General features: G+C 41.0%; 1 protein-coding gene across 1 annotated transcript; it reads left to right on the top strand.

Annotated features, from left to right (window-relative positions):
- The first annotated feature begins 39,852 nt into the window (after positions 1 to 39,852).
- IL6ST (interleukin 6 cytokine family signal transducer) lies at positions 39,853 to 65,266 on the top strand. The gene is made up of 15 exons (XM_054397497.1): positions 39,853 to 39,919; positions 42,029 to 42,340; positions 43,994 to 44,126; positions 45,982 to 46,142; positions 46,481 to 46,632; positions 47,986 to 48,145; positions 53,852 to 53,934; positions 55,013 to 55,232; positions 56,752 to 56,928; positions 57,590 to 57,691; positions 58,207 to 58,353; positions 60,072 to 60,212; positions 61,824 to 61,920; positions 63,194 to 63,275; positions 64,475 to 65,266. The coding sequence occupies exons 1-15, from the start codon at positions 39,853 to 39,855 to the stop codon at positions 65,195 to 65,197; spliced, it is 2,757 nt and encodes a 918-aa protein (XP_054253472.1). The 3' UTR covers positions 65,198 to 65,266.
- The last annotated feature ends 1,751 nt before the right edge of the window (positions 65,267 to 67,017 follow it).

Here is a 67,017-nt window from a genome sequence, read left to right as displayed (position 1 = left end):
GCACAGACATTTTGAGACATTTGCTACCTGTTTATTTTTCCACAAATACCCCCATTTTTACTCATCCTTTTCTAGGAAGGAATGTTTTTTTTTTCCCCTAAATTTCCAACTCAGGAAACAGATTTTTTCAAAAAAGCAATGCAAATCTAATTGCCTGTTCAAAGGTAAGCATAGAATACAGCACTTAGGTGAACAAGGACAATCTAACAGTGACCTAAGAGCCAAGTCACTTTTCTAATGTGTCTCTTCTGTACACTGAAGCAGTTCACAATTCACCAAACACAGATCTTTTTAAAATGAATGCTCTTTAAAAGCACTATAAATTACTCCCAGAAATATTCCTCCAGAAACTATTATTATCTCTTTAGTTTGATGGCCAAATCCTACAGTAACTAAGTCTAAGCGGGAGTCAGGGGTGAAAGCAGCAGCCCAACTGAAGTGCATGTACACTAATGTAGCAGTATGGCTAATAAACAAGAGGAGCTGGAAGCCTTGGTGCAGCAAGAAAACTATGATGCAGTCACCGTCACAGAAACATGGTGGGATGACTCACATGACTGGAGTGCAGCAATTGATGGCTACAGGCTCCTCAGGAGAAACAGGAGAGGGAGAAGGGGTGGAGGGGTGGCCCTGGACATCAGCAAGGCTCTAGACGCCATGGAATACAGATTAAGGATGATCAGCTCAAGTGCCTGTATGCATGAGAATCAGAGGTAAGGCCAACAAGGCTGACATCCTGGTTGGAGTCTGTTATAGACCACCCAACCAGGATGAAGAGGTTGATGAATTATTCTATAAGCAGCTGGAAGCTGTGTCAAGATCACCAGACCTTGTCCTAGTGGGAGACTTTAACCTGCCAGATATCTGCTGGGAACTCAACACAGTAGAGAGGAGGCAGCCTAGAAGTTTGTTAAGAATGTATGGAGGATAGCTTCTTATCACAGCTGCTGTATGAGCCTGCCAGGGAGAGGCTCTGCTCAACCTATGCTTTGCAAATAGAGAACGGCTGGTGGGCAATGTGGTGGTCAGAGGCTGCCTGGGGACCAGTGACCATGAAATAATTGAGTTTTCAATATACAGCGAAACCAGGAGGGGCATCACCAAACCCTCCACTCTGGAATTCCAGAGGGATGACTTTGGCTGATTTAAGAAACTAACTTGGAAAGTTCCTTAGGAAACAGCCCTTAAAAACAAAGGGGTCCAGGAGGGCTGGACCTACTTCAAGAAAGAAATCCTGAAGGTGCAGGAAGAGGCTGTCCCAGTGTGCCGGAAGAGGAGTGGACAGGGTAGACAGCTGGCCTGGATGGGCAATGAGCTTCTGAACGAATTAAGGGAAAAAAAGAGGGTGTATCACCTTTGGAAAAAAGGGGAGGTAACCCAGGAAATGTTTAAGGAGATTGCTATGACATGTGGGAAAAAAATTAGAGAGGCAAAAGCCTGTTTAGAACTTAGACTGGACACTTCTATGAAGGACAATAACAATATTTTTATAAATACGTTACTGGCAAAGGAGGGGCAATGGCAACCTCCACTCCTTAGTGGACAGGGAAGGGAACATAGTCACAAGAGATGAGGAATAGGCAGAGGTCCTTATTGCCTTCTTTGCCTCAATTTTCAGTAGTAGGATAGGTTGTTTTCCAGACAGCTGGCCTCCTGAGCTGGCAGATGGAGTCAGGCAGCAGTATAGTCCCCCTGTAATGCAGAAGGAAGCGGTAAGAGACCTGCTGAGCCACTTGGATCCCCACAAGCCTATGGGACCAGATGGAATCCACCCTAGGGTAATGGCAGATGAGCTCACCAAGCCATGTTCCACCATTTTTCAACAGTCCTGGCTCACTGGAGAGGTCCCAGATAACTGGAAGCTGGCCAACATGATGCCCACCCACAGCAAGGGCTGGAAGGAGGAGCCAAGGCTCTGCAGAGGGACCTTGACAGGCTGGACAGATGGGCAGAGTCTCATGGAATGAGATTTAACACAACTAAGTGCCAGGTTCTACACATTGGCAACAACAACCCCAAGCAGTGCTACAGGCTGGGGACAGAGTGGCTGGAGAACAGCCAGGAAGAAAGGGACCTGGAGGTACTGGTTGACAGTAGGCTGAACATGAGCCAGCAGTGTGCCCAGGTGGCCAAGAAGGCCAATGGCATCCTGGCCTGGATCAGGAGTAGTGTGGCCAGTAGGAGCAGGGAAGTCATTCTGCCCCTGGACTCAGCACTGGTTAGGACACACCTCGAGTACTGTGTCCAGTTCTGGGGCCCTCAGTTTAAGATGTTGAGTTGCTTGAATGTGTCCAGAGAAGGGCAACAAAGCTGGTGAGGGGTCTGGAGCATAAAACCCTGTGATGAGAGGCTGAGGGAGCTGGGGTTGTTTAGCCTGGAGAAGAGGAGGCTCAGGGGAGACCTTATTGCTGTCTACAACTGCCTGAACGGAGGTTGTAGGCAGGTGGGGGTTGGTCTCTTCTCCCAGGCAACCAGCAGCAGAACAAGAGGACACAGTCTCAAGTTGCGCCAGGGGAGGTTTAGGTTGGATGTTAGGAAGAAATTCTTCACAGAGAGAGTGATTGCCCATTCCAATGGGCTGCCCAGGGAGGTGGTGGGGTCAACATCCCTGAAGGTGTTTAAGAAAAGACTGGATGAGGCACTTAGTGCCATGGTCTAGTTGATTAGTTAGGGTTGGATGATTGGTTGGACTTAATGATTTTGGAGGTCTCTTCCAACATCGTTGATGCTGCGTGATTTTTCTGGGTGATAAGTCAAAGCTGAAGTCTTTCGCCTTCAGAGGAGAGCAGACTGTTGACTGCAGCACACTCCATGAAATACAAAAAATGACCAAATACCTGCTTAAGCTTCACTGACCTCTTGCTCATACCTTTCCTGGAAGATAATGGCAAGACAGACAATAAAACGCCATCACAGTTGATTAGCAGTTGCCAAGAACGGTCTGGTCAGTAGGTCAAGACAGAGAATTTCTTTTTCCCTCTGTCTAGTGATTAAATATCTCTGGCACATTCTTGTGTGGCACTAAGCTGCATCTTAATTCATAGAGTGTTAGAGTACTCACGTGTCTGAAGAGTTTGGCTTGGCACAGAATCCTGAAAAAATAATATACAGGATACATTTTCTGATGAAAAGACAATATACTTCCTCCCAGGCACATGTTTTACCTTCCTTATGTAAGAAGTTGAAAATGCTCTTTTAAAATGGTGCAGCCTTTACTCCAATAGATCATTTTCTCATATACTGATGCTGAAAGGAATCATAGAATCATAGAATTAACCAGTTGGAAGAGACATCCAAGATCATTAAGTCCAACCTATCACCCAGACCTATCTAATCAACTAGACCATGGCACTAAGTGCCTCATCCAGTCGTCTTTCCCGGGATGGCGACTCCACCACCTCCCTGGGCAGCCCATTCCAATGGGCAATCACTCTCTCTGTGAAGAACTTCCTCCTAACATCCAGCCTATACCTCCCCTGGCACAACTTGAGACTGTGTCCTCTTGTTCTGCTGCTGGTTGCCTGGAAGAAGAGACCAACCCCCACCTGCCTACAACCTCGCCTCAGGTAGTTGTACACAGCAATGAGGTCTCCCCTGAGCCTCCTCTGCTCCAGGCTAAACACCCCCAGCTCCCTCAGCCTCTCCTCATAGGGTTTGTGTTCCAGACCCCTCACCAGCTTTGTTGCCCTTCTCTGGACACGTTCCAGGACCTCAACATCTCTCTTAAATTGAAGGGCCCAGAACCGGACACAGTATTCAAGGTGTGGCCTGAGCAGTGCTGAGTACAGGGGAAGAATAACCTCCCTTGTCCTGCTGGCCACACTATTCCTGATACAGACCAGGATGCCATCGGCTCTCTTGGCCACCTGGGCACGCTTCTGGCTCATGTTCAGCCTACTCTCAACCAGCACCCCCAGGTCCCTTTCTGCCTGGCTGCTCTCCAGACACTCTGTCCCCAGCCTGGAGTGCTGCTTGGGGTTGTTGTGGCCAAAGTGTAGAACTCAGCACTTAGCCTTGTTAAATCTCATCCCATTGGCCTCTGCCCACCCATCCAGCCTGTCCAGGTCCCTCCGCAGGGCCCTCCTACTCTCCAAGAGATCAACACCTGCTCCTAACTTGGTGTCATCTGCAAACTTACTGATGATGGACTCAATTCCCTTGTCCAGATCACCAATAGAGATATTGAACAGGATGGGTCCCAACACTGATCCCTGGGGGACACCACTAGTGACTGGCTGCCAGCTGGCAGTGGCACCATTCACCACCACTCTCTGGGCCCAGCCCTCCAGCCAGTTCTTAACCCAGCACAGATTGAATCTGTCCAAGCCATAAGCTGCCAACTTTGCCAGGAGCTTGTTGTAGCAGATGGTGTCAAAGGCTTTGCTGAAGTCCAGATAGACTACATCCACAGCCTTCCCCGCATTCACCATGCAGGTAACCTGATCATAAAAGGAGGTCAGGTTGGTCAGGCAGGACCTGCCCCTCCTGAATCCATGCTGGCTGGGCCTGACCCCTTGACCATCCTGTAGGTTCTGTGTGATTTCACTCAAGATGACCTGTTCCATAACCTTGCCTGGCACTGAGGTCAGGCTGACAGGTCTGTAATTCCCTGGCTCCTCCTTCCAGCCCTTCTTGTGGATGGGCATCATGTTGGCCAGCTTCCAGTCATCAGGGACCTCTCCAGTGAGCCAGGACTGCTGATAAATGCTCGGCCAGCTCATCTGCCAGCTCTCTCAGCACCCTAGGATGGATCTCATCTGGTCCCATGGACTTGTGAGGATCCAAGTGGCTCAGCAGGTCCCTTACCGCTTCCTTCTGGATTACAGGGGAACTATACTGGTCCCTGACCCCATCTGCCAGCTCAGAAAACGATAACAACCTGTCCCACTACTGAAGACTGAGGGAAAGAAGGTGTTAAGTACCTCTGCCTTTTCGTCATCTTTCACTACTATATTCCCCTCTGCATCCAATACAGAGTGGAGGTTGTCTTTGCCTCTTCTTCTGCCATTAATATATTTATAGAAATATTTTTTATTCTCCTTTACAGCAGTGGCCATTCTAAGTTCTAAATGGGCTTTTGCCTCTCTAATTTTTTTTTCCTACAAGACCTAGAAACCTCCTTAAACTCTCCCTGGGACACCTCCCATTTTTTCCAAAGGTATTACACCCTTTTTTTCCCCCTTAGTTCATTCAGAAGCTCATTGCCCATCCAGGCCAGCTGTCTACCCCAGCAGCTCCTCTTTCAGCACATTGGGACAGCCTCTTCCTGCACCTTCAAGATTTCTTTCTTGAAGTAGGTCCAGCCTTCCTGGACCCCTTTGTTTTTAAGGGCTGTTTCCCAAGGAACTTTCTGAGTTAGTTCCTTAAATAAGCTGAAGTCTGCCCTTCAGAAGTCCAGTGTGGAGGGTTTGGTGATGCCCCTCCTGGTTTCACCATATATTGAAAACTCAATTATCTCATGGTCACTGGACCCCAGGCAGCCTCCAACCACCACATCTTCCACCAGCCCTTCTCTATTTGTAAATAGCAAATAGAGCTGCACCCCTGGTAGGCTCATGTAACAGCTGGAATAAGAAGCTATCCTCCATACACTCCAGGAAACTTCTAGACTGCCTCTTCTCTGCAGTGTTCAATTCCCAGCAGATGTCTGGCAGGTTAAGGTCACCCACGAGAACAAGGGCAAGTGATCTTGAGGCAGCCTCCAGATGCTTGAAGAATAATAAATCAACCTCTTCTTCCTGGTTGGGTGGTCTATAACAGACTCCAACCAGGATGTCAGACTTGTTGGCCTTCCCCCTAATTCTTACCCATAGGGACTCAACCTGATCGTTCTTAGTCTCTACCTCCATGACATCCAGAGCCTCCTTAATATACAGGGCCACTCCTCCACCCCTTCTCCCTCTCCTGTCTCTCCTGAAGAGTCTGTAGCCAGCACTGATTACAGTGCTCCAGTTGTGAGAGTCATCCCACCACGTTTCTGTGATGGCGACAACATCATAGTTTTCCTTCTGTACCAAGGCTTCCAGCTCCTCTTGTTTGTTACCCATGCTGCACGCATAAGTGCACATACACTTCAGCTGGGCTGCTGCTCTTACCCCTGTCTCTGGCTTACCACCCTCAGCCTCCTTCAGTTCATCTCTAGTACTGCTGTGTTTAACTCCCACCCCTTCAAGCCTGGTTTAAAGCCCTTTCAACAAGCCCTGCCAGCTGGTATGCCAGGATCTTTCTCCCCCTCTGAGACAGATGTACCCCATCTGTTTCTAGCAGACCTGGAGCGGTATAGAGCTCCCCAAAATCAAAGAACCCAAAATTTTGTTGGTGACACCAGCCTCTGAGCCACTTATCAGGCATGATTTCCTGGTCCTTTCAGCAATTCCTACTTGTAACTAAGGGTATAGATGAAAAATTTACCTGTGCCCCTGATCCTTCTTTTCCCAGTGCCTTGAAGTCCCTTTTGATTAAGACTTCTGATATTGACCTCATCACTTCCCACCTGCATAACTAGCAAGGGATAGTAATCAGAGGGCTGTACTACATTAGGCAGCCTTCTGGTAACATCCCCCAGGGAGCCTGCAGACTACCTACAGGAGCGGTCCGGCCAGCATATGGAGCTCTCTGTTCCTTTCAGAAGGGAATCACTGATAACAATTACCCTCTTTTTTTTTTTTTTTTTTTTTTTTTTTTTGTGTGTGTGTGTGTACAAGTTCTGATGCGAGGAGGGGACTGATTTGCTTTAGTACAACCCCCCAGATGGTGTTACTTCTGCTTCCAGGATCACCTCACCCTGAACCTCTAGTGCCCCATATCTGTTGGGCAAGGGCTACTGAGGAGGTGAGGGGGGCTGGAAGGGGTTTACCTTGCCCCTTCTGACAGGCACCTGTATCCATTGTGCCCTGTTTCTTGGGTGACTTCCCTCTACTAAGGGGGTCTGCAGAGCCTGGTGCCACAAATCTACCTCCCTTTCACATTCCCTTATGGTCCTTAGTCTTTTTGTTTGTTCACCCCTCAGGCGCCGCTTGCCGCGTGGCAGGGAGCAGGCTCCCGGGGAGCTTTCCGCGGCTGCCCTCGCGCTGAAACGCCCGTCTCGCGCCAGTTGGTGCTTAAATTTCACGCGGTTCCCGGGAAACGCCTCTCAGTCACGGCGGCAAGCTTCCTGAGCAGGCGCGCTGGAGGGCAGCCCCACCGGTCCTGCTCGTGTCTTGGGGGGGTCCTTCCGCCCTCAGAAAGCCCTAAAGCAACCCAAATTAAAGCAAAGCTCAGCTAGCATTACCGAGGCTTTCCCGCGGCTGCCCTCGCACTGAAAATGGACCATTGTTCCAGTAAACTGTGCAGATGGTTAGAATTAGTTCATCATTCAAGACAGAAAAATTGTCATATATAAAACAAAGGGTCACACAGTATTACGGAGATCTTTCAAAGGCTATTTTATTGAAAAGCAGAGTACCTGACAGGCAAATGTTCTTGTATAACTGCCTAAAGAGGAATCTGTATCGCATACAATTCAGTCCTAATAAAGCACTTTAAACAATACACCAAATACAATGCATTCTTCTACCATCACCAAAAGCAGTCTGCAGAATCCATGTATTTTTCCACTGCCAAGACACGAGAAGCATCACAATTACTGCCCTGGGACATAAAAGCATAGTACCTGTACAAACAATTTTAACAGAACAACAAGAGTTCATCTGATCATGCTGTCATCATGAGTTACCAGTCCTGTTACTCTGCAACTCCATTAAAATAATGGTTTAGAAGAATACAGAAATATTGAAAACATACATTGTTTGCTTTTGTATTTCAAAATTGGAATTTTTCTCTCGTTATTTTGGTAAGGTTTTCCTATGTTTCTTAGTTTCAGAGAAAGCAAAGATTTTTCTGTGCTATCCATATTGGTGGAAAAGCTCAGCTTTATGACAGAGGCAGTTTAGACCAGATGTTGTCAGGTGTCCAGCATCAAAGCTACTTCTAACCAAGGGCAGTGAGTAGTACTTGATGCGAAGCAGTTGACACAGAGCCAAAAAAATTAATTCCAGGCCCACTGGGATCCTAAACTCCCAAGTATTCCCTCCCTGTCAGCCAGCACTGACAAGGGCCTGCCTTCTGCAGCTGCTGCTGAGCCTGCTAAGGTCTGCAAACAGCCTTCCACAGTAATTTTCCATTCCCCATCTCACTGTTTGTGGTGCTTTAGGGTGCTTGGCATCATGGTGTGTCTTTCTGCTGCTATGCAAACACCAGGAAGAACCTGCAGAGTCAAAGTTGTGTTCATACCTGACCAAGAGGAGTCCTTGACTTCAGGCACATGCATTCCTGCACCTTTATGCATGTTTCTGTGCTCAGTGTGTGGAAACCCATCCTTTGAAAGAAGGATGTGGTGGAGTTTCTTATATTACAGAGTAGCAGACTGAAACCATTTTAACACTTCAGCACACTAAGAAAAGATTTGGTCCAGCCTTCCCAATGTCTCTGTAGCTGTTATCACCACTACCAAAGAGTCACAGGTCTTCCCTATCAAGATTAGATTGGGAAGATTAGTTTGGTAAGTGCACAATGAGGGAAAGGAGCAAGAGAGGCAGATCCCGTGCTTACACAAACCTCAGCTATAATTTCAGCTTGTCAACTGATTTTCAATGTAGTTTTGCACATATACTGAAAACCACAAAGGGAAACCTTCCTTCATTTAATGATACAAAACAAATTGGACTGTATCTTTAATACACAGAAGCTGAGGGTAAATACCTAAGGAAGGAAAAAAATTTAAGGTCTAACCAGAAGGGCTATACTAAATATACAATTGTAAAGACTACATTTACCGTTTCTATGATTTGCCAGTTCTGTCCCATTTCTCAAGTGATTATTTCTACTCGACTATTGGAAATAAGGCAGAGATTTATTACTTAGAACTGCTAAACCAAACCGTAAAATTATGGTGTAACCCAAAAGGAGGATCTGCCTACCACTCTGTTCAACTTTTATCACCAGAAGGATGCACTTTTTCTGATCTGGAGGTAAGGAACTTCTTACAGGTTTATTCACCCTCCAGCTGTTGATTCAAAGACACATCCTGTGTAGGGAATTTATCAGAAAGTAGCTGGATGCTTTTGAAGGAGGATCTTGATCTTGAGCTAACTGATCTAACTGAAGACATCCCTGCTCGTTGCATCATGTTGGACTAGATGAATTTTAAAGGTCTCCTCCAACTCCAGCTAATCCAAGATTTTGTGATTCTACATTTCTATGGAAATTTGAATACTTGAAACTCTAAAAATATTTTTGCACTTTAGCCTTTCCTGTAACAGTGCCTAGTCATTTTTCCACAGTTCACTGTATTATGATCTTAGAGATATTTTTCTCCCATTGTTGATTTGGTCATTTTTTCCAGTATGTCCTGGAAACTACAGAATTAGGCCATTTGAAGTTTGTCATTGTCAGGAGTTTCAGCTATATTACTCCTTTCCTTGCCGTAGTCACTGAAAATTCAGACACAGTCTTCTTAACCACAGTAGCTGTAAGGTTCTTAGTCTCTTGTGTCACAACAGCAAGAAACACTTCTCCAAATTCTTTTTCAGAAAGAAAATTTCATTTGACATCAATACTGGTCAATCCATCAATACTGGTCAGGTCAATCAACATCAGTTTTCAACATTATTTTTATAAATGTAAGATCACCACATATCAGAAAAGTCTCAGACTGAAAAGCTGTGGTAGGAACCAGAGCAAGCTCTTTATCTAAATTTTTAAAAGTAAGCATCATTTTTTGCATGCTTCTGGTGCTCTCTGGTGAGGTAGTAAACAGGAAAATTCTCTTCTCTGCTTTTCTATGAGGATAGCACCTGCTTATTAAAATGCACAGAGATCTCATAGCAAACATATTTTCTTATGTTCTAATGATATTTAGCACTTAACAAAAGGTAATAACTCCATCACTGAAACCTTCCCAGTAAGCTAGTAAATAATATTATCCCAATGTCACATATGAAGAAATTGAGACAGAAAGATTAGACACTAAATTTCCAACAGTGGCTTCAGAGAAAGCAGGGTTGAAAGGCTATCTTTAGTGCTCAGGTGTCAAGCCTCCAAAATGTGGCTTCTGCGTTCCTTCCTTACAAGAACATGTTTACGAGTGTTCAGCATTTATGAAAAGCAGACAAAGAAATGCAAGAAGCAAATTAAGGGATAAAAAGTAAAGATTACAAACAGCTCTCCTCAGGGTACAATGCAGAAAGTCAGAGTTTTCAGAGTCACAGTCTGACAACAGATCCTGGACAATTGCCTGTGCTTGTTCTTGGCCAAAAGCCACATTGCCCAGCTCATCTGCAAAGTTCCTGCTGGGGAGTGTATAGTAGTCACAGTGCTGTCACGGACATTACCCACAGCTAAGCACAGTTCATGCAGGATGCTGGGGATCTTCACCAAGAACCACAGCCCAGGAGCAGTATGGAAGAACAGAGAAAAGACCTTTATCTTCAGGAAAATTAAGTGACAAGGTTTTTCATGGCAGTTACTTTGTGTCATTACTGTCTGGACTAGGAAAAGCACAGAGCTGCATTGGACAAATTATCCACCACCTGAGATTAGCTCTTCCTTTGTCTCCACAATCCTCCTTACCCTCTCATCTGCTCAGACTTGGTGTCACAGTAGCCCTCTGCCATCCCAAAGAACAGAAAAGAGATTAAGCATTCCAATAAGTAAAAAGCTGCTCTCCTGCCAGCGTTTGTGAATTCTAATAGAACTCATTAGGTAACACCTACAACAGGTTTTCTGCAATAATCACTGAAAAATTACTGTTACTGCACAGGAAAGCAGCACTTTGTTTCACATCCTTTAGCCAATGGAAATCAAAAACCTGACGACCTCTCACACCACCCTTGAAGGGACACATCATGTGGCACATGAGGTAAACACAAACTTTCTTGGGCAGCATTGCTTGGTAAGCACCTTGGCAAATCATTTTCACCTAAACATGATGACAGGGGCTGTCATGTTCTCCGTTTGTAATAAATGGAAAATTCTTGAAATAAAAGCTAAATCACAAGCTTCTTTTTTCTTTTCACTTATCTTTAAGATTTAAAAGGTAATAGTGCTTACAAAGGACTTCTGTGTGCTGAACCAAAATAATCAACTGAAACCACAGAGGCCCTTGGAAAGCTATAGGAAGAGTTTCGATACACTGTTCTAGCCAGCAGTCTACTCTGAAAAGTTTCTTGTATAATTTTGCCATCCCGGATAGAAATAAAATCTGTATTAGCATAGCTCTCTTGTTTAATGGTTCTAAATTCCATAATCCCAGTTTACTAACCCAAATGTTGGTCTAAATTCAAGGGCTGGGCCAGTTTAAACAAGTAAAAATTGTTTTAAGTGATGGCTGAAATTACCCTAATTAAAAAAAAAATAACAAAGCTTGTAGACTTTCCTTTCTGTACTAATCTTCATTTGTTTATGGTTTTCTTTGACTATGCCATTATATGAGCATAAGCTTCACTTATCTCCTGGCCCATCTTCTCAACTCTGTCAGAACATCAAGTTAATTCTCACGTTTGCATCTGAAATTTTACAACCTTCAAGAGCACGAGAAATTCGTCATTCCACACAACTGACTGTGGGGTTTATTTGCTATGCTTAATCTCATTGTACTCTTTAACTATGTCACATTGACAATCAAGTTATTTTTCTATTTCAAACATTTTCTTCAAGAAAAAAAATTAATTCCTCAGCTGCCTGAAGCTGATATATGTCAGATATGTGTCAAAATGTTCTCTAAATAAAGAGCCCTTCAAAAAAACACTGCCACAGGTGTTAATCACTTCCTTTCAAGCACATCTACCAACACTCTCAATCCTAGAGTTAGTCTGAGAAACAAGTCTCAAGCTATTTTTAAACATATTTTCATAACAGAAATCATCTCTCTGCTCATATCATATCATATCATACCATATCTCTTTTTGGAGAGAAAGACATCCTCATGACATTTTTGATTGGCCAGCCATCTGGATTTCTTCAGGAGTCTGAATTCTGCTGGGGAGTATTCCTTTCTTATGTTTGTGGGAGATCTTTAAAAGAAGTGACCTTCCAGCTGTTGAAGTTATCGACAGTGTTAGCTCCTCAATGCCATCACACACAGTAATGTGATGCATTAATGGAAATGATAACACTCCTCATGACATGAACACTCAAACAGCCATGTCACAACATCAAATAGCTGTAATTCATTACAGTACGCGAGGGCATGATGTACTATCTCAGTGTAATGACATGTTCTTACTCAGAGGTTATTTTCTGGACTAAAATTGTCAGTCTGTTGTTTTTAAACTGATTACCCAATCTTCCTGATCAGGTTCTCCCAGAGTCTGTAGTCATTTCTGTACAGAGAGTAAGAAAACATAGAATAAGAATAAATGGTGAGGTGGGGTGGTTGGGTGGGAGTTTTTGTTTTTAATGGTAAATGAGTGTCAGCTGAATGTTGAAATTCTAGGGAAACAAAACCAGCTATCTCAGACTACCAGTTCATTTCTCCTGTGTACCGTGGGAAAAAAAAAAGTCACTTGCTTTAGAGAAATGGTGTGTTGACTTCACTGATTTCAGTGACATTCCTAATGGATTAATAAATTACATTATTTTTCAATCAGGATTCACTTCCTGAGGCTTACACTTGCTACCCCAGCCTTCTGCAAAGAGGAAATGGTAGTGCCTAGTTCCACACAACACAGCAACATAGCAACAAAATGAAAGGAAAGATGAGTGTGATGAGCTCTGAGTCCCATGTGCCCATAGAAAGACACTTTGGTAAGCAGTGGTCAAGGGGAAAGGGAGGAACTGAGGAACAACCACAAGAGGCCACGTTTCCAAGCTCAAGCTCACAATGCTCTCTGAATTAAATCAAGAGCTCCAAGAAGGTATTTGCAGTAGTTGTGAAAGCAACTAAATGACTACTAAATGACTACCAATAAATCAAAATAGGATATTCACCAGAGGCAGCAGAATGGTCTCTGACTTGACTGGATTATTTTTCAGTAATATCTGCATGGCTATGTTTCTTACATACAAAGAAACACCAGAATACAGGTCCTGCTTCTACATTCAAAAACAGGAAACTGCTTTCCAGGCAGAATCAGAAAAGCTTATTCCTTCTCTGCTCATTGTCATTCTATCACTGTCTCTCCCTTTTCTTGTGGATTCCTGTCTATCTTCTGTTGTGAATATACACTGATTTTCACACCACTCCTTCCTGCTGACCAGCAACAACACAGCTGCTTCAGACACCACCTCACAAATTCATTCTGTACAAATGCAAACTCTTAGCATTGTACAGCTGTTCCATGTAGTGCCAGGACTGTGATAACAGTTTTGACTTTCTGGGAAGACTTATCCAATTTAAATTAAGATCTTATTGGCAAGTACTCTTACTAGCCTCTAGCAAGAGCTTAAGAAAGTAGCCAATAAACAGATTTATGAGGGAGTGGAATTTCACTGAGCAGTGGGGCCCATGACAGTAAGCTGTACTGGGATTTATAGAAGAGAAACCATTTAGGGTGTAATTTGTGTGGTTGGCTTAAACAGGAACAACCAAAAAAAAAAAAAAAAAGGCAGCAAATTCTATTATGCAAAATATTCTTTCACTTCGCAGTCAGCATAACTGGTCATACGGCTTGTGGCAGAAGCCAGCATTGTCTCAGACTGCATCCATCCTCTCCAAAGCTGCAGGCAAATCTATTGCTATTCATTCTTTTCCATGAGATTCTAACATCACTGAAGTCTATCTGTTTTACATAAGATGCAACTATTTATTTAACTGTTTCCAATGTATTTAGTTATATAAAAGTACTACCTGGACGTTTCAGTGAGGAATTACACCACATTGTGCTTTTGACTGTGCAAATATGTCACAAGAAACAGATTCTGTAATCTTAAAATTTAGAACTGAAATGGACAGTCTACATAGAGTAGCAAGAGTACCAGTAGCAGTGAAATGAAATAATTAGGACAAGGTAATACAGTGAAGATGTCTTGGTCGGTTTCTTGATTCAACCATACATATTGTTAATAGTACTCTAAAAATGAAAATATGATGCCTATTTGCAGTTAACATCCGCAGAAGGTAGTGTTCCCATATCATTATCAATTTATATCAGTTCCTTTATTTAGTTATAAAAACAATTCAGCAGGAAATGAAGCTTACACAGTAGTAAGAAGTAGGTTTTCCTATTACCTCCCTGATTCAGATACTCCAGATGTAAAATAAAGGTAGATAATTTGAAGAAAGGCTAAGATATGCATTTTTGATACCCATGAATTAGAAAGAAAATTTGCTGATAGGAATTGTAAATTTCACCCATTTCTCCATAAACATTCCCCATTGTGTTTTTCTTTATGTGAGCTATGTGAAAAAAACACTCAGGCATTAAATAAATAGTATTCAGCACTGGTTAGGCCACACCCTGAGTACTGTGTCCAGTTCTGGGCCCCTCAGTTCAAGAAGTATGTTGAGTTGCTTCAATGTGTCCAGAGAAGGGCAACAAAGCTGGTGAGGGGTCTGGAGTACAAGCTCTGTGAGGAGAGGCTGTGGGAGCTGGGGGTGTTTAGCCTGGAAAAGAGGAGGCTCGGGGGAGACCTTATTGCTGTCTACAACTACCTGAAGGGAGGCTGTAGTCAGGTGAGGATTGGTCTGTTCTCCCAGGCAACCAGTGACAGAACAAGAGGACACAGTCTCAAGCTGTGCAAGGGGAAGTTTAGTCTTGATCTTAGACAAAAGTTCTTCACAGAAAGAATGATTGCCCATTGGAATGGGCTGCCCGGGGAGGTGGTGGGGTCAACGTCCCTGAGGTGCTTAAGAGGAGACTGGATGAGGCACTTAGTGCCATGGTCTAGTTGATTAGTTAGGGTTGGGTGATCGGTTGGACTTGATCTTGGAGGTCTCTTCCAACCTGTTTGATTCTGTGATTCTGTAATATTGTCATATTCTCATTTTACCTGAATGTGAGATTTTATCCATGTTTTACAGACTTCGCATGTGCACTGTCTTTCTAGTTATGTGCAGTGCATACAGCTTCACCTTTCTCACTGTGAAATGATAGGTTGGATCTATTAACACAAATACATAAAATGCTTGTAGTGCTGATAAGCCCTTCTTAACAGTCACTGTGTTTTCCCCTAAAAAGGGGCAACATTTTAATACTGGATAAAAGATGATTATCACATAGGCATAACTCCTTAGGCTTCCTCTAAGTATTAGCTATTTTTGTATCTGTTTTATTTAGCACAAGGACAGACACAACAAGGCCAGCTGAAAAATACACCTGCTTGGATTCTTGCACATGCTAGTGTGAAACCACTGTAGAGGCACATCGGGCCAGTCAGAATCAAACAAGTGATTCAGCTTCAAATGTTCCAGTCAATTTTAAAATTATATTTGTAGAGCTCTGGAATGCTGTTGAACTGTAAAACATACCAGCATATAAAGGTAGCAGGGCTTTCATAACCCTTTCTGTCTCCTGTTACAAGAGCCTCAAGATATATTTTGTAGAAATTCTTGATGATATGTTAGTATCATAAAGCATTTAAAGTGCTTTTCTAAATATTTTGATATTTTTAGAATTTTTAAATTATTTTTTCTGGCTCATTTACACTACTGAGTTGAAAATAGCATAAAAATACATGACAGAGTCATTTGCAGCAATGTTTACACATTTGTATTAAAGCATTAGAAGAAATAAAGAGAAAATACTATAATCAGCACTCAGAAGGTTTGAATGATCTAATACAGAAAGCAAAATAGAAAGACAGACATCTTTTTCCCAAAATATTTCTAGTCCTCTTTAGGACAAGCTCCAGTGTGTATTAGAGCAGTATTTCCAATGCAGTTCAAGTGTTTGCATAAAAACATAACAAACACAACCCCTCCCCACAGATTTTAAGTTCACTGATGCTTGTAGAAAAGTTTTTTCTGTGTCACAGTTTGATGCTTAAGGCCAGCTAGAAAGTGTGGCAGCTGGTCAACGACTAGAGGTGAACCGTAGACAGAGATACTTTTATACACAGAAATTCACCCCTCCCTTTTCAAACCAGAAAAACAAGCACGATGCCAGGAGCTACAGGCTATAAGAATGTCTGTGAAGGGGGAATTCACCTGCCAAATCATGAGCTCTCTGAGGACTACATAACCTTCCACACCCTCTCTTCTAGAATACACTCTGAAACAGCTTCTGCCTGTGTTGCACCTTGGAAAGATTGCATACCATGACCTATTCCCCTGGACTTCCCCAGCCAAGGTTATTTGAGCCTGTTGTGTGTCTTGCATAATAATAACTCTATGCACATACGGAGAGGCCTATCATGTAGCTATGCTATCCACAGCCTCTCTTACTATAGACTGAAAAGTTCAGATACCCCTGTGACAGTCTTCCAAAATACATTGACTTCAGTCTATTCACAGCTGATCTAAAAGCTGATCTGGATGTATCAGTTTTTGGGGGAAAAAAAAAAAAAAAATGGGAAGGTGGATTTCCTGCTAGTAGTAATTATTTAAGCACAAAATTTAGATTAATGTTTCAATTTTATTTCCTATCAGTACTTCCCAGGCCTGGAACAGATTTGTTTCACTGCAAATGCAGTAACCTGGTTGCTGAGAACACTTCTTAAAATAGTCTTACCTAGGCACAACTTGAGAGTGGGCCACAAAATGAACAGCAGAAAGCAGCAATTTTAGTTCTGACATTACATTACAAAGGAGAACTACAGCATCATCCTCACCACCCTTATCAGTAAACCACTTCAAAGTCAACCTAACTTCAGCATAGCTTCACTGGTTTCACAACACTGCTAAGTGCATGGAAAGTTTTTGCTTTCCAGCTTTGCAATGTTAGTGATTGCTATATTTAGAATATAAACCCTGTTGTAGGATTATATGTTGTAGGATAAGGTGTGGAAGGCACACAAATCACTACCAAAAATGCAGTTAGTCCTTAAAGCTTCTACAAGCCCCAGCAGCACACAGAATTGGTACTCCTCCAAACCAGAAGAAAAACTAGAGAATAACACTCTTCTGTTTTGATTTTTTAACAATTCACATTATCTGAGAAATTGGCACTATTTTGCTCTTCCTGTAAAATAGAGCAGTTGGGGTTTTTTTCTAAAATGTATCTGTCAGACATGATTAGCTTTGTTTTCATGAATGCAGAGCTGTAAGAGACAACTGAGCTGACCTGGAGTAGCTCTTCAGAGCAGGCTGGCTCTCCAGACTATGCATCTACTTTTTTTTTTTTTTTTTTTTTTTTTGGCAGAGTCAGAGTAACATGAGGCAAGATGATAAATGTGGCATCTAAGAGATCTCTGAGATTATCAGGCACCACAAACATCAAATAAACCCCTTGTGAAATTTATTATTTCAGTGGTATCTTGCAGGTCTTTGAAAATATGCAGAATGTGAGGAAACTACAACATTCCTCCCCATCTCCAGGAAATACTCTAAAGTAAATAAGGATGCTAAGTATTGGGCAGAAATACTGGAAGTAGCCTTTTAAAATAACAAAAAAAGCAGACACCAGTGGAGGCTCCTAGTTGTCCTCCTAGGCTTAGCACTGAAAAGAAATTATGGTTTGGGAAACTAAACCTACAGATAGCTGCCAGATGGTTAATCATGGTTAGCAGAGAACACAAAGGCCTTTGCTTGATGATCGGGCTTAGTGAAATAACAGATGGCCCCAAAACCTGAAAATTTTACATATTTTGAAAGGTCTGGAGTCAGTAAATTTATACAGTCTGGCTCACAAATTCAAACCCTTCATTTAAATGCATGTTTAGGCCCCACTTAAATGTTGACTGTTGCTTAGGAAGTATAGGCTGCTAAGAAAAGCCTTAATAAACTTATATCTGATGGGAACAGTGCCAGGTTTGACTTACTGCTGGTATACCACAACTAACATTAGGCTAAGATGATAAAAATTCAAATCTCAGTTGCTGAGCTAGGAAGTGTTTCCCATACCAACATTAGACAACACAACATTTGTTGTGCCTACTATAGTCACCTCAGGTCTTCAGATGCTTTACAAAAGCAGGCAAGTGCTATCATCAGCAAGAATTCAACGAGTGAGTGACCTACAAAATAAAAACACATTAACAATGATTAGACGTTTGGTTTTCTCCGAAGAGTGAGTTGTATGACCATTTTACAAATGTAATTAAAAACTGACAGAAACCTCAGAGGTTTTAGTGCAAGAAATGTTGAATTGTTGGAATTCAGTAAGGTTTTAAAGCAATTTATTAAAAGCAATTGATTTTAAGTAACTGGTAACACTCTTGGCATAAGGTAAAAACAAGGATATTTTTTCTTTTTTTTGCAGAAGCTGAAATTTATACACTACCCAAAATATGGCTGACAGAGTCACAATGTGCTCAGTATCTCTTCAATAATATTCCTAATTTTTACATTGACAATTTGTGGCTCTTTTCAGATAACTTTGTTTGCTGTTATTGTCCCTAGTTCTTTTTTTAGCGTGGGGGTGGTTGATTCAAATAGGAAGTGGATTTGCTATGTTTCCTTTCAAGCTGTGCATGTATGCCAGACAGTTTAGAAGTAAGCATCCTGCCCTTGTTTTCTTGTTTATCCATTTCACTTCACCATTACACTGGAGCTTCATTTCATAAAGAAATCAACACTAATGCTGTCATCAATGTTTCAAAAATCAACAGTAACTGAAATCAACAGAACCAACAGAAAAGATACCTACTGTTAAAAATGTACAACATAGACTTCTGTTACTAGACTTTTCTTTACAATTTTGCTTAGATCTCTCTTATTCACCTGGAAACCTCTTTGTAAAGGCAGCGGAAAAAATTTAACTTCATTGAGATCGGAATTTCCCTCTACTTCTTCCTTTATACGTTAAGCTTTTCTAAGGAGACTTTGTTTCTCAGTCTCCATTTGCACATGGGCACCTTTCACTAAACATTATTTGGGCATTACTCTTTTTGTGCACAGTACAGATAAAATTCCCTCACAGAAAATTCATTGTCTGACAGAGGGATGTCATTTTTTGCCTGTATTTTAGAGTCACCTGCAAAAAAGTTATTTCTACACAACTAGCACATATGGATCAACCTCATTTAATACATACACTGCATTAACAGTATGAAGTCTCATACAGGATAGGAAGGTTGCTGCTAAAGCAAGGATTTCTCATACCAGATATAGGCTTTGTGCATCCTAGAACACTTTCCCTCCCCATTTAACTTTAACAGCCTGGGGAAAAAAAGAATACGACTGGATCCTGAAATAAGATCACTTTTGTATAGCAGTGTTTTATAAAGTTTCTGAATAGTTCAGGTATTTTCATAATGATCCCCCGTATCTGCACACAATTCAAAATGCCTTGCCTGTTACAACTACAAATAAATATTTTCTAATTATTAATTTCTGAGCAAAGTAAGAAGTTTATTTATGAGTCTGAGTTTCATAATTTGTAAAGTTACTTTAGAAGGGGATGCAGGCTATAATCTTTAAAATATTTAACTGACATGTTAAGTACAGTTGTATGTTAAAGATAAAGTAAGATAATTCTTATGAAAATTCATTTTCTTGGGTATTTTCTTGTAAATCCTGTACTGATTATCTAGGTTCCATATGAACAAGAAGGGTTAGCAGAGGTCAACAGAACCCTGTAGAATTTTACAATGGGAATATAGTACAGTTATTATTGAATCCAACAGCAAATTCGTAGCGATTTAAATTAAATTAGAACTAGAATACCTACTCATGCTTAACTAATAGTAGCTGAAAATTTAATTCCTCAGAGAACATCATTACCCTACAGGGTCAATAATAAAACACTCATTAGCTTTGCTGGTATAGAATTTTATCAGGAATTTTCACTTCACAATTTAGGAATCAAATCAGCTACCCCTTAAAGTGATGAAAGCCCAGCTATGATTCTTCAATATATTCATACCATCAAGATGACTTCCCATTACTACCAATGAGAACACTGAAAACAGAATCGTGATGTGACTCTGCCAGAGGTAAAAAAGAAGAAAAAAAGACAAGAGTCATAAGGTTATTACCAACAGAACTTGGTCATCTAAAAGCCAGCATCCATGATATCAAAAGACATTTAAAAATTTCTAACTCATGACCTCAAAAGTTTCCACTACAATTTTTTTTTCCCTAGTAACTGTTGGGTTACATCCCTTTCCTCAAGAAAAGCATAACTGATTAATGAGCAGGCAAAAAACTGTTTCTTGAGCTGGCTGGAAAAGTACCTTCTTACAATATTGCAGATACTCACAAAATAAAAGTATGTCAATTAGCACTTCAGAGCTACCAGGCTTATGGTGTGTGAGCCAATTAGGCTATTCTTGATCTGGATATAGTTTTTTATAATTAACATCTTTCTGCCTGCAAAATCCTCCTAGAGAATCAGCTGGATAGAATTTAAGGCTTCACTTTATTATAAACAATTGTTATATTTCCCCCAGACACGTCTGAAATCAGTTATCTGTAAAACTGATTTCTTACACACAGAAATGAGATTGAACTTTCTGTCTTCAACCCAGACTTTTTTTCTTTTTTCTTTCCTTTTTTTTTCTTTTAAGCACAAATAATTACTGCCTATGGAGAAAAGAATTGTGTGAACACCCAGAATAGTTTAATCTCACCCATCAGATACAAGGCTCAGCAACTTGACAAGGCTAAATGTCAGATTATATTTTTCTAAGTCAGTGGTTGAACTTGCTGGAAGAAACTCAGCAGAAGCCAGGAAATGCTACCTCCCAAGGGGCAAGTTCCCATCACCATACAGTCAATAGCTCATCTGTATGTGAGGTACAAAGTTCCTGGCTACCACAAAATCCTAACTCAAGGAGCGAGGGCAGTAGCTTGTTCATTGCATTGGGCTTTTCTTCTCTGTCTGTATCTGCTCCTAGTACTTCTGTCTGTGACTAGAGTTCTGGTAGATCACAGGCTGTGATACCAGCCTGTCTTTCCAAATTTGCCTCCTGACACTAAGACATGCCCTGGAAGACACTAAATAAAGCCAGAAGAAAATGTAGTGGAGCAAGCAAGCAGAAGAAAAGAAAAGAAAAGAAAAGAAAAGAGAAAAGAAAAGAAAAGAAAAAGAAAAGGAAAAGAAAAGGAAAAGAAAAGAAAAGAAAAGGAAAAGAAAAGAAAAGAAAAGAAAAGAAAAGAAAAGAAAAGAAAAGAAAAGAAAAGAAAAGAAAAGAAAAGAAAAGAAAAGAAAAGAAAAGAAAAGAAAAGAAAAGAAAAGAAAAGAAAAGAAAAGAAAAGAAGAAAAGAAATGAAAAGAAAAGAAAAGAAAAGAAAAGAAAAGAAAAGAAAAGAAAAGAAAAGAAAAGAAAAGAAAAGAAAAGAAAAGAAAAGAAAAGAAAAGAAAAGAAAAGAAAAGAAAAGAAAAGAGAAAAGAAAAGAAAAGAAAAGAAAAAAGAAAAGAAAAGAAAAGAAAAGAAAAGAAAAGAAAAGAAAAGAAAAGAAAAGAAAAGAAAAGAAAAGAAAAGAAAAGAAAAGAAAAGAAAAGAAAAGAAAAGAAAAGAAAAGAAAAGAAAAGAAAAGAAAAGAAAAGAAAAAAGAAAAGAAAAAAGAAAAGAAAAGAAAAGGAAAAAAAAAAAAACTCTAAAGGAAAACAAGGCAGGAAAAGGAGAGCTTGATATCCAAAACACTGCAGGAGAGCAGAGACAGCAAGTATCAGGTCACTCCTGAGAACAATGGATGTTCTAAGAAAGATTGATCTATGAAAAACTTGCAAAGCAACCTTAGACCATAACTACACCATATTTAAGGAGCCTTCCCAGGGTTAGGAGGGGTACACAAAGGCACCACAGGCCAGCTTCTTTCAAAATGAGAGATGGAATACATCTTTATACTAAACATGTAATCACTCCAAAGCAGAAGGGTGCTTATTGTGAATGCACTGACATATTTACAGGCATTAATGGTCACCTGAGTCTCTATAAAGTATGTGTATTCTCAGTGATGCACAACTAAACTTGTAATAAGTTACACATAAATGTAACATTAAAAAATAAAATCTTAAAAATCTTTAATATATTCCAGCAACCCTATAAAGAGTATGCACTGGACACTACATGAACCAATAGCCTGACATTCAGTAATAAGCTAATGATTACCATAGACTTGTAAGATAATTTAGGAAGTAATTTAGAAGGAAAGCACTCTGGTCTAAAACTCTTCTCAAAGCTTGTATTGCCCATTGTCAGCTCATAGAAGAACAATGCACTCAACACATCCAGAAATGAGATCGCTCAACTTCACTCTAATCTTTCACAAACATTTAATTTAAAAAAACCATCACACAGTATTGCCGCTACTTGGAGAGATTTATGTAATACACAGTACAAAGCTGCAAACAGGAGAATGTCAACGTGTTCTGGGAAGTTGTCATGAAATCCAATGTATGAAAATAATTTTTTAATGGCTCTCTTTGATTCAGGCTTATCAGGTAATTAATGACTGACATAAGAATTTATAAGCATTTCTGAAATGCATCTATTGACAATACTAAGGACTACATATAAAATATGAGGACAGTGAAAAAATACTAAATTCTTTTGTTCACTGGTGAATGAATTATTCTTTCAGTTGACATTATCACAGACAGTCATATAATAAAAATTAGGTAATAGTTTACAAACGAGCACTTTGGAGTAAATACCATCAAGCAGGTTTATACAGAATCTATTCAGAAAGGGCACTAAACTATGAAGAGGAAGAGCCAGTGTTTCAGGATAAATTGATATTGACATGACTTGAACCCAACTTTGAACACACAGTATCTCCAAGAAGACTCTCCCACTGCTTAATTCACTATAGAGAAAATACACTCCAGTCAAACTTCTCAGTGGCCCAAGTTACAGAATAACGGAAGGGCAAAAGAAAAGAGGCAGGAAAGAAAGGAGCAGACAGTGATACTGTGAAGAATAAGGAAACATTAGTATATGATTACAATGGTAATTTGATTTCTATGTTACATCCCTTTCCACTAATGTCTGTCTGCCGTGTTCTCTACTCTTTTAGGATCTGTGATTCTGTGAGACAGTCTGCATCTTTCCACACATTTCTACACCAGCAAAACAGTAAGCTCTTAGTCCAGTCTGGAAAACTTGAGTGCTGCAACAAAACCATGAAGAAATCATACAAAACTTTGCTCTTGGAAGTTAAAGCTTGATTACAAATATTTATACCAGCATTTCAAGTAACAGTGACAATTTCCAAATTGAGACTTTTTCTCTAGAAAGAATGCTTCACAGCTCAGTGTAGGAGATGCTTTCCAGGCTGTCTCCAGTTCATCTCTTAAAGCAAGCTTTTAACTGCTGCTGGCACTATAGAGGACTTTCAGTACTGAGCAACTGGACTTGATTTTGCTGTGCCTTATGCATGACCACCACTATTTCTGTTCACCAAATTCTGACTGCAAATCACTTGTTACTGTAGGCAGTGAGAGGAGAAGGAACTTTATGCAATTTCAGATTTTTGCCAGAATTTGGTTTGTGATATAACTGTGGTAGTATAAATATGGCACATGAATAGTCTTATTAAATTAGCCTTCTCCATAAGATGACTCTGAGAAGGAATTACTTTGACAGAGTGATCCTGGACAAGTCATACATGTAACAGCTGTACTTAAGGTAAAGCTAAAGGGAACAGAGAAAAGGCAAAAAGATAGGGAAGTAAGGCTGGAAATGGAAGAGGAGAAAAAGAGTGCAAAGAGATATGAGAAAGGAAGAACTCCTAATAAATGGGGGAAAAATATGATAAAGCAGAGGAAGAAAGACTACAGATCAGCAAGACCAGAAATGTAAAATGCAAAGTAGATCCTCAAAGGTAGTGAAGCATAATGGGGTAAAGATTTTTATCTGATCTTTGTACCATATAAAAAGTTGCAGTATGAATTGGATAATAAAATCATTAATGTTTCTTTTATTTTCCAGTTTCCTAAATACTGAAGAACATTGTTCACTCCACATATAAATTATTTAAGCCTTGTAGCTGATGGGAGCTGCACCACAATTTAGTATGTCTTAGCAATGGGAAATTATTACCAAAGGCCTGTATTCTCCTGAGTTAACTTCAACTCTGTTGCTTACTTTGTTCTAAATACACCTCTTTTGTACTACAATTTCACATACAACTTCCTATACTCCTTGTTGTATCTCTTAGTCACACATTCACACATGAGTATACGTCCCTGGAGGTGTTCAAGACCAGGTTGGTTGAAGCCTTGAATAACCTGGTCTAGTGGAAGGTGTCCCTGCCCTTGGCAGGAAGCTTGGAACTAGATGTTCTTTAAGGTCCCTTCCAACCCAAACCATTCCATAATTCTGTACTGGGCATGCCGAATTTTGTTAGTTTTTTTCAGTTGTTCCTATTCTCAAGTCTTCACTCCTTTATTGCAATAAGCTATGACTTTTTCTCACACAGACACTCAGTTATCAGTAAAATACTCAGAACTGAATACATTTTTCTACACATAGCCTTAACTGCTCTGAAAATAACACCAGTCAAGAAAGCAGCAGTGAAGGAGGGACTATGTTGGCTTCAGTTTTACTGATAAGAATGTACTTACTCATCAGTCCCACAGCCTTTACTTGTAGCAACAGGCTCCAACATTTTGTGTTTTGTAACAGCTCAAGCATAAAACTTCTAGCCAAAGCTGTCAAGATCCCTTTTCTAAAATTTGACACTTTGAGGCAATTAACTCTACATCACTGCTGACAGCCCTCTTCCTGGAAATCAAGTGGTATCTCGCAGTATTGATTTCTGTCTAACAGCAGGTAGAGCATGGAAGAATACAAGGTTTCTCAGTAGTTTTCCTCACTGGAAGCTTCATATGCACTGTGTCTTCAGTAAGTCTCTACTCTGTTATACTGAGAAGTCATAAGCTGTAGTATCTGAACGATGTTTCCAATTATAACAGCTTAATTCATATACAGCATGCTACAAAAGAATAGGCCTTCAGATGGTAGGTCTCCCCAATTCATGAATTCACAAAAGGCAAATTGATAGTTGTTAAAGAATCATAGAACCATAGAATCACACAATGGTAAGGGTTGGAAGAGACCTCTGAAGGTCACTGAGTCCAAACCTCTTGCTAAAGCAGGATTACCAGGAGCAAGTCATACAGGAATGCATCCAGATGGGTCTTAAACGTCTCAAGAGGAGAATCTACAACCTCTCCACAGAGCCTGTCCAGTGCTCTGCCACCCTTACAATAAAGACGTTTTCCTCATGTTGAGGTGGAACTTCCTGTGTTCTAATTTGTATCCCTTGCCCCTTGTCCTATCACAGGACACCACTAAAAAGAGACAAGTGGGTTCTTCTTGACACCCATCTTTCAGATATTTGCAAACATTAGTAAGATCTCATCTCAGTCTTCTCTTTTCCAGGGGATAGTGGTCAATTGTTCAATGTCCACATGGAGATCAGTGATAATTGGTGTACCTCAGGTGCCTGTACTGTGACAAGGGCTGTTTAATATCTTCAGCAATATAGACAGCAGGAACAAGTGCACCCTCAGCAAGTCTGCAGACAACACCAAGCTGAGTGGTGCGGTTTACATGCCTGAGGGATGGGATGTTGTCTTGAGGTACCTGGACAAGCTTGAGAAATGGGCCTGTGTGAACCTCATGAGGCTCACAAAGGCCAAGTGCGAGGTCCCGCACCTGGGTCAGGGCAACTTTTGGTATCAATACAGGCTGGGCGATGAAGACTGCAAGCAGCCCTACAGAGAACTTGAAGGTACTGGTGGATGAGAAGCTGAACATGAGCTGGCAATGTGCACTACAGCCCAGAAAGCCAACTACATCCTGGGCTACATCTAAGGAAGCATGGCCAGCAGGTTGAAGGAGGTGACTACCCCTCTACTCCACGCTGGTGAGTCAGGCATCCCCTGTGCTGCCCCTGCTATGCTCTGCAGTCAGAACATGAATTCCATTTGAAATTCTGTGTCTTTGTTATGGTTTGAGTTGAGTGCCTTTAAAAAAAAAAAATAGAGTTGAGTCCTCCAGGAGGACCACAAAAGTCCAGGAGGTGGACCCTAGACAATTGTAATGCTGTTTTTCGATCCCATAATTGTGATCTCTCTTTCTAAGTTGGCAGCAAGGCCAGCTCACTCTCTTTCCTCTCTCCCTTCAGCTCTCCAGAGAGAGTCCTTAATCCAGTAACATAGGGGAGGCAGGCCTTCAGAGGCCTGACTAATTTTCTCCTGCACAATTATGGCCTGCTTAGGCCAGAGAGACAGCGACGGAGGAGAAAAGAAGCACTGGGGACTTGTGGTTCAGTCTGGTTGGGGGGAAGGTTTTGGGGGTTTTCATGTATCCTGTATATGTATTAGGTGTTAAGGATTCATGAATTCTGCATTTTCCTGTATATTTTTAATACAATTTCTGTATTGCCCTCTAATTCAGCAAGAACATCTCTGTTTTACTTCCTTTGGGAGTAAAACTATTTCTGTCCAGTCTTTAAACTAAGATAGCCTTGTAAGCCAATGCCTGAAGAGGCATGTCAGATGATTTAGTTATGTACTAACAGGAACATTTGTTATGGCCTGTCATAAATACAGGGAATGTCTAAACAACCATGGCCAGTCACAATTTGCCTGATTAGGACTGTTCCCTGCTCACTGGAAAGGACAGAAAGTGCCACTCACACCTGTTTTTTAAGAGGTCAATACCAGAAAGGAATCCACAATTACATCTATATAATACAGACTGGCAATGAACATATATCCTAAAACAAAGAGGACTGAATTATGTCCTTTCAGGGTGCCTTTTTCTGTCATTAATATTACTTCTGTTGGACCATTCTCAGGCTTAGCTAAGCTGTGGTTAATTTTTTTTTTTTTTCAAAATCTAGATTACTTTGACAGTGAAGGACTGACTTACATTTTCTGGCAGATTTGTTGTTGGCCATACTGCTCATGAAAGTCTTTGTGGTCAAGTAGGAGGGATGATATGACTCATTCTGAGGACACATTCCTCACCTTTTTCATTGTCTTCTACTCCTAGTTGGTCTTCTTGTCCACTGTCCAAGAGTTCTGCCTTAAGCATTTGTCCAAGGACATGTCAACAGTTTGGGCTTTTTAGCTCTAGCAGCTGCCAAAAGCATACCAAACTCATGCACAGCTCACACGTGGCATAAGCAACTCCATTGTAACACCTTCAGCTCATCTTAGTTATGACCCTGAATCATCACTTCCTTTCAGTGAACTGCAATTTCACAGTATTACTCATTCTAATTGGAGCATTTTCTGTGTTTGATTGATTTAATCATTTTCAGTATTTTCATTCTTCACTCATATTTCATATTTGCTTTCCTTGATTTAGAAGCTTTCACATTTTTATGGTTTCATTTTTGGCCTTGTTCCTACAGTGAAGGTCAGACTGCTAACTGTCCTGCCCATTATCTTTTGGGGAAAAACACTACCTAGCAACATGTTCCATCAGTAAAAGCTTAGGTCTAAAATTACATTAGCTGTACAATTTCATAGTATCACAGTATATCAGAGGTTAGAAGGGGTCTCAAGAGATCATCATATCCAACTGCCCTGCCAGAGCAGGATCACTTAGGATAGTCTGCACAGGAATGCATCCAGGTGGGTTTTGAAAGGCTCCAGAGAAGGAGGCTCCACAACCCCCCTGAGCAGCCTATTCCAGGGCTCTCTCACCCTCACTGTAAAGTAGTTTCTCCTCATGTTGAGGTGAAATCTTCTATGTTCTAGTTTGAACCCATTGTTTCTTGTCCTATCACTGTGAACCACCAAAAAGAGCCTGGCCCCCTCCACTTGACACCCACCCCTCAGATATTTATAGACATTGATCAGATCCCCTCTCAGTCTTCTCTTCTCCAGACTAAACAGCCCCAGGGATCTCAGTCTCTCATCATAGGGGAGATGCTCAAGTCCCTTATTCATCCTCGTGGCTCTCTGTTGGATTCTCTCCAGCAGGTCTCTGTCTCTCTTGAACTGGGGAGCCCAAAACTAGACACATTATTCCAAGTGTGGTCTCACCAGGGCAGAGTAGAGAGGTAGAAGAACTTCCCTACACCTGCTGGACACACCTTTCTTGATACATCCCAGGATCCCATTGGCTCTCTTGGCCACAAGAGCACATCATTGTTCCATGGAGAACTTGCTGTCCACCAGCACTCCAAGGTGTTTCTCTGTGGAGCTGCTTTCCAGCAGGGCAGCCACTAACCTGTACTGGTGCCTGTTGTTATTTCTCCCCAGATGCAGGGGCCTGCACTTGTCCTTATTAAACTTCACGAGGTTTGCCTGCACCCAGCTCTCCAGCCTGTCCAGGTCACGTTGGATGGCTGCACAGCCTGACGGGGTGTCAGCCAACCCCCCCCAGTTTTGTATCATCAGCAATTTCAACCCCAGAAAAACAAGCAAATTAGTAGGTTCTGCACCACCATTTCTCAGATGTGCCATTATTTTTCAGTGGGCTATAACCACTTTTTTTTTTTCTATTTCATATACTCCATTTCAGCTTTACGGTGTTGCTAATCCTCTTCCTGAGAATCACAACAAAAGAACTGGATCAAGTCCTCTTCAACACTCCAAAGCTTCCCTGTCTCGATCATCACATGCAGAGGGGTCATGCTATCCCTACTTCTCACTTCTTCGATGATCACAAGGTTTTCCTGAACTGAAGCTCTGTTACAGTGCTACAGACCCTGACTGAATTATTCAACACCTTGTCCTGAGTTTTCAGCAACCTAGTGGACATAGCAATGCCCCATTGCCAAGTGCATCATTCATTGCTTGGTGCAACAAGTGCCATTAAGCATAATTTGTATAGATTTTTTTTACTTGTTTTTGCCTAGGTTGCACGTATTTAGTTGGCTGCTGCTATCGAAGCTGCTTGGTTTAGTGAACTTTTACACTTTTGCTACAAGGAACACAAACACCTACTTACCCTATGGAGAACAGCAATATCTTCCTATCTCCCTTAAAGGGAAAATGTGAATTACCAAGCCTGTTGTTTGCTGCAACTAAGCAGATCATGTTTGCTAATTTTTAAAGCTGGGAAATGCTGTAACCCTCACTAAATCATTTCCAACAGTTACATCATCCCTTTTTTTTTGTTTACCTTTCATCTTGAGTGTAAGGATGCTGAACACCCAAGTTCAAGTTCAGGACAGTGATATAAGCTGAGATAACATCATCACTTCAACAAGAGGTTTGGATATGTCATTACATCTCCCAGATGAACAATTCCATACAGTGATTTAGGCATCTCACAGAAAATGTCTTTGACTTGTCCTGGGTCAGAACATTGTCATTAAAAGGTTGTGTTCAGCTTCTCCAGGACTTAGAAAATATTTTCCACGATCCCTGTTCTGTTCTGTAGCAACCCATTTCCAACAAAACCACATTTATCCAGGACTATGAAATCTCACACCCAGGATCACAGGGTCACAGAACATATCTGGTTGGAAGAGGCCTCAAAGATCATCCAGTCCAACCTTCAACCCAGTACTGAAGGGTCAACAGTAAACTATGTCTACAAGCACCAGGTCCACACACCACTTGAACACCCCCAGGGATGGGGACTCCACCACTGCCCTGGGCAGACCATTCTAATGGCTGATAAACCTTTCAGTGAAGAAATATTTCCTAACATCCAGCCTAAAACTCCCTGGGCACAGCTTGTAACCATTTCCTCTAGCCCGTCACTTGTCATCAAGAAAAAGAAGCTGGCCCCCTCCTCACTCCTACCTCCCTTCAGTCGTAGAGAGTGATGAGGTCTCCCCTCAGCCTCCTCTTCTCCAGACTGAACAACCCCAGCTCCCTCAGGTGCTCCTCATAGGTCATGTGACCCAGGCCCTTCATTACCCTTCTCTGGACATGCTCCAATACCTCAACATCCTTCCTACAGTGAGAGGCCCAGAACTGAACACAATACTCAAGGTGTGGCCTCACAATCGCTGAGTACAGGGGGATGATCATCTGCCTGTTCGTGCTAGCCAGTGTTTCTAACAGAAGCCGGGATGGCATTTGCTTGGCCACCTGGGCATACTGCTGACTCGTGTTCAGTCAACTGTCAACCAATACCCCCAGCTCCCTTTCCAAGTTGCAGCTTTCCAACCACACATTCCCAAGTCTGTGGCTTGCCATGGGGTTGTTGTGACCCAAGTGCAAGACCTGGCACTTGGCCTTGTTGAACTTCATACAATCAGCCTTGGCCCATTGGTGTAACCAGTCCAGTATAACATGAATGCTCTATTCATGCGCTTGTACCAAGATAACAATACATTCCAGAAAGATCTTTTCCTCTCTGCAGCACATCTATTGTAGGACTTCAGCAGATTTTGCATTGACTGCAGACTTTGTCACAACTTATTAAAAACTACTGAAATGATGCATAGAGTGGTACAAGCTTGTTAACAAGCAATCTCTGAATCTCTAAAATTACCCTGTTCCCACAGTCAAGCAGCTACTCAGAAACCTTTGCTAATCACAGACTGTTTCTTCGATTGTTACTGCCCATCATCATATTTCCAGCTATCCCCTTCCTCCTGGGGCTGAAAAAAACGGTGTGAAGGTATGCTCCATGCACTTATACCCTAGCCACTGAGCATGAGAGCTTGGAAACATCCTAGATAGTCCCGATCTGAACACTGCTGGAACACAAACTGAAGTGCAAACAAGCAGATATATAATTAACCTCAAAGACGTCCCAATTCGATAGACTAATGTATTTCATACAATGCTTAACTCAATGTGCAGATTAAAATCCTTGTTTGCAAGAACATTTTTTATATGTGGTCAGAATTTTGGATTTCTCTGGGTATTTGAAACTTCAAATTCATGGTGTTTATATTACCTATGTATCAGTAGTATAGTGCACTGCATACACAGTAGTACACAGCAGAACAATGTAGGGAGGTATATAATGCAGTTAATCAGAGTCTTTCTGGAAATCATCCATGTGCATAAAAGGCACTTCACAACATGCTTGAAAGACTTAAGTTGTTTTCTTACCTGGAACCCCAAATATCCTGATTCTATCAAATGGCAGTGCTAATGCTATTAACTTGTTTTCACCTGCTTGCACCATGTGTTGGGTTTGTTTGTCAATGTTCTGGTAGCAAAGGATGTGGTTACTGTTATGGACTTTGGGAAGCTCACGCAGCTCCAAGTAAGACCTGCTTCTGGTCAAGGCAGAGGCAATCAATACCTCTGTGATAACATCATTAAGAAGGGAAAACCCTGTTGAGCTGGTTCCTTTATTTTGGGAGAAGACTGGAATGTAAAAGACAACCACGCAGACACTGAGACCAGTGAGGAAGGAAGCTGGGAGACATGCTGAAGTAGTAATTACCCGATCTGCCTGTGGTAGGAGGATAGGTTGAGCCCTTCTAGGCCATGGAGATCAATAGTGGAGCAGAATCCCACCCACAGCACAGAGGAGACTGATCCTCAAGGAGACCAATCCTGAAGGAGACCATGACTCTGAGGAAGACCCACACTAGAGTTGTTCATCGTTGGGAGGGCTGATGCCTGTGGGAGGGACCCACATCAGTATTCAAAGTCTGTGGACTGTCTTCCTTCAGAGAGACACCATATTGCAGAAGGTGCAGACTGTGAGTAGTTTTCCTCCTGAACAGCAAGTTGGGTCAGAAAATATGGAACAGACTGGGACTGACTGCAACCCTCTTGCCCTCCTGCATCACTGTGGGGGAGGATGTAGAAGAGGTGAAGCCAGGAAGAAGGGATGGGTGAAGAGAAGGCATTTTTAAAATCGAGTTGTATTTATCACTGTCCTACTCTCACTCAATCATTAAATTGGTGATTTTGTTTAAATTATACTGATTTGGTTTCCTTGAGTCACTACTGTGTTTTACCCGTGACAGTAATTGGTGAGGAAACCCTCCCTGTCCATCTTGGTCCTCAGGTCTTCTGTTGTATATTCTCCTCCCCATCCACGAGAGGAGGGTAGGAGCAAGCAAGCAGCTGCGTGGTTGCTTTGCTGCTAACTGGGTAGACTCAAACTGGAACACCCAGAAAATGTCTAATAATGTAAGAACAGTCACAATTTTTGTGCATTATTTAAAATACACTGTATATTTTAAAGGGCCACCATTCAGACAATTTATTTACACTCCAGCCTGTAAGACCATGTGCCAGAATGTAAGTACCTAAAACTCCCATGAACCATGTTGTTTACACCAGTGGAGGTTTTGGTCCAGCGTTTGCAACCACAGTTGAGTTTCACCTTCACCAAGATCATTCAAACCAAACTATCATTACTAGAGATGCTGACAGAGAACTAGAAATCACTGCAACATGAACAACCCTCCTGTCAGATGAAAACCCTAGGTTTCATAAGAATAAAAACAAAACTCAGCCCACTGAGTGATGCAGCATAACTGCCCAAAACATTCAGTTCCACTTGTGAAAGAAGAAAAAGATTAATACAAATCACATCTGGTGTAGACAGTGACCATTTAAGAAAAAAAAAAATCTTACCCACACCTAATTCCATTTACTTCCATTTGCCACACAGCAAACATTTCTTCTGAGTGGTATAAGTCAAATACCAGCCCCAACTGAGAATTACTGGACTAACAAGATAAGCAACATCAACTAAGTGATCAACAGAGGTTATTACAACTGTCTTCAGGCTATCCACAAGAGCAGTGGCTATCCCACGACACGTCACTGTTGCAGTTAGGACTGGTGGAAAATACAGGACTGACTCATGCCAGCTGAACAGTATCATACAGAAATGGGACTCATTCTGTCCAAGGCTTCATACTTTTGAGATATCCTTCCAGGAATTTAAAGTTTGCAACAGGAGTCAGGGTATATTGACAAGCATGTTATTATCACCTTCCAAAGCTAGAAGAAAATCTTTGGGAAAGCAAATCATTTCAGAATAGCTCACAAAAATACTGAATACAGCAACTAAATTGTTACATCAATGACATTTTGTGCCAATACGAAAATACTAAATAGATTACAGAAAAATTAAGTAATCTGGGAGGGAAAAAATTGTTCTTCTGTGCAACTTCAGCCATGTGGAAATAGCTCTACATGGAGCCTATAATAGCTTGTGCAATGCAAGAACTCCTGCTTATTCGAAGAGTTACAATGTATGTCACATTCTAAGTGAGACCTGAAACAGAATTGGCTTTGCGGCCTCAGGGTGGGGAAGGTTCTGCAAGTTCTGCCAATAAACCAGAAATACCTTCAGTGACAGTGGAGTGTCTTACTCCTGGAACGTCTATTTAGCAGGAGAACTCCAATGACCTTGCAAGTCATAGAATGCAGGCTAAAATAAGAAAACAAAATTATTTTGTGTGTACTGCTAGCTGTACCTGCTTCCACTCAACCTTCTTTGGCCAAGCATGGGGGTTTTTTGAGAGTACTGAAGCAGGGGTATCTCTACAAACTGAAAATCCACCAATGCCACATGATTTTCAAACTGTAATCCTATATCAATATAAACAGAAATACATCAACCATAATCTGAAGAGAAAGCAAAAGTGACAAATTGTAATTGTGACAAATAATGCAAAAACTGTGAAACTTATTCTTCAGATATCTGTTGTCCTGATACATCATGAAGGGGTTTAACAACAAAAATTCTCTAAGAGAACATGGAAAGGACTGGATCTATTTAGTGTGGAGTCCATCAGTGGGAGAAAGAGCAGCCCTGAAAACATCTAAGGTTGCTAGAAAGAGCATAAACTATGATTAGGGACATAAATAACCTGCAGTTAAACACCTAGCAGAAAGTATTTAAGTATAGCTGATTTTGTCCTGAGAGAAGTGGAGGAACAAAATGACCTATCCAGCTTTACTCTGTTATCTATAAAATACACAACATTTTCATAATAACATTTTTATTGGGGATTAAGCAATCTCAGAAAGTAACAGACTGGTACTAAAATCACGAGAAAAAGGTTGTATTTTTTTTCCAAATGTTTTCTCATTAACAGCTCGTGATAGCATTTGAAACAGGATGTTGGACTACATGTCCTATTTGTCTAGCCAATCTGCCTACTCCTCTAAGGATGTAGATAAAAATACCATACAGTTCATATCCCACTCAAGTCCAAAGATCATCTAAGTAAATGGGCAAAAGCCAGAAGTATACAGCAGGGAACAAGTTGATCACACGTGTGAGGCCCAGTACTTTCCTAACTAGAAATGCACTAGTTTGACACTCTAAGCACAGAATGTTGTAGATGTGGCACTGGAATGTGTTCCTTCTCACTTGTCAACTGGAGAAAATTGACCTGGAATGTAGAGGACAACTTAGATCACATGATAATGTCCCATTTACAAAAGCAAAAAATTCAGGGTTTCTAAAGAAATTGTTCAAGAATAACCATGGAAGGAATACAGAGACTTGATCAAATGGATCAGATCACACGAACGACCTACGTTAAGTAGTATTTCCTCGTAATCCAGCCGTCCACAAACACCTTTTATAGGCGCTCCTCTGCAACAGCGTTTTACTTAAACCGCTGCTGCTAATAGCACTTTCCAGCCGCCCGTGGTCCCAAGGGAGCACTGAGAAACGCTGGGAAGGCTGCTCGCTCCTCAGGCCACCGCTGCCCACCACGCCGGCAGCGTAGGCCCGTCCACCTAAGGACCGGAAGAAGCTTCCAGAGGCCTCGCAGGCAGCACCCGGCTCGCTCCTGTTAGGGGTCAGGCGGCTTCCGCCCACCTAGCCGATAACAGACACAGGAGCCCACGGAGATGACTGCGCTCCCGCCCTCTCCCCGGGAAGTGGGGCTCTGCAGCCCTTGAAACACACCTTGAGGGGAGCGTCGCTCCGAGAGGAGTGGGGTCGAGGAGAGCCGACCAGACGGCGGCAGCAGAGGGAACACGCCTATACCCTCTCTCCTTCACAGACCACCGCCTCCTCTCATAGGCCACGGCCACCGCCCCCCCCGCCGCGCCAGCTGCGCGCGCCCTTCGCGCCCGGGATCCTGGCCTCCGCCGGCGCGTTACGGGAAGCCCCGCCCCCTTTCGGCGGCGTCGCGCCCCCCGGGCGCCAATCGCAAGGCGAGTGGTGGAGGGAAGGGCGCGGCGGGAGGGGGGAAGGGAGCGTGGCCGGGCGTGGGGCTCTGCGTGCGGGACGGCGACGCGATGGCGCGGTGCGGCGGAGCCGTTATTTAGGGACTGTCAGCGGGGCGCGAGGTGCCGCGAGGCGGTGGTGAAAGCAGTGCAGCGGCAGGTAAGAGCCAGGAACCTTGCGGCCGTCCTCCGTTCATCCTTTAATCTTCGCACCTCCCACCCATCCCCCTTCTTTAGCTTCCTCGCCGCGTCTGTGCGCCCCTCTGCTTCAGGGACGTCTGACCGTGGGGGCAATGTTGGCCCGTTCGTCCCGATCGGGCTGTAGCCGGGCTTGGCAGGCCCGGCCGTGCGCCGCGGGCGGAAACAGCAGAGCGAGCGAGTGGGCACTTGGCCAGGGTTGAGTGGGGGACGAGGGGGGAGGACGGCAGCCTTGCGCCATTCACTTCCCGAACTGATCTCTGGCTTTCCTCGGTCGACCCTTCCGATCCCTATCTTTATCCTGCTGCAGTCTTACCAGCCTGGGCCTTAAGACCGTGAGCAGTTCTCCACAACCTGGCCCAAGCGGGCTGTAAGGGGGCGCGGGTTCCGTTGTCCGCTCCCGGTAGTGGTTTCCCCGGCGGGCGCTGACGGAGCTGAACCGGTGGTGGCGCTTAAAATGCAATATGGCCTCTCAGCTGCGGGGCTGCCAGGGGCGTCCCCGATAAGTGGGCCTAAGGGGCTGTCAAGTCCCTTGTCTTGCCGATGTGTGAGGTTCCAGCTGCTTGGAGTGCCCCATCCGTCCCTAGTATTGGTGCAATTTTACTGACCTACCGGCGTGGCGTAAGGGATAAGGCTGAAGCTTATTCGACTTTTTTTCTCTCGTGCGGCGGTTGCTAATGCCGACAGCCTTAATAAAGGTGCTGCGATTCTCGTTCGACTCTTGTGTCAGGATTTTTCAAGTCTAATAAGATTGCCTATAACTACCGACAGTCGTTTTCTTGTGGAAAAGTGATGTGTTTTGTTGCCTTCACCGCAAGTGGTCTGGTCTCACTGGCCGTATGACCAGACGATAGGAAACTGTGGGCCTTGAAAGGGAAGCACGCAGTTTTGTAGCTGGTCCAACTGCTGAGGGACTAATCTGAGGAATTAGGGAGGAGAGGGTTCAGCGAGCAGCCTAGGTCATCCGCTAATTTACAGTGTGCGCTTGAGCTCAGTTAACCTTGCAGTATCTCTCTGACACTCTTTCTTAAAAACTTCTCATTGTTTTCATCTTGTAGATGATGAAACTGAGACACAAAGGAAAGTGGTCTACCAAGTGTGCTGGCACTACAGAAGAGAATAAATCCCAGCCTCAGTTTTCATCCTTGTTTTATGCTGATTGGATGGTTGCCAGCTGGTAACTGCTTGTTGTTTCTGAGGCATTTCTGAAGGAGAAACCTAGGGTTATATTTTTTGGTTGGTGGTCCGTGCTGTCATGAAGCTCCACAACCTGATGTTGGATACTTTGGGGAGTTAGGGGCTTTATTGTTTCACCCTCTTTTACCTTGTAGAACGTAAAAATTATACTTCTCTTCCTAGATACTGTTACTTTCAGAAGCACGGTGATACATAAAAGGTGTCTTTTGAAAAGCATATAACTTACAAACTTAAGAAACTTTTAATCTGTATGTTGCTGTATCACAACATATGAGATTTTAGGAGAGGAAAGTAAGAAAAGACCAGGAAAATGTGAATTACTTCCTAGAAGTTAATCATTAGAAATAAATATTTAGATCTTGTTTGTATGTCCATAAGAGTTAGCTCTTAGGAGGAGGGGAAGAGAGGCATATTCGTATCTATAAATCTCAACCAGAAGTATACTGTCTCCCGTACTGCTTATCTGGAGGATTAGCATCAGTACAGTTGTATGTGGGCCACTAAGAAGAAAGGGAGACAGAAATAAACTGGTGTTAGAAGTTTCTTGCTTTCACAAGAACTGTCTTAAGTTGAAGAACCAGTGTTAGTGGTTGTCAGTCTCGAAGCTCTGACTTCAAGATGAGAACATGGAATACCAAGACATTATTTTGTATAAATTGTCTTTTGCTAGCTGCAAAAAAAAAAAAAAAATCCAAAATATTTCAGGGAAAGTGATCTGCAGCTTAAGAAAGAAAGAAAAAAATCTTGTAAGGAAATATTTGGTGCCTATAATAAAATGTCAGTGCTTTTAATTTGTGGTCCTTTGGGCTTTTTATTGAGTGATATGCTGAAACTCCAGCAGTAGAGGGAAGCCTCCTTCTAGAGGCAAAGGAACAGATAACATGGAATTACTTGCCCGTTTGGTGAAAGTGATAGAGATACAGTTTCTGTGTAGGTATTTTAAACACGAAAATTAATTTCAGAATTATATGTGCATATGATGTTGTGTGATTTTCAAGTAATTCTCTTGGTGTTTGGAGTTTTTTGAGTCTTTCAAATATTTCCAAGAAGTTCAGAGGAAGAAAGAAGGCTTGTAGATTAAATACTCCTAATTAGAAAGCAGTTGTGGATTGAGTGATCAAAGTTCCTTGAGAATAGTCACAGCTTTTAGATTGGCTTTAGGTACTAACTGGTTTGTTACAAGGCTCCAAGCAGTAGTTGCTATATGCTGTATCATTTCCAGTATCTTCTTGAACTATGTGGATTTACAGTAAGACTACTACTTGAAGCTGTAAACTTAGCTCTTCATTTGAGGCATTTTTGGAAATCCATTTGCCAGCATTGCCATTTGGTCTTTTGTGATTCTTGTGATGATGAGCCATAAAAAACCTAATATCTTCCTTTGGTGATCATAGTGTTGTCTGTATTTTCTGACTTTGAAGCTGGCTTTGCTGGCAAAACCATGTTATTTTAGCTATAGTTTCTTAAACTGAAATTGTCCTTTATAGGTTACTTAGATAGTAATTGTCAGCTCCCTGAAGTGGAAAGGTGCCAACTCATCATGATATATAACTGTATTCATTTTGGCATAGTTGTGATTTTTGAAATAAGATTAAGTTGTAAGACATCTTTGTTTCTCAGAACAAGTAATGATACCCACTTTGCATGAATACCTGACATTTCTTCAAAAACTGTTATTCACAGGTTAGTCATGAAACTCTGTGTTGTTGCTACTTTGAGCATATGAAGTTTGACTTTAGAGTCAGTATTACCTTTTCATAGGACACTCTCTGAAGCATCACTTTAAGGTTCAGGCATAAAGACTTAGCGCTTCCATTGAAAATGCTAGCAGGATGTGAAGAATATTAGAAGTCCCATGTGATTCAGAGATTAAATGAGGTGATCTTATGGCATATGAGTTTTTAATGCCAGTCTTTAATGAAATAATCAGAGCATGTTAACAGTTATTTTCTTTAAGATAACATACGTTCCGTGAGTTATGGCCTGTTACAAGCAGCAGTTCCAAATTGACCATGTTTTTTCAAAGTTGTGTAGTATTTGGATGGACTTTGACTCTACCACTTTGGCAGACTAAACTGTAAAAGTAAGAAACTTCTAACATCAGTTTATTTCTGTCTCCCTTTCTTCTTAGTGATCCAAAACAACTAGATAGTATAGATAAAATGTTGGTTTGGTTTTTTGTTTGGGGAGAAAAAAAAGCTACTGAACTGATTAGCTGCTTCAATGTTAGCTCAGCATCAGGTTGAAATTTAACCTTAGATTTCTAGTATGCTACACTAATCGGTAGAACAGAAGACTTTGTGCTGTTGTGTATAGTCCCTGAATGTTGAGTTTTCAGTTGTCTAAACTTGTAACTTAGTAGTTAATGGTGAGCTATTGGTGTTCAGCAGCATTTATTTTGAATTTTGGAACTACATTTTAAGTTTTGATGTAGTTTATGTGCAGAGTTTGTGCACTATCTTCAGCTGACCATATTTATAGGCTCAGGCTAGCAAACACTACTTTCCATGGAAGTATCTTCCTTGCTCTAGTCTGAAGACTCCTTGTTTTACTAGTTGTAAGACCTACCGGGGTTTTTTGTTTGTTTGTTTGTGGGGTTTTTTTTGTGGTGGTGGTGTTGTTAATGGCTTTTATCTAGACAAGGTGGATGGAAGTGTTTAGTGTTTAGCCTTGCAAAAGCCAGAGAGACTGATGTGTTTTTAAAAAATAGCACATGTGAGAAGGGATTGCAATAGCTACTTTTGTGTGTCTGGAGGTGCATAGCTTCAGTCTTCTACAAACTGCATTGATGAGCAGGAGAAAAAGTAAAATAGAACAGCCGAAAAGCGGACATAATTTGAAGTGTAGCTTGAATTTGATGCTATGATCACACCTGCTTGTTTCCCATACTGTAGTTGGGTGGGCTTTCCACTTTCTGTTGCGGATGGTGAACATGGTTTTATTGTGAGTTGTTCTGAACCTTGTGCAAAGCATTTATATCAGTACTCTTGAAAACTAGGGAGTGTGGTAACCACAAGCAAATTCATAGGGTTCTATTTTAAAACTCAAGCCACAGCATTGTGCTTTCTATTCTAACTGAATCTCTTATAGAAGTACTGGTGAAATTGTTTTTGTATATGACACAAAAAATTTAAGCTGATGTACTTCTGAAATTTGTAAATAAGGATTCTTTAAAAGGGTATCAGTTGTTTTAATCAGACATTAGATTTTTTTTTTTTATAGCAGTGAGTGAAATGGAAGGAATATGCCTATTTTTTTCTCTACAGTGAGAAGAAACTCTTTCAGAAAACTAAACTTGCATACCTGAGAAATTCTTGTAGATAAAATACAAATCTTAATTTGACAGTGATATAAAGAGTAATAGTTTAAAAAAATTTATGTTACAGGAATTCTGTACAGCATGTTTTCTGGATGGAACTGGGTGGCCCATGGCTTCTGCCTTCTCTTGAATATTTTTTCTTTCAAAGGTAAGACTTCTGTGTCTCAAACCCAAGAGATTTGTAGAACTTGTTTAATCAGATGCTTGAAGGATATTCTTGCTTTTTGCATAGATGTTTTTGGGGTGTGGCCAGAAAGTCAGGTATATTAGGATAAAGAGACCTAATCTGTTCTCTTAATATTAAATGCATGTTAAACCAGTGCTCATTTCTGCTTCTGTTCATTGCTCAGCTACACAGACATAGTGAATCACAAAATGTTATGGGTTGGAATGGACCTTGAAAGATCATGTAGTCCAACCCCCGCCTTGCTAGAGCAGGATCACAAGAGTAAGTCATACAGGAACACATCCAGGCAGATTTTGAATGTCTCCAGAGAAGGAGACTCCACAGCCTCTCTGGCCAGCCTGTTCCAGTGCTCTGTGACACTCGCAGTGAAAAAATTTTTCATTATGTTTACGTGGAACCTGCTACGCTCTAGTTGGCACCCGTTGCCCCTTGTCCTGTCATTGGACATCACTGAGACAAGCCTGGCTCCATCATCCTGACACTCACCCTTCACATATTTATAAACATTGAGGTCACTCCTCAGTTTCCTCTTCTCCAGGCTAAAGACCCAGCTCCCTTAACCTTTCCTCATAAGAGAGATTTTCCACTCCCTTAATCATCTTTGTGGCTCTGCACTGGACTCTTTCAAGCAATTCCCTGTCTGTGAACCAAGGGACCCGTAACTGGACACAGTATTCCAGATGTGGCCTCATCAGGGCAGAGTAGAAGGACAGTAAAACTTTTCTGGACCTACTAGCCACACCCCCTCTAATACAACCCAGAGATGCCATTGGCCTTTTTGGCCATGAAGGCACGTTGCTGGCTCATGGTCATCCTGCTGTCCACCAAGACTTTTGGGTCCTTCTCCCCTTCACTGCTCACCAACAGATCAGCCCTCAACTGGCCCATGAGATTTGTCTTTCCCAGGTGCAAGACTCTATACTTGTTGTAGGTCATGAATTTTCTCTGCGCTCTGCTCTCCAGCCTGTCCAAGTCCTGCTGAATGGCAGCACCGCCCTCTGGTGTATTGGCCAATCCACCCAGTTTGGTGTCATCAGCAAACTTGCTGAGGGTGCTCTCTGTGCCCTCATCCAGGCAGATGAATGTATTGAATAGTACGGGCCCCAGTACCGACCCCTGAGGGACTCCAACCTATTGGACCTACTGACCCCAACCCTATTGACTCCAACATATTGACCACAACTCTCTGGCTTCCTTCAACTAGTTTGCAATCCACCTCACTATCACGCCATCCAGACCACACTTTTTTGGAGGAGGGTAGCTTTGGTTGAGCTGATCACTGTAAAAACTGGTTTAATTTCACATGTGTGAAATTACATCTGAACAAAAACATGTCTTGTTCAAACTAAACACTTAAAGCAATAAGCAGTAGGCTTTGTGATCAAGTTAGAGCTGTGGGCTGGTGATACTCTGTAGCAAGCGATTATCCTGAAGATGTTTAGTATGGCTATTGATTCAAGGCAGTATTTCAGTCATCTATTCAATCTCTAAAACTTGACATTTTTCTCTTTACATGCCTGATCAGCAGTAGTAACACTATGCTGAAGCTCTTATCTAAAAAGAGTGCTATCAAACATGCAGAGTCCACTGCAATTTCCAAATATGCTTATAGTATACACACTAAGGCTGTAGAAATGGACTTTTTTGTGTGCAATTCTTCTGAAACTAGTCCACAGCAACAAAGAAGCACACTTACCCTATTTTTTTTGTTAATTTTCTCAACAGAAAATACTTTTTAACTGCAAGAGCAACCTCAATCGTATTACCTTCCTCTTTCAGAACATCCTAGATGTTCAGTCCTAGACTGTCCTCTATCTAAAGGCCTCTCTTTGTTAATAAGAGCTTTTCTTGCTTGTTAAAATGTTTTTGCAAAGCCCAGGGAACACTATGCTGGTTTTGCCCTGTAAATCTGTTTGGTGGTGCAGTAATACATTCCAGTTTTGTAACTGTCAAGTAACTAGTGTTTCCTGCTTAGACATGTAATATCTTACATGATGCTTGTGTCAGCAGTATTGATTATGGAATGCTTTGTAGTTTTTGGTAAAGATACAAATTTTTTTTTCTTTTTAGTTTCAGGTGGACTTGTACAGTCATGTGGTCACATCATTCCAGAATCTCCTGTCTTGGCCCTTGGTTCGAATTTCACAGCATTATGCATTTTGAATGAGAGTTGTCTTGACTTTGGCAACATCTATGCTAGTCAGATTATCTGGAAAATTAAAAGTAGAGTGATACCTAAAGAACAATATCGTGAAATAAATAGAACAGTTTCCAGTGTCACATTTAATGATACTTCTTCACTAGCTACTCCTCTGACGTGCAACATTTTGGCAGATGGACAGATTGAGCAGAATATTTATGGAATTACAGTTACAGTAGGCTGTAAGTACTGGTTTTTTTTCCTCACCTTTTATTCCAATTTTAAAATTACTTCTGAGAAACACTGAAGAGAATACAAACAATAGAAAGTGTGTGCATTCTAAGACACTTCTTTCCATTCTTTCTCTTCCTTGATAATTGTGTGGAAACGTTGTGTTACATGTCATCAAAGCTGGTCAATATGCACAGAGTAAAATTTTCTTTAAGAAAAAGGAAAATACTTTGGAGTATTTGCGTGTTGAAGCAGGACAGAAGAATGTGGATTTAAATGAAATAGATATTAGCAAATAAAATAACTTTCATTACTTGTTGCTCTGTTTTCATGTTCATGGAAGTATAATAAGGTTGTATGTCGTGCTTTCATAGTAACACTGTGAAATTAATAGTTTCTTTACTTATGGACTGAGAAATAGAGTCCATCTGTATCACTAAAGCTAACCTGAACTGTCTTAACAATGGAACATACTCTTTGGATTGCTAGAAAGTACTTAACTAATTATAAACTTTCCTTCTCCAGCATATTAGAGTTTGCATAATTCTGAGCAAATGCTCTTTGGGACAAGACTGAGGTACTGAGAAAATAACCTGAATGACTTCATATACTATTCCTTAATTAGTTGCTGAGCTCCTTCATACAGGAGTATGAGTAGCTGATGCATTTTATTGCCACCTAGTGTTAGCAAGAGTTCTTGCAGGTGTTGAATGGGCTATGTGCATAAGGCTGGCTTAGTTTTCACAAATGAAGGTGGCTGTAACATGAGTTAGAAAATACTTTAACAGAGAAACAGTCTTCTCCATTTCAACTTCTGAGGAGTAAATTTCTTACCAGAAAAGATGGGACAGGCAAAATATATGGAAAGGTAAGGACAGATAGAATATCCTAAGCTGATAAACCAAGTGCAGATAACATGCTAGGGTTGTAATTAACACATGAATCTTGAGATGCATTTATATTTAAAGCGACTGTATTTTCATACTGTCAAATTAAAGAAAAAATCTGTAAACAAAATAATAACTACTTGGAAACAAACTTGTAAGGTTCATAAGGTAGTTCTGTTGAAAATAGCATTCTGCTTGAAAAGAAATAGTATTCTTTAAATGTATTGTATTCTTGCAAATACCAATATTCTGAAAGCTGGAAACAAACTCTTTATAGGCTACAGTTTGAATTTAAGGAAAATAAAGAACCCCTTCTTGTTGGAGTTCACAGCTCAAGTATCCTTCATCCACAGCTCAGGTGGGGGGAATATTACACTTGCCTTAGAGCTCAGGTTACTGGCAAAGTCAGCATATGCCAGTCCAGCCATAGTGCTCATTAGTGGGTTTTTTTCTGTATGAGTTCAAATGGATTTAGATTAGAGATGATTGATACCAGATTTTAATCAAGGAATGAGAAAGCTTCCTTTCTGTAGTGTCAGGTGCTTCTTCCCTGTGCAGCCTACTGTTTCTCAGAGCAAATGATTAGGCTTCTTGACTTACATGACTGGATGGTATCTAGGACTTTCCCCCCTACACCTTTAGAAATCTGACTATAAATACTTATTATCTTCACTGAAATTGCTGTGATGGAACTCTTATAACATGATTCTAACTGGACTGAGATGTGTGTGTGCGTGTATATATATTTTTTTTTAATTGCTAATTTCTTCTGTACAGTGCCCCCAGAGAAGCCCAAGAACTTAAGCTGCATTGTTTATCAGATGTCAAAACTCACATATCATATGACTTGTACCTGGGACCCTGGAAGGCATACATTTCTAGACACTCACTTCAAGTTGAAAAACAGATGGTAAGTAGCTGTCTGTAGAATATGTAAGTAGTTTGTAAGAGTTATTTGTAGGCTAAACTAGTGATATTTCAGAAGAGTTCTTAACCATTTCATTTCTCTGCTGTCTTGCCCTATTTTGAGGGGAAGAGATGAGTTCACATTTTAAGTAATTCTAAATCAAGACTTAAAATTTTGTTTCTGTTCTTGTTTTAGAGCAACAGCTATCTCAGATTTTTGCATTTTTCAAATACATGATTAGTGTGGCTTGAGTACAATATACCTAATCACTAGGTGGCTGGGCCTAAGTTACGTATTACACATTTTTCTGTGGTAGATGTTCCTGCTTGTTGCAGGAGTATCAGACGTAATGACATTCAAAGGTCTTTTCTAACTCAAAGCATTCTGTGATTCTAAGTAGAGAAACCAACATATAGTGACAGGATTTTGTTGGGGGATTGTACCTCTAAGAACTCAGAATGGTGTTTGTCCATGATTAATCGTAACGTGAAAGTTTTGGCAAAAGTATGTCTTCTCTGAAAGCAAATAAGTGTTTTTCAGACTCAAAACCATCTCCTGTGTTCAGTACACACAAGATGCAATTGGCTTTCTGGGCTGCACCAAGAGAAGTGTGGCCAGCAGATGGAGGGAGATGATTCTCCCTTCTACTCTGCTCTAGTGAGATCCCACCTGGAGCAGGTCCAGAGGAGGGCCAAAAGGATCATCAAGGGGCTGGAACACCTTCCCCATGAGGACAGGTTGAAACAGTTGGGGTTGCTCAGTCTGGAGAAGAGAAGGCTTCGGGGAGACTCTTACAGTTGCCTTTGAGTGCTTAGAGGGCCACGAGGAAGGATAGGGTGGGACTCCTTTTCAGGGAGTATAGTAATAGGATAGTGGTTTCAAACTGAAAGAGAGTAGACTTAGATACTGGAATGTTCTTTACTGTGAGGGCAAGAGACACTGGAACAGGTTGCCAAGAGAAGCTGCAGATGCTCACTCACTGGAAGTGTTCAAAGCCAGATGGGACGGGGCTTTGAGCATCCAGATCTGGTGCAAGGTGTCCCTGCTCATGGTAGAGGAGTTGGAACTAGGTTATCTTTCTTGCAATCCAAATCGTTTTATGATTTTGTGAAAGTGGAGTGGGCAGAATTGTTATGCTGCTCTAGAAACAGAAATGACTGCCTACAGGAATAACAATCTACACTATCCAGCTAAAGTGTTTTGGTAACAGGCATAGTAGAAAGTAGATAGAAAAGCCTAACAATTTGCAAATCTCCTGATACCCCTAGGCTATCTGCACTTAAGCTGTGAAAATCATTAAATCTTGCAGCTCCAATATTGTACCTTTGAAGGTAATGCAGGCAATTCTGACTACATCTTTTAATGCATGATTTTGATTCTGTTAATAGCTATAATACTTTTCATAGAATCATAGAATGGTTTGGGTTGAAAGGGAGTTCCAAAGGTCATCTAGCCCAACCCCCTCTGCAGTAAGCAGGGGTATCCTCAACTAGATCAGGTTGCCCAGAGCCCTGTTGAGCCTCACCTTGAATATCTCCAGGGATGGGGCCTCAGCCTCTCTGGGCAGAGGTGAAATTTTTAAGCAACTTCATAATTACAATACCACTTGTGTTTTTGAAGATACATGACTTGAAGTCGAGATTTTATGCTAGTTTCTAATCTAATGCAATTATTCATTTGTGGCTGAATAAACCATTCTAATCTCTTCACCTTTTCTTCCCACTCCTTTGCTTACAAATATTGTGGCAGAGGGGAAACATACAAGCTAAACTGGTCATTCTGATCAACTTTTTAAAAGTTAACTAAAGGAAACCAAACTTACTGCTTTATATCTTGTTTTTCTTTCTCTCATGTTTAGGCCACAAGAGACTTTTCCTGACTGTATACCAAAAGATGTAAACAATTCTTGTACAATTACTGATGTTCAGTTCTTTGTTAACCTGGAGGTCTGGGTAGAAGCAGCAAATGCTCTTGGGAAGGCTGAATCTGATCCTCTTGTTTTTGATCCCATTGAAATTGGTAACTATATGTCTTTTAATAAAGCTTTAGTAGTATGTAACTGCTGCTTCCGTGCGTATTGCTGGATTTGTATGGTAATGATTCTTTGCTATAAAAAAATAACTGCCAAAATACTGTTATTTGGATCGTGAACTGTGCTGGATGAAGGTAGGGAAAATGAGAGACTTAATCACAATTCAGATAGCAATGTCTCATTCAGTAGTCTGTCTTAGAACCAGCATGAAGTAGCATCCGTTTGATCTTGTAAGAAACTTCAGTAGTAGTGTAACAGCAGAATACCAACTGCTAGAAGCATGATGAAATACATCTGTAGAGTTGACTAACAACTTCTTTTCTAGTTAAACCTCTGTCTCCACACAACTTATCAGTCAACTCGGGAATACTACCTACTGTTCTGAAGCTTTCCTGGGAAAATCGGATTTCAGCAGCTGTGATGAAGTTGAAATTCAATATTCGCTATAGGATCGTTGGTGACACAAACTGGATTCAGGTAATACCACTAACATCCCTTGTTATTCCTCTGCCACAACCCAGCTGTTTGTCTAACTGCAGAAGTTCTCTCACTGCTGTAGTTCAGAGGATTCACTTTACTGTCCTTAGGCTTTAGGTAGCGTCCCTAGGTAATTTATCTGGCCTGTTCATGAAGGCTGTGATCTAGGTTTTTTGGCATGGTCTAGAGTACAGTGAAGTTTTTGTGGACTTCTCTGGTATCCTCTGCATCACATCATAGTACATTTAAATTTTTTCTGTACTTGCAATGTATGGAACATTCATGAGTTTTCATCTTCCCATGAATGTGCAGAGCTACTGATCTAAATGCCATCTAAAGCTTGGGCAAACACTGCATTGCTAGGATGCTTTCTTGAATTTGTGTTTGGATCACAACAGCCCCGCAGGCAAAGAAGGGCAGTAAAGCTGGTGAAGGGTCTAAAGCACAAGTCCTCTAAGGAGCATCTGATGGAACTGTGGTTGCTTAATCTGGAGAAAAGAAGAATGAGGCTCCCCTCAGACCTTCTTTCTCTCTAGAGCTACACGAAAAGAGATTGTAGTAAGGTGGGTGTTGGTCTGTTCTGCCTAGTAACAAGTCATAGGACAAGGGGAAATGACCTCAAGTTGCACCAAGAGGGTTTTAGACTGTGTGTTAGGGAAAGTTTCTTTGCTGAAAGGGTTGTCAAGTACTGGAATAAGCTGCTCAGAGAAATGGTGGAATAGCCATCCCTGGAGATATATATATCATCTACATCATGCATCTGTTTGTGGAACATGCGCTAAGAGTATTTTTCTTACATTCATTTGCTAATCCAAGATAAAGGAAAAAGCTTTTTGAAAAACTCAGATGTTAGCAAAAGTGTAAGTTACCCTGAATCAAAATATTTCCAATGTCAGTTAAGAAACACTGCTCTATGACAGTAGAAGCAATGACCCTGGAATTTCTAGCTTTGTTTGATTCTTGTAGCACAGGTGTTTTGCAGTCAGTAATCAAGCAGATAACCTAGAAAAGTTCTGAAATGTGAGGCTGGATATTGCAGATCAGTACATAGAGGAGTTACATAGGAAGGAAAGAGGCAAACATAAATTAGATTAAAAAAAGAATGAAGAATATGAGAGAGAGTCCTGAGAATTGCTTATGTATTCTAGTGTATGTATTGTATTATACCCAGTAAATGCAACTCTTACTGATCCCTTACCAAACTATGGTTGAAAATTGAAGCTTTTGGAAATACAGGAGGAGAAAAATCAGTGTTGTTTGTAGTCAGTATGTATGCAGTGAGAGCTGTAATGGCACAGAACTCAGCTTTACAATTTTTGATCAGTACTTCTAAAATCTTTTTTCCATTTATAGGTTCCTCCTGAAGATACAGCCTCACCAAGAACTTCATTCAGTGTTCAAGGGCTCAGACCCTACATGGAGTATGTATTTTCAATTCGTTGCATGAAGGAAGATGGAGTGGGCTACTGGAGTGACTGGAGTGAAGAGAAAACTGGGGTCACCACTGAAGATAGTAAGTAATAAATGAAAGTAGATTGCTGGCTTTCAAAATGTGTCAGTGTTCAGCAGTTTGGTGAAACCATATATCCTCACTGCAGCTGTTTGGTTATACATGCAACAAGGCTCTCCTGAGTTACTTTCAGTGCTGGTGGTCTCAACTCAGGCATTCCAAAGGGGCATGATAATAGCTTCCCATAAAGCTGGTCTAGAGGTGCTCCTTGAAAACAACTCCAAGGGAAGGTATGAAGGAAAAGCTTTCCTCCCAGAAGTTATGTTCTCAAAGCCTTTTAGAAAAGATGTCAGCTTTGTGCTTGTTCTGTTCTGAAGGTTATTCTCTGTAACAGAAGCTATTCTGTCCATGTAAAAGTTGAGGGATTTTCCCTAAACAGACTGCTTCTGTTTATGAACAACTTGGTGTTTAGGAGGCCATTGGATAAAGTCATAGGTGAACAAGTATCAAGTAAGCTTGAACCAGAAGGTTTTATTCATAGGCTACATAGACTTCTTCACAAACTTAATAAATCAGTGATGTTAATTAATGTGCATATGGGAAGTATGCACATGTAGCCTCTTACTCAACAAAGCATCTAGAAAAAAATACTCTGGTTTACAGTGCATTTTTCCCAAGGTGTTCTGCGTCTATAATACTTCCTTGGTTTGTCAGTTACAGCTGCCTCTACACTGGCTTGTACCCACTTGTTTGCAATATCCTGTGCACAGTAATCAAGAGACTGCTGCTCATCACTAGTATAGTTGCCTGTGAGGGGTTTAAGAAAGATAACACCTCTGCTGACATTAAGCAAGATGGAGTCTATATGAAAAATTACTTTATTTTGGCTGTATTTAATCACTTTGGCCACAACAACCCCAAGCAGCACTACAGGCTGGGGACAGAGTGGCTGGAGAGCAGCCAGACAGAGAGGGACCTGGGGGTGCTGCTTGATAGTAGGCTGAATATGAGCCAGCAGTGTGGCCAGGAGAGCCAATGGCATCCTGGCCTGTATCAGGAGTAGTGTAGCCAGCAGCACAAGGGAGGTTATCCTTCTGCTGTACTCAGCACTGCTCAGGCCACACCTTGAGTACTGTGTCCAGTTCTGGGCCCCTCAATTCAAGAGAGATGTTGAGGTACTGGAACATGTCCCAGAGAAGGGCAGCGAAGTCTGTGAGGGGCCTGGAACACAAACCCTATGAGGAGAGGCTGAGGGAGCTGGGACTGTTTAGCCTGGAGAAGAGGAGGCTCAGGGGTGACCTCATTGCTGTCTACAACTACCTGAGGGGAGGTTGTAGGCAGGTGGGGGTTGGTCTCTTCTCCCAGGCAACCAGCACCAGAACAAGAGGACACAGTCTCGAGTTGTGCCAGGGGAGGTATAGGCTGGATGTTAGGAGGAAGTTCTTCACAGAGAGAGTGATTGCCCATTGGAATGGGCTGCCCAGGGAGGCGGTGGAGTCTCTGACCCTGGAGATGTTTAAGAGAGGACTGGATGAGGCGGTTGGTGCCATGGTCTAGTTGACTGGATAGGGCTGGGTGATAGGTTGGACTAGATGACCTTGGAGGTCTCTTCCAAGCTGGTTAATTCTATGATATGCCCTCAGGACAGTGGCACTGAGACTGTTACTGCACTCAGTGTCTTCTAAGATGTGCCTACTACTTTCCACAGCATGTTCTTTAACTTCACTGATTGCTTCCAGTTGGTCATGAACACATGCATTGCTTGGAATGTACTGTGGCATTAAAGTAATTACAACTTAGTCCATCATGTATTTAATGTGATTCACAGCTCATGGGTGGTTATAGTATTTCCCTAATAGAGAAGCTCATGTGCAAGTTGAAAGTTATAAGAGCCTTTATCTTCTGCCACTGAGTTCTGCCCAAAAAAAAAAAAGTTAGTTGAGTGTTTAGTGGCTTTTGTTAATGATTTTCTTTGCAGCAGTTGTTGCAGCAGGTGTGAACTCCTACAAAATAAACCTGAGCACAGTAACTGAGCGGTAATTATAGAAACACTGGCATTAAACATCTGTTACACTGCTAAAATCTTGCTCTGAAACAGTGAATTCTTATTTTCTCCTGTTAACAGAAGATATATAATGTATATACAAAGGCAACATAGATGTATACATTTGGCTCTTTAATTGGCTCTACAAATAAAAGCCCTAGGCTTGGATGTGTAACTTAAACCTTTCTGTGGTCAGTTTTCCTTTTGTTATTCATCTAACTTAGACTGAATTGGAATAAGTTTAACAGCATTTTGACAATTGTTGCAGCTGTCCTTCCTACCATCTACCTTGCTTCATAATCATAATTTTTTTGCTATTGTAGCAGTAAGTTGACAATAAAATGATATCCTGTTCTGAGTGCTTACAAGGCAACTTCCGAGCTGTGGTCAGCCCTTACAAATACTTAGGTACACTTTAAAAATTACAGAACAGTGGGATAATTTAAGTTGTAAGGTTATTCATGAGTTCCCTGATTCGCTTTTCTGCCAGGTATAGGGCTCAGACAAGAGACTTTGGGCTGCAATTTTGGCAAAACCTAAGTTTTATTCATCAGTTTTTAATGTACAGTTTCCTGTTGCAAAAATAAAATTGAAGAAGCAGACACTGGATATTTATGTTACTTACACCGTCGTTATTGCCCCCAAACAAGTTACAAGACTGACTTTCAGATGTGCTTAGCCTAAGACTTAGACCTGTATCCCAGAAGACTCCACTTCTGCTTACTTCTGCATGCAGACTTGGTGTTTGTCTCAGCAGGAAGCTACCAAGTTGCAGGTGTATTTATCGCTACTGTATTCAGGGAGATATACTTCTAAATTTCCATATGTTTTTATCCAAGTATGAAGTACTTTTAACTGCCAGCTGAAGTTTCAATGGAATCCTTAAATGCAAATGTACAAATATAATATCATGGAATCACAGAATTGCTTTGGCTGGAAAAGATAAGTCTGACCATTATCTTACTTTGCCAAGTCTGGTACTAAACCATGTCCCTCAGCATGGGGGACAGCATGTGTCTTCTGAACACCTCCAGGGACGGTGATCTAACCACCTCTCTGGAGAGCCTATTCCAGTGTTTGACCCTTTAAGTGAAGAATTTTCTTCCAACATCCATTCTCAACCTTCCCTGGTGCAACTTGAGGCCATTGCCTCTCATTCTATCACTTTTTACTAGGGAGAAGGGACACCAACACTCACCTCACTACACCTTCCTTTCAGGTAGCTGTAAAGAGCAATATTTGGGCTGTTGTGACCCAAATGCTGGACCCAGCACTTGTCCTTGTTGGATCTCATATGGTTGGTCTTGGCCCATCAGTCTAGCCTGTCCGGGTCCCTCCATAGAGCCTTCCTTCCCCCCAGTCAGATCAGCACTTCCCCCTAACTCGGTACTGTCTGCAAATGTAGAGAGAGTGCTCTCAATACCCTCATCCTGATCATTGATAAAGATATTCCAGAGAACTGGTCCCAGTACTGAGCCCTGAGGAGCACCACTTGTGACTGGCCGCCATATGGATTTAACTGCATCACCACCACTCTTTGGGCCTGGCCATCCAGAGAGATTTTTACCCAGCAAAGCATCTACCCATTCAGACCATGAGCAGCCACTTCTTCCAGGTGGATGTTGTGGGAAACAGTGTCAAATGCTTTACTAAAGTCAAAGTAGACAACATCCACAGCCTTTCTCTCATCCTTTAAGTGGGTTATATTTGTCATAGAAGATCAGGTTGGTCACGCAGGACCTGCCCTTCAAGAACCCATGCTGAGTGGGCCTGATCAGATGGTTGCTTGGCACATGAACTTGCCTGGCACTGAGATCAGGCTTTCAGTTCTCTCTGTCAAGCTGTAGTCATACGTCACATGTGCTAACCTCCAGTCAACTGGGACCTCCCCAGTTAGCCAAGACTGCTGTCAAATGATGGAAGGTGGCTTGGTGACCACTTCTACCAGCTCCCTCAATATCCTTGGTTGTATGCAAGCTGACTCCATAGACTTCTGTATGTGCAAGTGGTTCAGTGGGTCACTGACCAATCACGTAATAACCACTGCTTGACTTAGGGATGGGGAGCAGAATGAAGCCCCCATATCTTCCAGCTCAAGGGGCTGGGTATCCAGCAAACAACAGCTCCTGCTTCTTAAGACTGAGGCAAAGGAGGTATTGAGGACCTCAGACTTTTCCTCATCGTTCATCACTACATCTCCCCTTGCATCCAGCAAAGGACAGAGATTCTCCTTAGTCCGCCTTCTGTTAGTATATTTGTAGAAAGGTTTCTTGTTGCCTTTTACAGCTGAAGACAGATTAATTTCTAGCTGGGCTTTGGCCCTTCCAATTTTCTCTCTGCATAGCCTCACAACAACTTGTAGTCCTCCTGAGGGGTCTGACCCTTCTTCCAAAGACCATAAACTTCACTTTTTCCCAAAGTTGCAACCAGATCTCTCCATTCAGCAAGGCTGGCCTTCTTCCCCACCAACTCATCTTTCACACCATGGGGATGGCCTGTTCCTGCACCTTTAAGAGTTGCTTCTTGAACAGTGTCCATACTTCCTGGACTCCTTAGCCCTTCAGGACTGCCTTCTAGGGGACTGTCAACAAGTCTCTGTAACTGGCTGAAGCTGGCTTTGTAGAAGTCCAAGGTGATATTTCTGCACTCTTACCATTTCATGGTCACAGCCCAAGAAGGCTGTTACGTCATAGAGTCATAGAATGGTCTAGGTTGGAAGAGACCTCCAAAGGTCGTCTAGTCCAACCGCCTCAACTAGACAGCAGCATAACATAACATAGCATAACATCCTCAACTAGATCAGGTTGCCAAGAACCCTGTTGAGCCTCATCTTGAATATCTCCAGGGTTGGGGCCTGAACCACTTCCCCAGGCAACTTGTTCCAGTGTTCCACTACCCTCATGGTAAAGACCCCATTCCTAACATCCAATCTAAATCTGCTCTCCTGTAGTTTGAAGCCATTTTCCCTCATCCTATCACTACAAGCCTTTGCAAATGTTCTCTCCTCACCCACAAGTCTTTCTCTGCTCATAGCAGTGGATTGATTCTTGAAACTTTGAGATCAAATTTGCAGTGGAAATATGACTTGAACTTCTTACAGTGGTGTTGTGTTATGGTTTTAGTGTGAGAGCAAAAATACTCCTCCACTTCCTCCTTTTTCCCCCTCCCACCTCTTCAGATCACTACATGATGCCAGAAGGTATTGTCATATTGTACAAAAGTACTTCAGTTCTGGTACCCCTTTTAGCATAAAGGATATAGGAAACTTGGGAATTGTGGCAGAAGAAATTTGTCGTCTTGTTAACTTTTCTGTGCTTTCATTTCATAGGTGACTTGATACAGAAGGCGTAGAGAGAGTTTTGCAGCTACCAGCAAGGTTTTCAGTACACACATGTTCAGGGCAGTGCCTCTGCACAGGGGCAGTGTGGTATAGGTTTGGGTTCTTCCTCACTCTGTACTGTAATCTGTATGCCATTTTTGAGCATGATGACTCTCAGTTATTTTGATATTATTCACTTAGAGCAGAAATTATGATCTGCTCATCCCTTGTGGAAGTCTTTCCATATAGGTATTCCACTTCACAAACCAAGGATTCTTTAAGAAACTAAGGAAACGCTTTCTGTATGTGCTTTTTATTACCAAATTAAAAAAGGCATCTAAGGAGAGTCAAAGGATTCATTCAAACAGAATATGCTTCTACTGTTAAATGTTATTTCTTTCATCAGAACCATCTAAAGGACCATCCGTATGGAGGATCATTGATGCATGTCACTCATCAGCTTCCTGGACTGTGCGTCTGATGTGGAAGGTAAGCAGTGCAATAGACAGCAGGAATTGAGCTTTCTTTTAAAAACATGAGGTTTTAAGTGACGGAATTTACCTCAACAAACTTCAATAGGTAGCTGGAATACTGCCGGTTTTATTGATAGTGACTTTAGTATTCTTATTATACTGATTAATTATGAAAAATTAAAGCTACAAAGGTAAAGTCTGTCCATTAACTGGATACACGTCTGTGATCCAGTCTAAGCAGAATCTACTTTCAGATCCTGAGCGCTGTCCCTAAGCAGTTTGTGGAATTGGAAACTTCAACGTGAACAAAGCAGACCATTGTGTTACACCTCCTGCTGTGTTCTAAAACTTTTGAAGCTGGACTGGGATGCTCTAGCTGCAAAATCCAATAAGCCTAGAGGCATTCCAGAGGCCAGACTTACTAAATACAGCACTTGCTTTTTGTATACAGTAGGCTGATGTATCTAGTGGCTGGTTTGTTCAGAGGTGAGAAAGTGACTGCAATTATGGTCAGTCCCCATCTCATGCTTTCTTTTGGTCTGCAAATTTTGTTGCATTTATCAGCTGTCTTTTTATTATTACTTTTTTGTTACTGCTACGTGGCTTGTGTGAAGTTACGTGTTTATTGATACACCATCATTTTCCATTGTAACTCATATGTCATGTACCACTTCTGACATTGTTTAACTTAAAATTGGAAAACTGGTGCTACTGTAATGCTTCAGTGATATTCTCCTCAGTTATCTGAAAATCAATACTGGGACACAGAAACAAGTATTTTTTTCCGATGTGTAATAAAACTACTCGGGCTGGTTTGTGTTTGGGTTCAACACAGCTTAAGACATAAAGTTCATTTTATGTTGATGTGTTGTAAAGTCGCATAAAATGCAGGTTATATGAATGTATTCTGCAACCTTTACAGAGTACCTTTTATAAACTATTAAAGAGAATTATGAGCCAAGAAAAAAGCAGATTTAAACCAGAAGCAGTTCTGGAAGTTACTACTCAGATTTTTTTAATTGTGCACCAAAGACAATAAAAGTTAGGAAATGTCTGTTCAGTATGAGTGTAATTAGAAGATGTGTTTCTAACAGGCATTGGAACCATATGAAGCCAATGGAGTAATCTTGCAGTATGAGGTGACTGTCAGAGCTAAATCACCTCTCTCCGGTCCACCAGAGAAATACAATGTTAATACTACCAACCTTACATTAAAGCTGCCAAATGGAACTTATGAAGTAACTGTGACTGCTCGTAATAGAGCTGGGGCATCCCCTCCATCATTTTTACTTATCCCTGCAATTAATTCAAAAGGTTAGTGTCCTAGTAATGTCTTTTTCAAATGCATTTTTATGACTTTTGCTACAATAAATCTTAAGTGTTATAAAATGATAGCTTGGATATGGAATAAAACTAATACTGAAGGTATCTACAGTCTTATGCTTTGCAATTAGGATACTGTTTTTATACTAAAACATGCAGACCTATGGACTCACAAGTTCATTTGAAGCTATGTGTGCTGTTTTGCTTATAGCTACTGTGCACTATATTCCCTATTGTTTCTTTTCTTAGCATAGCAGGTATTTGTATATCCTTTAAAAAAAAAATTAAAGGGTTGGAGAAGCAGATATCCTTTACTCTATGTGTATAGCTGTATATCCTTCTGCTTTCTGATCTACCCATTACCCATTTCTTCTATTGTCTCAGTCTCTCTCTCCCCATTTTCAGTATTTTGCTTTGTTGCTTTGTCTTCTGCTTCTCCTGTTTTCCTCCTGTTTTGTTCCTTTTTACTATGTTTCTTTTGTGCAGTAGTAGTAACTACAGGCTAGTTTCTCCTTAATTCCATCCTCCTCGTAGACAGTCTGAACATTACCAGGACAGGAAGCAAAAAACATATGCAGTTAGATACTGCTTTTAGTGTAAACACCAAGGGAGTCACTCATGTTCTAGAACTGTGAGATAAACTGATTAAGGATATGTTTCAAACACAGCAGCATTGCAGCCAGACATACTTGGTAAGTTATATGGATGGTGGCTTAGAATGGGAATTTAGAAGCGTTTGATTTCTCTCTGAAATAACCTTCTGTGTTGTTTTTTGTTGTTGCTTGTTTGTTTTTTAAGTATCTCTTTACTGGGCAACAAGGCAACGTAGTGTGTTTGAAAACAGAGATGCTGAGTCTTATTTTTGGTTTCTAAATAGCATAATACTGGCCTGTATCAGGAAACAGTGTGAGAAGAAGGACCAGAGAAGTCATTGTCCCCCTGTACTCAGCACTTGTGAGGCCCCACCTTGAGTACTGTGTTCAGTTTTGGGGCCCTTACTACAAGAAAGACATTGAGGGTACTGGAGCATGTCCAGAGAAGGGCTGATTAAGGATCTAGAGCACAAAATCTTCTGAGGAGCAGCTGAGGGAACTGGGGCTGTTTAGTCTAGAGAAGAGGAGGCTAAGGGGAGATGGTGTTGAACTCTACAACAGAAAGGAGGTTCCAGGGAGAGGTGAGTGTTGGTCTCTTCTCCTTGGTAACAAGAGATAGGACAAGGGGAGATGGCCTCAAGTTGCACCAGGGGAGTTTTAGCTTGGATATTAGGAAAATTATTATCACTGAAAGGGTTATCAAAGACTGAAACAGCCTCTTAAGAGCAGTGATCAAGTCCATGGAGATGTTTAAAAGATGCATAGAAGTAGTGCTGAGGGAAATGGTTTAGCAGCAGACATGGTAGAGTTAGGTAATGCTTGGGCTCGATGATCATAAAGGTATTTTACAAAAGAAATGGTCCTATAATTCTATGAAATGTCAGTATTTATCAATTTTCTGTTTTCTTTCATGACAGCTTCTGTGAAGAATCTTAAAACACTACCTAAAGATGGCAAGTTGTGGGTAGGGTGGACTGCTCCAAACAATTACGTTCTTAAATACGTGATTGAATGGTGTCTAGTATCCAACAACTCAGACTGCATCATAGAATGGCAAAATGAACCAGGAAACGTTCAAGGAACATACTTAAAAGGTATTTAGCTCATAAATCTGCAAATACTTTCTAGAAAACTTTAAAAACATGGTAAATATTCTCAGTGAGGAACATTCTCATACTGACTAGAATTTTATTGTAGGATAGGAATCTGGGATAATGCTGAGGGCTTTGCTTACTTTATCATTTTTGTCAAATACAAAATTGTATGAAATCTTGGATTTTTAATTTTAGATTATATAACATCAAGAGTTTTATCTGCACTTTGGTTTTAGTTTCTCCCAGGAAACCACTAAAATAGTGAAAAGGCTGTATTCCTTCAAAATGAAATACTGTGATTTCTCTTTCAGTTTAAACAATTAAATTCTATCAGCTTTATAGCTCTTTGCATATTATGTTCAGTAGCTCACATCAATTATTTTGGAGTTCAGTTATGCAAGCAGATAAAGGCTTTTTATGTAAAATTAATTAGAAAAAAAACTAGACTTCTATGAAGTATTTGAATGTGAACCATTATATTCTTCCTTTAAGATAGTGTTTTGGAGCAGTTACCAATGAACTCTAGAAAAAGTTAGATATATCTGCATTAGATAAAAATGCATCTAATAAAGCAGCCAAAACCCAAGAACCTTGTGTCTGAAGTAGATGAGAAGGATGGAGAGGAATGTGAAGCAACACAATTTTTTATTCCTTTTATTAGGTGATATAAAGCCATTCAAGTGTTACTTGATAACTGTGTACCCTCTATATGCTGATGGTCAGGGAAGTGGACAGTCTGTGAAGGCTTATCTTCAGCAGGATCGTAAGTACAAAATACTCATCCTGGATCACAGAGGTTGACTTTCTTGACTAAAAATAATGAGATCTTTGTTTTAATGTGGACTATGTAATGACAAATGGTCCTATACTTGAGGGTCATCTGGCATAATTGATCTTGTCCTTTCTGTTAATATCCTTTCTGCTTATTTACCGTATTTAGGGGTTAAACAGATGTCTGTGGCTGACTGTTTAGTCTTTTTCAACTTCTATCAGATAATGTGGCATGAATTTGCTATTTTATTGCTATAATAATAATTCAGTGCTGATTTATTTTAAATTTCAAGTATAAAGCCAAGACTAATTAACTTTAGTTGAAGATTTTATGTGATCTGCTGAATACTGTTTTTCATGTCTTTTCTTCCATGTTGAAAATAATAATGCTTTGCGGGTTAATTTGTCAGTTACTTCGTTGGAGTTTTTATGCAGTAGCTATTTGGAGCTCATCTTTTGTGAATATGAGAGTGCCCAACAGAAACTAATCTTCATCTCCCATTACAGGTCCTTCAAAAGGACCAACTGTTCAGACAAAGAAAGTCGGAAAAGCTGAAGCTGTTCTGACATGGAATCATCTCACAGTGGATGAACAAAATGGATTTATCAGAAGTTACACCATATTTTATAAAACTATTGATGGAAATGAAACAGGTAACAGAAAGCAGAAAAGTTGTGGCATTGAAATATTCCACCTCTCTCCTGTCACATCCCAGTTTCCCAAGCCAACCCTGGGCAGCGGGTAACGTCGTGCTAAGACTCAGAAATTCCCTCAGAGTAAACTAAGGTGAACTCTAACCAAACAGCTGATGTTTATTTGATCCAGTAAAGGTTCTTGGTCATTTGCACCTTAAGGACACTTGGTTGCACCAGAGGAGAGGGAAAAAGAAAAGGGAGAGGAAAAAGTAGAGAATGAGAGAAAGAAAGATATCACCACCTTTGGTTCCAGCTCATGGCATAGTCTGAATTTTTCAGTGGTGGGTGTACATCCAGCAAGGGTTTCTGTGGTAGATGCAATACATGGACCCTGGGGGTTGAGATCCTTTTATACCTTTTTTTGGTGGTTTCTTTTGTGGGGTTGTTTTGTTTTGTTTTGTTTTGCTGGGTTTTTTGTTGGTTGTGGTTTTGTTTGTTGTTCGGGTTAGGGGTTTTTTGCGGGGGTGGGCATGGGGACATGGGCACACACATGGATGGATTCCAGATCACAGAGGTGTGCACGAGGCTTATGCAGCGCTTATCCAATGTATGTCAGGGACCTTTTGTGCTGCTGTTGCAGTAAGCTTACAAAAAGGAGAGGAGGAAAATTCACCTGTGAAGAACTTAGCTTTTTCCATTGTTAAACCGACTGCCAGAGAGCTATTAAGAGCCGGCAAAAACCATTGCCCTGTCTATTCAGAAAAGGTATGCCACACATTGTTTGAGACAATAGAAGGTAGGGGGAGTCCTCAAAGGCAGTCTCTCACCTTCGAAATACATTTTCCCCGGGGAGGAAAAGATACTGAATTGAATGTGGCTGACAGCCTGTTTTGATGACATAATGCTAGGTGTGTGAGGCACAGCTCTCCTCCATACCGAACAGAAGAGTCCTTAATAATGAATTCAGACCATTCCGTCTTTGTATAACAGGGTACTGAGTTTAGTTTCTGAAAGCTGGTGTGTGGGTATTGTGTGTCCCTCTTTTTGTCTAAATGCAGGAGAGATAGTAGTATAGCAAGATGAAGCAAGACTATTTGAGATGTAGGGGAGTGGACTGCATGCAGCTATGATAAAGCCTTAAAAAAAAAATGGGGGGGGAGGAAACGGACAAGAGTTATAGTCGTCCTGGAGCTCTAGATCAGTATATTAGTGATAGAAAACTTCTTGTTTGAAGTGCATTTTACTTCTCTTTATATGACCTACAGGCAGAAGACACAGAGCTAGCGCTGTGAAAAGGTTTTTCTTTTTTTTAGATTTCTTAAATCGGAAGGGTCAAACACATATGCCTTCTCTGCTTGTTACCTCTAGTTGACCATGTTATTTTCTAGATAGTGTCTAGCTATTTCTACTTAGCCACATATTCTGCGTATTAGAGACTCTTGAGCCTCAACTTTACTGCTTGTTTAATTTGTACCTACATTCTAGGGGGTAAAAGAAAACAACGGTACGTTAACAGAAAGTGCTAGCAAGAGACTAAACTCATCGAGAAATTAAATTGAAACAGTTAGCAGAAACAAATTGTTCTCATAATTTCTTCTGCAAGTTTGTAGTCTTTGACTTTCCAGATAGTCATGCATTCTACTAAAACTATCTGATACGATGTCCTAATGCTACTGTGTTTGTGGAGATCTATAAATTGTACATAAAACTAATATGATTTTTTTCCTTCTCATTAGCTGTGACAGTGGATCCTTCCAAGACAGAGTATACCCTTTCTCCTCTAACAAGTGACACGCTGTATACTGTGCGGATGATGGCATACACAGATGAAGGAGGCAGGAGTGGTCCTGATTTTACATTTACTACACAAAAATTTGGTAAGGGTCACAGTTAGTAGTAGTAAATAATGTTGCAACACGGTAGAACAAGGTTCTGTGCAAGATCTAATAGGAAGGGAAGGTGATTTTATTTCAAACAAAAAAAGTTTCAGTAGCAGTCATACAAGATGCCTGGAAATCTTTAAAGGCTATCAGGTACGGAAAGAGATAGTTCAGTCAGATTTCCTTCTGGTTGTACATAGGATGAGCTATCCTCTTTAGGTCTCCTGGATTGCTGTTTTATGCTGGCACACATACTGTGTTCTGTGTATTCTTTTGCCTCAACTTCATGTGAGTCATTAGGATTTACTCAGTGTCCTCATCCTCTCTTCTGGTGTCTGACAGCTCCTATCCTAGAGTCCAGAGTCTTTTGTTTGATTCTGAAGGTAAGTTGGCCTTTATTATGTGTGCTAGGACCTGGATCTTGTATGTGCCAGTCTGTACATGCAATTCTTAACTCCCTCAGGTTCCACATTCTCATTATTATCACACTTAAAAATTTGCTGTGGATAGTACAGAGACTCATTTTGAAGGTATTATATGTTCACCTTTAGAGAGTGCTTCATAATTGTAATGATAAAGACTTTAACTGAACATACAGAAAACATTTCTTTAGATTTAGCAAGTTTTGATTTTTTTTTATTTTTTTTTTTTTTTTTATTTTCCCCCTGTATATAATGTTGCTCTTCCCCAATGTATTTGCTTTGTCTCTAGTGGGGTTTTGGTAGTGAGGGTCTACAGGGATAGCTCCTGTTAGAAGTTGTTACCTTTCCTGGCTCCAGTATGGACCTAGCTCTGGCCAAGGCCAAGCCAGTCAGTGCTGGTAGTAGTATCTGTGATAACATGTTTAAGAAGTGAAAAAAGAAACTACTGGAAAAAACTGCAGTGGAGGAAAGGACTGGGATTCTATCCTACCCTTGATTGATAGTAAATTAAATAGTTTTCTTTAAAGTCAAGTCTGGTTTGCCCTTGACCATAGCGAGCTGAGTGAGCTCCGTGTCCTTGTGACAACCCTCATGCTTTTTGCTCCTTTTTCTCCTCCCTATCCTACCAAAGAGGAGAAGTGAGCAAGAGGCCCCATGGTAGATGGCTGGGCTTAATCCATGACCTAAGCATTCCATAAGTTTAGTTAACTACTGTGTATACCGTTGGAATGATTTCATAACAGTAATGATATTCTGTACACAAAAATATCCTCTGCTTGTGTACAGAATAGACCGATGGATAACTAGTGAGTTTGCTTGTGCTATGTTTGACCATGAGGTGGTTACAGCAGCCAATAGCCAGTAGGCCATGGAGACACCTGGACCACAGGTGAATTCACATAAATTTTACTGCCGGATCTTCCCAAACTGTAAAATTACTTGCTCTGTCAACATTACAGCTTATAGAGCAACCTGTGGGTTTTTTGACACTGATAGGTCATTAGACTTTTGGGACAGAGCTTTTCACTTTTTCTCCAACAAGAGTCCTTCCATATGCTATAAAGACTGTTCTGAAGGTGAAATTTAAGACTCAGTGCTGCAGGTTTATTCAGTTTCAGTCTCCCTGTCTTTGTGGGAATGGATGTTGCTGCTGTGGGTTATAACTGCTTCTCTTGGTTTTCTTCAGGGAAGGGTGAAATTGAAGCCATAGTTGTACCTGTCTGTCTAGCATTCCTGTTGATTGTGCTCCTTGGAGTTTTGTTCTGCTTCAACAAACGTGACTTGTGAGTATAAATGAATTACTTTTCTTATGCGTCTGATATTTCTTGGTGTTAACAGAGAGATGGTGGTAATTCAGTAAATACTCTGCAGTTATATCAGAAAAAATAAAAACCACCATTCCTGCAGGGATTAGTGATAAACAGTTTAGTAGGGCCTCTTCTAATAGAGAGTTCTTACTGTTAACAATTAGCACACTAACTAGATGTTCCATGACTTGGTCCTGCAAGGAAATTCCTGCTTTTCTTGCTAGAGTTGATCAGGATTAGATTTATTAGGTTTTGATCAGTATATACTAGTTATGTTGATAGAGTGGAATGATGGTCCCTAGTTTGTGAGGCACAGAAGATCTGTTTGCTGGTAGTGTTTAATCTATTTAATGACAGTTAAAAAATTGAAGCTTTTCAGACAAAAAAAAAGGCCAATGTTTGACTTAGCTGCCTTGCATTACCTCAAACCTCTGTGCTTGTTTGCTATCAGCTGGGAGACATGCTGCCTCTTCCAGCTCCCTCTTCTCCAGAGCTCTCGTCTGTGGCTTTAGATGACAGCTTTTTACTGGCAGTGTTTTTCCTGGCAATGAGCAGCACCTTTCTCATTATGAGAAAGTCAGCTATCTTTCTAGTTAATGACAGGAATCTGTTCCTTTTTCCTTCCGACCTCCCTGCTGGCCTCCTACAAGAATTTCTTAATAGATGACATTTGAAAAACCAATCTTGCAATTTCCCTGCGGAGGATCTGCTGTTCATAAATAAGCAGGATGGAGGCCATCAGTTTTAAAGTTAGTTTGCTTGCAGGTGATTCTTCTATAGAAACTTCTATTGTTAAGTAAGTTAGCTGTAACTTCAGAGTTACAAAAGACCAATTTTTCTCTTGAAATGTTTTCACGTTAGCTGTGATTTTGACAATTGTGATATTCATTGTTATCTAAAAGAAACAACAGTGTATTTTTCTGCTGGTGTGCATCATAGACATCACCTGAAGGATTGCTCTGTTAATTCTAGAGTGCTAAAACTTTGAAGACCTCATTAATAACCATTAGAATTTGTTGGCTTGCATTATGTTGTTTGGCTACATATATGAAGGAGTAACAAGTGGAGTGTTGTGTCTTGCTAAGTAGTACAGCTTCTAACAAAAGTGTAAAGCGCAGGAAGCATCCTATTTGGAAATAAATCTGCAGAATTAGTATGTTAAATGGTGGCCTGGATGATGCAGTATTTGCTGTCAATGTAGGAATTTGTAGAGTACATCCTGTATTTTTACTGTTTTTAATCTTTACAGAATTAAAAAGCACATCTGGCCTATTGTCCCTGATCCATCCAAGAGTAACATTGCTCAGTGGTCCCCTCAAGTTCCATCTAAGGTAATAATAATTTTTCTGCATTCTGTATTATCCTAGTCCACAAGATTTCAAACAAACTAACTAGTGGGAGTATTTTGTCTTCTTGCAGACACAGACTTCAAAGGAAAAAAAACCTTGGATGTTAAGTTTCATGATATTGTAATATGATACGGTTAGAAGACTTTATTGCATCAGTAGTGTCATCATTACAAATACCTGGCCCTAAGTTTGCAATGTAGAGCAGAATTTAACAGTGTATTATATTCAGTTTACTAGTTGGAAGGGTCAAGTCTTAATTATTTTACTCATTCATGGGTAATCAGGATTAAGCAAATAGAATTCATGATTCCCATCCTTAAAACCCTAACAAGACTTGTTTGCACAGTTAAGTCATAATCAAGAGAGAAAGTTCCTAACTGTTTCTAGTGGGTGAGGATATGGCAGCAAAATGTATGGCCCATGTGGGGTGAACGACACAGCAAATTCTATTCAGTCCAATGTGGCTAACTTCTGAAAGTGCTGTGACGTTGAGTACACTACTGGAAGTAGTGTGGCCAGTAGGTTGAGAGAGGTGATTCTCCTCCTCTATACCACTCTCCCGAGACCCCACCTGGAGTACTGCAGCCAGCTCTGGAACTCCTATTATAAGAAAGATATGGACATGCTGGAATGTGCCCAGAGAAGGGCCACCAGGATGATCAGAGGGCTGGAGCACCTCTCCTATGGAGACAGACTGAGAGAGTTAGGGCTATTCAGTCTGGAGAAGAGAAGGCTCCAAGGAGATCTTACTGTGGCCTTCCAGTATCTGAAGGGAGCCTACAAGAAAACTGGTGAGGGACTTTTTAGGGTGTCAGTTAATGATAGGACTAGGGGGAATGGATCCAAGTTAGAGGAGGGGAGATTTAGATTAAACATCAATTCTTCCCCCTGAGGGTGGTGAGACACTGGAACAGCTTGCCCAGGGAGGTGGTGGAAGCCCCATCCCTGGAGGTTTGTAAGGCTGGGCTGGATGTGGCTCTGGGGAATGTGATCTGGTGGAAGCTGTCACTGCCCAAGGTTGGAACTAGATGATTCTTGAGGAGATATTGCCAGACTTAGTAAGGAGAAAACTTACATGGAGAAACTTGAAGTGATTACAGAATAAAAAAAATCAGATAGTTAATGGAGTTTATTAGTAACGTATCCTTCCTATTAGGCAACATCCTATGCTTTCTTTTCAGCATAACTTTAGTTCCAAAGATCAGATGTACCCAGAAGGCAGCTTTACAGATGTGAGCGTTGTAGAAATAGAAGCCGATGACAAGAAGTCTTTTTCAGAACAAGATCTAAAGCCCTTTGACTTGCTTAAAAAGGAAAAAAGTACTTCGGAAGGGCACAGCAGTGGTATTGGTGGATCCTCATGCATGTCTTCTCCCAGGCAAAGCGTCTCTGACAGCGATGAAGGTGAAACCACACAAAACACTTCGAGCACTGTGCAGTATTCAACAATAGTACTTAATGGCTACAGAGACCAAACGCCTGTACAAGTCTTTTCAAGGTCTGAGTCGACTCAACCACTGCTAGATTCAGAAGAGAGGTCAGAGGATCATGCTGGAGGAGGTGACAGTGCAACACTGAAGCAACACTATTTTAAACAAAATGGTGGTCAAGATGAAACCAACGCAGAGAGGCCATTCCTTGAAAGAACAAAGCAAATTACTTCACCTAATGAGGGGGATCTTGTTGGATTTGCACAACTGCAGATCTCAGGTCAGAGTTCACAGCTGTTGTGCCTTGGGCTGGAAAAAAATGAGGAATCTGCTCTGTCAGATGTGTTACAGACAAGTATTGATGGACAGACACTGAGACCTGAAACAGTGGAAGAAAATCCACCATCAGTTGATGATACGCCAAAAAGTTACCTCCCACAGACTGTGAGACAAGGGGGCTATATGCCTCAGTGAGAGAAGAGACTGGCTCCATTTAGGCCTTCATTAGTGCCTGTTCACACTTTCTCCTGTGTTTCTGATAAATTAAGCTAGGTATTTTTATCTGAATGCAGATAGAAATATTGACATTAATTGAAGAATAATTTGACAAAGTACAATAAGGACTGTGTTTTTGTGGAAAATTTGCAGTCCAGACCTATTGAAGACTTACTTTTATGCACTACATAAAATCTTAGTCTGGATAGCTGAACAAGCCTTTATGCTACCTTGGGATTTTGTCTTCTTGTACCAGATTTACACGTGATTGTAAACAGCAAGTTTCAATTAATCACATCAGCCCGTAGACCTAGAAGAAATACATCGATTTGTGACAGCCTAAAATGCCAGCTTTAGTTGCTTGGAGCATCTTTGTGCAAAAGTAAGACCGAATCTTAGTATTCTAGTGTGGAAGAATACTCGGGTCATACACGTTTCAGAAGCTCATGGACTTTTTGAATTTTGACTTGGCCCAGTGTTTCAATTTCCAGCCTACCAGATATGCAAATCACACTCATTCCCATTTAAAAATTATAAAAATTAACTAGAAGTTGCTGTGGTGTGCAAATAAGAAGACACCACAATTGCTTGACTGAATGCTGCTATAGTAATCAATATTCTGCCTACGTTTAGATGTGCATACACATGAACTATATAAAAATTTGGCCTAGAGATGTGCCTTGCAACTTGACACACAGCAATTCAGTCTCACATTCAAAAGTTTAAAAACTCCGGGTGGAAACAAAGATTAAGAGTTATTTAAAAGTTTTGAACCCAGAACACTGTCAGATGATACCATACCTCTCTGGTCAGTCATATAAACTGCCTTTGTTTAATAAGTGCACCTTTGCTGTATGCAGCTAGAGAGGCAAGTCATGAGCTGTACGTTTTTACTGTTTTTCTAACTGCTCAGGAGAAAGGGAATGTGTCTTTCTTCCTGATGGACTATGATTAAGTGTGCTGTAACCTCACTGCTAATGTCACAGGACCTCCTTGAAACTGAAAGCAGCAAAAACCAAAGCTTTGAAGTCATTGAAGCTCCCAGAAGAAAACACCAGAACCTATACCCTGAATTAGAATATTGCTGGTGGTATGTATCTATTAGCAATCGTGAACTATAAGTAACACTTAGGTGGTTGTTAAAAATCCTTTTTTTTTCCTTGTATCTTGCTTTTCCCTTGTTCATATGGCTTTCATTTTAGTGAAGAAAATGCATTTTTTGCAGACTGTCATTTCTAACAGGGTTTAAAGAATAAATTAATTGACATTAAAATAAACCCCTTCTCCAATGATAACTACAAATTTTACAGCACTCTGTATATTTTTATGTTTTTTTCATAACATTAACCTTTTTTCTTAACCTTAGTCTAGTCAACTTTCTAATTTGACACTAGTAAAACCTTAATTTAGAACACTAAATGCTGTGTTGTGAGAATGGAAGAAGGGGTTTATTTCTCCCTCAGTAAATGAACTATGTATTTAAAACCACCTAAAACCTTTTGTGCTGTGACTTGGCATGCTGGTCTTCTTGAAAGCACTTGCCAAAGGCCCGGGAAAGGCAGGTGTCAGTATAGTTTTGACTTCCCTTGTCCTTGTCTGCCTGTTTGCATGGAAGGACAGGTATACATATATAAATGTTCAGATATGTCTGCTTTTGTTAAAAATAAATGGAATGCTGGAGTAAATTCATAAGTTACTTCTTGAAGCCTGGACTATTTAAAACTGATAAAGAATGCAGAAAACAAATCAGTATTCTACAGTTCCCTTCTCCCAACAGTATTTTTTGTTTCTGGGCACTT

The sequence above is a fragment of the Indicator indicator genome, chromosome Z, assembly GCF_027791375.1.
Source record: "Indicator indicator isolate 239-I01 chromosome Z, UM_Iind_1.1, whole genome shotgun sequence".
Taxonomy (NCBI): domain Eukaryota; kingdom Metazoa; phylum Chordata; class Aves; order Piciformes; family Indicatoridae; genus Indicator; species Indicator indicator.
The sequence above is the reverse complement of the archived record's forward strand: the minus strand, read 5'-3'. Positions and strand labels throughout refer to the sequence as shown.

What these genes read in the sequence shown, in the direction of transcription:
- IL6ST (XM_054397497.1), top strand. Translation starts at nt 39,853, where the DNA reads ATGTTTTCTGGATGGAACTGGGTGGCCCATGGCTTCTGCCTTCTCTTG. An exon ending in TTTTGATCCCATTGAAATTG is followed by an intron (nt 46,143 to 46,480) that starts GTAACTATATGT and finishes CTTCTTTTCTAG; the next exon opens with TTAAACCTCTGTCTCCACAC. An exon ending in TATTGATGGAAATGAAACAG is followed by an intron (nt 58,354 to 60,071) that starts GTAACAGAAAGC and finishes CCTTCTCATTAG; the next exon opens with CTGTGACAGTGGATCCTTCC.